Source organism: Ixodes scapularis, unplaced genomic scaffold (genome assembly GCF_016920785.2).
Source record: "Ixodes scapularis isolate PalLabHiFi unplaced genomic scaffold, ASM1692078v2 PGA_scaffold12__126_contigs__length_90152505, whole genome shotgun sequence".
NCBI lineage: Eukaryota > Metazoa > Arthropoda > Arachnida > Ixodida > Ixodidae > Ixodes > Ixodes scapularis.
In genome coordinates, this window is record NW_024609838.1 from 34360937 (window position 1) to 34432432 (window position 71496).

Consider the following 71496-nt stretch of genomic DNA (forward strand, 5'->3'; position numbering starts at 1 on the left):
CCTGGACATAAACCGCTCTAAAACAAAGCTGGTGTGTTTTCACAACCATCTTAAAAGACGCCAGGCTCAAGTAAAGTTTTTGCTTCACCCTTCCAGTTGTGCTCAATAAAATTGTGTATCAATCTCGTCTGTCGCTCACGTAAAATACTTGGGTGTACATTTCGATTTTGATATGTCTTGGAACACACATATGTCATATGTTTGTAGCAAATTACGAATTGTGTCTTGTATGCTTTATAATACTAAATTTTTTTATGCCAGTCGGTATCAGAATGATAATCGTCCATGCTCTTGCTTACAGTATCCTTCGATACGGTGTTAAGGCGTTTGGCAACTCTTCGGGTCGTTGGCAGTCCAAAGTTAATTCTTTATTGAAAGGAATCCTGACAAGCGTTGCATATAATTCGAATTTTTCCAGCAACAGTGATATTTTTCGAAGTCTTCAATTGCCTAATCTGCGTTCTCTTTTTATACAAACGGTAGTGCTCCGTAGCTTTTAGAAAAATGTGTTTAAAACACCATTTCAGTCTCACTGAATACTTTGTCGCGTTCCTCGTTTTGTAGTGCCAATTTGTTCGACCAGGTACGGTAAATGCACTCGGGATTACTACGTTCCGTGTTTGTTGAACGCCCTCCCTGACACTTTCATTGACATAACATCACTCAAACAACTGAAGAAGGAACTCAAGCGCACCAACTTTGATTTCGTCTAGCATCTCTTTGCTGTGTCTGCATGCTTCGAGCTTGAACTGTAATTAGCTAAGTTAATTTTAACTTATTTTCGCCTTTTGTTTATTTTTTCTCCCCTCTTACTTCGTTTTCGCAACGCTTTTCGCGTTTTTTTTTTCTCTAAGTGTTTTTTTTATTTTCTTCCCTGCTTTCTTTTTTCTTTCTTTTATTGCTTTTCGTGCTCTTTTTTATGTTTTTTTCTTTTTTCATGCTTTTTTGTGTTTTATAGTTCGACTTTCTGTCTCACATTGTGAAATCACGATAACCGTCTTTTGAATTTTTTTTTTTTATGGGCGTCATCATACAAGCCCTCTGCAGGCTTTGATATGCCCGTATCTATAGTACTTGAATTCCAATTTGTGTGAAAATAAAATATATTATATATATATATATATATATATATATATATATATATATTATTATTATTATTATTATTAATGTGTTCCATTCTTCCAAGTGCGCTCAGTGCACATGTACTCCGCTCGAGCTCATTCAAACAATAAAGTATCTAGGAATTTATTTTGATAGTGATTTATCTTGGGACTCTCATCTCAGTTACGTTGCCAAAAGATTGCGAAGTGTCTCATGCATGTTATATTCTACAAAGACGTTCCTACCTTTTCCAATTCGAAATATGATAGTCAACGCGCTTGCTTACGGTTTATTGCGCCATGGAATTACTGTTTATGCCAACTGTTCTATGCTCTGGCACAACAAGATTGATACGATTTTAAAAAGTATTCCGAAGGGAGTGGCGTACACCTCTTTGTCGACGCCAAGTAATAAGTTTGAGTCTTTGTGTCTACCTCGTTTTTCAGCCCTCTTTAAAAGATGTGTAATTAGCAAACATTACGGGTTAAGTTCCTTTAAGATTCTACAACGTTCTAGAAGTGTTCTAGAACGCAATCTGAGAGAAGGTGAACGTTTCGTCATTCCGCGCGTCTATACGAAGTATGGAGAACGTCATCGCTCATTTTATGTTCCTGATCTGTTTAACAGCTTATCAGATTTGTTTTCAGATATTGATTCAAAGCGACAGTTAAAAAAAGCTTTAAGGACAATATGCTAAAGCGATATTTCCTGTGTCATGAGTTTAAATCTTCTCGTCCCATTTTTCAGCTTCCTTCGTTTGTCTGTATATAATGAACCAACAAATGCAGAATTTAGTTTTCCTTTGTCTTATCTTGCTAAAGTTGGGCAGTTCCTTGATGCTTTCAATGGCTTTTCATCAGTTGTTGATAGAACCTGCAACTTCGACATCGGGTTTCTTTTGTGACGTATTTTGTGGTTCTCTCTCATGGGTGGTTATGTGACAATATCCTGCATGTATTTTTGAACAATTCTGTTTCATTTTCTCCAATAACTAGAATGTTCTGTATCATTTTGGGTATTAGACTGTGCTTTATAACATTTATGTATTTTACGCCGCTGCCGGGTCCAGTCCCACAAGCCGCTATTGGCTTTTGACGGACCCGCATTCACATGTATTGAATTGAAAGCTGCAATAAAATGATTGATTGATTGATAAACTGGTTGATTGATTGATGATGATGATGATGATGTTCGGCGCACCGAGCGCTTCACTTGCACGGGGATAGATGGCTCCCAAGTATGGGGTCACTCCCAAACCAACGCCCCCTGTACTAAGATGCCTGTCATAAGAGTGGCGCGCGTTCTGCCGTGCCCTCTCCCTCTTTCCTTCTCCCCTTTACCGAAACGACCGAGATGTGCGCTGTCAACTAAGGCCTCATTCACACAGCCGGCGCCTCTCCCACCCCGGCACCGTCACGGGAGCACGCCGGGGCGGGGACGTGACGGCAGGGTGTCCGAACAGGCCGCGCCAGCAAAGCGACGGAGGCCGCGACGGCAGGGTTGGATTGGATCGGATTGCTTATTTATTCAACTTAAATTACAAAATAAAGATGTAATTGTGCCTGAACATTAGTGCGGACGTTTCTGTTTTTGTAAATTAAGGATTTGCGTTTGCTATTAGCAATTCCCGCCGAAAAGGAACAAGAAAAACAACAGAACAAGCGTTGGCTCACTGTTGGCAACCGAACGATGAAAAATCTTCCAAACTTAGCGAAACTTTTCTATTTTGTGATTGGTCGGTTTCTGATGGGGGCGGGACTCCGTCATCCGCCGGGACGTCGGGACGCTGGTGCCGTAGGGCAGCTCCTACGTCGCCCGGCACCCGACGGGGCACAGCTTTCCGGCGAAAACCGGCGAAAACCGGCCCGGTTTTCGCCGGAAAGCTGTGCCCCGTCGGGTGCCGGGCGACGTAGGGAGCTGCTCTACGGCACCGTCGTCCCGGCGTCCCGGCGGATGACGTCGTCCCGGCCCCATCGAAAACCGACCAATCACAAAATAGAAAAGTTTCTCTTAGTTTGGAAGATTTTTCATCGTTCGGTTGCCAACAGTGAGCCAGCGCTTGTTGTGTTGTTTTTCTTGTTTCTTTTCGGCGGGAATTGCTAATACCAGACGCAAATCCTTAATTTATGAAAAAAGAAACGTCCGCATTTATGTTCAGGCACAATTATATCTTTATTTTGTAATTTAAGTTGAATAAATAAGCCATCCGATCCAATCCAATCCTTCCGTCGCGGCCTCCGTCGCTTTGCTGGCGCGGCCTGTTCGGACATCCTGCCGTCACGTCCCCGCCCCGGCGTGCTCCCGTGACGGTGCCGGGATAGGAGAGGCGCCGGCTGTGTGAATGAGGCCTAACACTATCGCGGCCGCCACAGCGCGGGAAGTTTGACGCCTGCTATTGTGATACCAGTAGCAGGGCCGGCGTTAGGCATGGGCGAGCGGGGCGGGCGCTCCGGGCCCCGCGCTTACGACAGGGCCCCGCAAGTGACAGAGGGGCCCCGCGGTCACTCGCCGGTTGAACTTTCTGTAAAGTTTCAACATCGCCACTACAGATAACTTTCATTGCTGAATTTTCCAAAGGAAAAAAAAAATAACTGACCGACGGGCGCGGGGCCCTTCGCCAATTTGCGGATAGCTCCACCCGGACAGAAAAATTCCTGTGTTACAAAACTAACTTCGTTTACAAAAAAACTTCGTGGAGTTTTCCAAAGGAAAAAATAGCTGGCCGACGGGCGCGGGGCCCTTCGCTAATTTGCAGACTGTTCCACCCGGACAGAAAAATGCCACAGCTATCCCACCGCTGCCACCATGTCGCGGTTGGGCAGTGAACAGACAAGAGACCAGACTGTGTGAGTGTCAGAACCCATCTGTCGGGCGAGCCCGCGTTTATTCATCTCTCAAACACACCACGTCTCCCGTGCGGTGGCGCCCTCTCTCGGCCGCTCGCCTAACCCTCCGACAGTCTTCGTGCCGATCGCAGCCCCGCCAGCCGCAGAACTCGTCCGGTCCGACAATCGGCGCCGAATCCCTTTCGACGGCTATTCCATTTTCCAGGCGTCTTCGTGCCGAACGCAGCCCCACCAGCCGCAGAACTCGTCCCTTGATTCTGCACTCTAAAAAAAGTCTGTGCGTGTGCTTTCCCGCACAACACTCGGAGAGCCAATCAGCGCAACTTACGGAGGCAGCTCAGCGAATGACGATGCCGAAACACGTGTTTAGACCAAAAAACGCAGTCTGAGTTGTGACATTAAGCAATGCAAAACGTCACGCTTGCATTGCTTAATGTCGCAACTCAGACTGCGTTTTTCGGTCTAAACGTATGTTTCGGCAATGTCATTCGCTGAGCTGCCTCCGTAAGTTGCGGTGACTGGCTCTCTGAGTGTTGTGCGTGAAAGTAGACGCACAAACATTTTTTAGAGTGTGGCTCCAGCCAGAGTGCGCGGCTCAAGAGTGTGCCGCCTCCAAATGACCGTCGCTTTTGTCGGGCCCCCTTTCCAGTCGCAAGTCCCCGCTGAGGGGACTTGCGTAGTGTATTGTTGCTTTCCTTCATATCTTCGTATAGTCTATGTTTTGTAATGTTATTTTCTCGTTTTCCTTGCTGTGACTTTATGGCTGGCGTGCGTCGATAGCACCTTTGTAATTGCTCAGTTCTCTGTTCTGTTCATTTATTGCATATATAAAAAACCAAGCCAATCTGCACATAGCACTACTGAATAAATACACACCAGAGATATCCCGCATGATAATGTGCCCGTCTCGTTTTTCTTCATGTTTAGTATAAGCGAAGTTATTTTTAAATTTCAGGTTTTGCTTTTTAAACTTTTGTTGACATTTTTTTTTTTTTTTTTTTACTTTCTTGCCCTGGGCTTCGCGTTATGTAGCGCCGGCCCTGCCAGTAGAGGTGTGCGGATAGTGGTTCGAATCCAATAGCGCCGTGTCATCTCTAGCGTCGACAGCGCAAAGAGAGCCGGTTGCATCGGCTTTCCTTTGCACCGCAAAGGCTTTGAATGACGTTGGGGTATACAGGGGGAACGGCGCACCCGCAAAACAGCACACAAAAGAAAGACACACTTGCGCAGCGGTGACTAACAACTTTTTGGTATATTTGCACTTTCGTCTTCGTCTTCTTTTCGTATTATGAACTAGGGCCATGAAAAATAATTTGGTATTTTTCTTCAATAGGATGCTAAACAGTAAACCAAAAACTAAATTTGAAATCAATGTTAAATTAAATAAAATTGGCGCTCAGTTTCGAGCGGCCGGCCGCGCCAGCCGCACAGAGATGGCCGAGCGCCTGGCGCGAGTTTATGATGATGATGATGATGTTGTAGCTTTGAATCGGGCGGTTCAGGACCATGCTCGTACCTAGCCAAAATGATGATGATGATAATGATGATCTTGCAGCTGTTCCCTTTTAATCGGGCGGTTCCGAACCATGTTCGTACCTAGCCAAAAAAAAAATATATATATATATATATATATATTAAACGAAAAAAGTACTTATTCCTTTTACTTTCTCCTTGCCCTTCGCGTTCACTTTGCTTTTTTCCTTCGCCACCAGTCTTCCAGTCTCCTTTCGTTTTTTCGGTTACTTCCCAGCTCCGTGCAAACGGCTTCGTGGACGCTGCGGCGCGCGTTTCAACCTCACTTTGAGGGACAACTGCAGCATCTGTCTAGAAACGCGTTCAGCACCGGCCCCGTCGCAGGTGACTGGAATCCGACTGCTTCCGCCAGAAATTGCTCGTGGAAGGGCCTGGCCAGGTGTCTGTACGTTTTCAGGAGCGTGGTACCACTGCACCGGATGCCTTGGGTGCAGGCTTGTGTATGAGAGGACGATGTGTTCGATGGTTTCATCCTCCTCTCCACAAGCCCGTCATGTTGTTGTTTCCACCATCCGATTATATTTCTGTTGGTAAACTAGCGTTCTCAGCCCTCCTGCACGTGCCCCAAAAAGCAAGCGGCTGCCCATGTATTGATCGTATAACTGAGCCTCCGCTGATACTGTATTTTTGCTGAGGTTGTACACCCGCAGCGTTGACTTGCTCTGGGCCGCCTCTGCCCACTGTAGGGCCTCCTCCTCACGTTCTCTCTTTCGCACCTCCGTTTTCCACTTTGTGTCTGTATAGGCACTCACGGGCACTGCGAAGAAACCAAAACTTTTTTTTCCAGTTGATATAGCCGCTTTTTCTATAGTATCGGATGCGAGCGCCACCGCGTGGCGTTTGGCTACAACACGATGGCAAGCAGGCCGCAATGGGAGAGCGAGACATCTGACAGGCATCTTAGCACAGGAGGCGTTGCCCAAACCGATCGCTCCGGTTGTTTCTCCCAGCGGTGGTCCCCCATTCCCTCGCTCAACGTTTCTTGTGGTACCCACGGTGGAAGAAACACATTTAAGTGATGGCCCTCTGTCCGATGCGGTGGCATCATTATGTTCGGCATACCGAACGCGTTTCACTCGCACGGGGATAGATGGCGCCCAAGTATGGGATCACTCCCATAGTTGGTGGTGATCGGTGGAATAAGATCCATCTCAGGGGGCATTAAGATTTCCTCGCTCCCAGGCTTGGGCACGAACTTAGTTCGCGCTCGCCTGTTTCAAAGGGAACAAGCCGCATCCTCATCATCATCATCATCATCAACTCCCAAACCGACCGCTCCGGTTGTTTCTCCCAGCGGTGGTCCCGCATTCCCTCGCTCACCGCTTCTTGTGTATCTGCTCGATCACGTTAAAAAAAAAAAAACCGAGCTAACGCTTTTACTGTACTGGCTACATTTATAATATTCAACGGGTAACAATGTCGCCGTATGATCGAAACTCCTGTCCTCTGATGAACTAACGAACTAACGACGCGCCGGACGGCTGACGGCGCGTCGAACAACGGGAGGCGAGTCGAGGTGAGTGAGTGGGGTACTGCTCGTGCAAGCAGCGTCTATGAGCAGTTCCATAACTGAGCTTATCTAATAACGTTGGCAGGGACCCAACGTGAACGTAGGCAACGCGGTTCTCGCAGGCGGTGCGGCGGTAGCAGCAGACGATGGACCGGCGACCCTCACTGCTCCCATAATGCCTCACGCGCGCCGCTTGAGGGCGCGCGCTGTTTTCCAGAAAGCTCCAAGCCAGGAAGCAAACATTGAAACAAATCGGCAGGAAAACAAAACAACAATATTAACCATGTGATTATGTTATAAGAGCAGAGTTACATTTCGAACGGAACTGAATTGGATGCATGAGATCACTATGGAGTATGCCATTTGTAACGCTCGGGATATGTGAACGGAGGCTCGAAGCCGGCTTCCTGCGGGCCGCACCCAAGCAAGTCGCGGGCCGCGTGTGGCCCGCGGACCGGGCGTTTGAGATCCCTGGCTTATAGTGTCCTGCGTCAGAACTTTTGCATAGTGTCATATCACTAGTTCTACAATTCTCATTAGTGTTCTGCCCTCTGTGAATGCGGTGCGCAAGTTCGTCTGCTTTTTTTTTGCAAGGGCTGTGATGACGTCAGAACGCCGAGCACTGATTGGTTCGGAATGAAGGATAGTGGCTAGACATCGAGGCACTTTACTTTGAGGTCCACCCATTATCCTTTAATGAAAGCCAATCAAAGCTCGGCGTCTTTCTGATGTCACCGCAACTCCTGCAAAAGAAGCAGACGACTTACTCTCCGCATAACCTAAACTTCATCTGCACTTTTATTTATGCCCGGTGTGTTTTTTTGGTTCGCAATTATTTTATAATGTCATAATTAACTAAATAGTGAATTTCATAATAAAATACTTTTATTAAACCACTTCAATCGTTTTTAACTCTAACTTGAATTTTTGGGAGCGAAGCTCCTTAGGGTCTAGCCTTGGCCGTTCGTCCGTCCGGCCGGGCGGCCGGCGTCCGTGCTCACATAAAAAGAAAAAGAAATGGTTGCGCAGTCGACAGGATTTGAACCTGTGAGGGGAGACCTTACTAGATTTCCAGTCCATCGCCTTAACCACTCGGCCACGACTGTGGGACAAGAAGGGGGCTCTGAGATGTGGTAGTAACTCAAGAGCTGGGGTTTCTGTCATGGATGAAACGTTGCATGTAGCCGCTCTATACAGGAGAGGGCGCTGCGGTCGAATGCGTATATAATCGCGTTAAACTTTGCATGCATTGACTCAACGTTTATAGACGAGAGGGCGCTGCGGTCAAATGCTCAAATGCGTATATAACCACGTGCCATACCATATATTCTCTTTCTGACATAGACCGTTGAGTTAAGCGGAGGAGATTCGTTCCCACGGCTTCTAGCGGATCCAAGCTGATCCGCTAGAAGAACCACTGGCTCTGCATTTCACCGACCACAAAGCAGTAATAATGAAGTCGAAACGCAACCCGGAACTCAGCACTACTTATGAGCAGTAAAAAAAAAAAAAAGTCAGCACTGTCAGCATTACCCATGAACAATAAAATCAGTATCATCAGCACCACCAGAGCTTCGCCCCAATCAACATCATTCACCACGTGGAGATGCGGTCATTTTTGTTTAAACCCCTCCATTTATTTCCCGACCTTCGAAAGTGCGACAGATTGAAAATCCGACCCATGAGCCAAAAGAATTTAGAAGACCCCTGTTTTATAACATGAGATATCAGCGAAATTTTTTAGAGCGCAGCTCTTAGGCGCCCGTCTCCGGCTTGAGCGGCGTCGCCGTCGCCGTCGCCGTCGGCGTAACCGCGCGGTGCATTATGGGTAAATTTCCCCGCAAAATCTAGCGGGAAAATAAACGTGGCCCTCAGTACCCTTCCCTCCTCCTCCTCAAGAGCTGCGCTCCAATTCGGCGTTACAGGGAGTGGTAAACGGCTTTCACTTTTTTCTCTTCAAGTTGGACCTAAAAGTAGAAAAAGAAAACACCGTCTGCGCTGTGATAATGAGCATGACGTTTGAACGTGCTTAGTGCCATTTCAATAACACTGAGCACAGTTAAAAAAAAAAAGACAGAGCATGAGTAATTTCTTTTTTTATAAAATAATATTTTCTGTCTTTGTCCGTTCGCCGAGTTTTCTTCTTATATTGTAGCGGTTGGCTCTCTCATTGCTGTGTAGAAAAATAAGCGCTCCAGATTTTTTATAGTTTGTCTTTGCAAGACGAAAAAAACTTTACCCACACCGCGCCGCTAGCCACAGATATGAATGCTATAGATACGGATAGAGGACAATGGACAAACAAGGAATAGAGCGGTAAGATAGAAGTTTATGGATGACATTCGAGACAGCAGACGTTTATCTCCAAGGCAAAAACAAATGGGTGGAGGGCAACACGAGTTCACGGATAACACGAGGCGACTCTAAGGAGTTTCAGAGAGATAAATAATCAGCGGCTGTCTCTCATGTCCTCACGAATCAGTCAGTTACAGCTAGGGACATAGAGGAAGAGTAGCACAAAGAAATTGTGCGTCGAACAGGAAGAAAAGGTCTCGCGACATGGCGTCCGGTTTCATGGAGTCCCTTGTCGAGGCGGCCGTGGAGAGCAGGAAGTCTGAACTGCACGCCCTGAGCGACTACCTCTGGCAGAACCCCGAGCTGGCTCTGGAAGAATTCAAGGCCCACGAGAGGCTCACGGAGTTCCTCGAAGCCCAGGGCTTCAGGATGCAGCGACACTGGCTTTTGGACACCGCTTTCCGCGCAGAGTTCAACACCGCAGGTGCTCAAGGTACGGCTAGATGCTCAAGGTTAAGTGGCGCAAGCTACCACCCAATATAAGCGATACAGCCACTAACATCCATCAATTCACTCATCTATATGAGAAATATAAGAATGTCGATAACCTCCCACGTCATTACGAAGGGGCTGTCAGCGAGGCTGCTCAATCGGACTTTGGCCAATTAGCTCCGCGAATTAACCTGTGTCACCTAGAGGTGCTAAATTAGCTACGCTTAGAATATCGGCACTCTGTTCCCAGATCTGCTAGTGGACGCCGCCATATTGGTGTAGAGTAGAGCAGACGGAACTGTCGATCATCACAATTCACAAATGTGACTTAGGACACGGTGGTAGGAAGCTTAGGTGATATCGTTTTGCTGTGTCGCGAACTGTTCTAACACTTCTGAAATACAAAAAAAAAAAAAAAGTTTTCTGCGATTTTAGACAAAGCTTCAGATAACTGTCAACCATGATTTTAAGCACCAAGACGGCTTAAGTGTCGTAACTCTGAAGCATATAGTTTATTTAGTAGCTCTACTGTCATTCATAAAACGAAGAACAAAACACCTTTTTTTTTTTTGCGCTCGGTAGTTTTTATGTGAAAAAAAAAAAATGAACGACGTTTACAAATCTCTGTTATGTTAAATTAGAGCGCAGCTCTTGAGTAGGAGGAGGGGAGGGTGCAAAGAGGAGGGTATGCCCCTTCTCCTCCTCCGTACTCTCCCGTCCTCCCCTTATTGTCTACCCCTCTTTCCTCCTCCTGTTTCTCCTCCCCGCCTCCTACTCATTTCCTCCTCCTCCCCTCTTCCTCCTCCCACAGTTTCCCCACTAAATTTAGCTGGAAAATTGACGCCACGTGACCTCAACACTAATTCAGCTTCCCCGTTAAATTTAGCGGGGAAAATGACGTCACATGACTTCGTGTCACCTCACGCATGAACAGATTCAGTTTCTCTGCTAGATGTAGCGGGATAATTTAGCGGGGAAACGTAACCTGCTACATTTAGCGGGGAAATTTAACGGCAGGAGGAGGAAAGGAGAAGGGGGGAAGAGGACGAGGAGGAGAGAAAGAGGAAAGGAGGAGGGGAGAAGGAGGGACATACCCTCCGCTCTGTACCTTCCCCTCGCCCTCCTCAAGAGATGCGTTCTAGTTTCTCATTACAGAGAGTTGTAAACGTACTTCATAGAGCGTACCTCTTAGGCACCCGTTGTCGGGTTGAGCGGCATCGGTGTCGCCGTCGACGTCGGCGTAACCGCGCTGAATTTAGTGAGAAAATTGACATCACGTGACCTCAACACCAGTTCCATTCCCCGCTAAATTTAGCGGGGAATTGAATTGGTGTTGTGGTCACGTAAAGTCAATTTTCCCGCTAAATCGAGCAGAGAAACTGAATTTGTTTACGGTGACGTGACACCAAGTCATGTGACGTCATTTTCCCCGCTAAATTTTTTGGGGAAACTGAATTAGAGGATGGGGGAGAGGAGGGTATGAAGGAGAAGTAAGTGCCCTGACCCACGTTTGGCCTCCTCATGGGACGTCGAATACCCGGCCTATATGGCCTTGTCACGTAGGAGGAGTTGATGGTATAATACCGCCCGAGTTGAGAGCGAGATGTGCGCGGGCAGGTCCAACGGTGGCCTTCTTGTGCGAGTACGACGCCCTCCCGGAGATCGGACATGCCTGCGGACACAACCTGATCGCCGAGAGCTCGGTGGCAGCCGCCGTCGCCGTCAGGGAGGTCCTCCTCAAGAGTCCACACATCCGTGGCAAGGTCTGTGACACTACCAGTTGGCCAACAATTCGAAGAAGAATAAAAAAAAAATAAAAGACGTTTCCGACACCCTGTAACGCCGAATTAGAGCGCAGCTCTTAAGGAGGAGGGAAGGGTACTGAGGGGAGGGCATAACCCTCCTCCCTCCACTTCATTGTCCCTGATGCTCCTCCTCCATCATTTCCTCCCTCCTCTCCTCCTTGTCATCCCTCCTCCCTTCCTCCTTCCTCTCCTCCCCTCCTCCACCCCCTCCCCCTCGTCGTCGTCCTCCTCCCCTCCTCCTCTCCTCCCCCTCGTCCTCCTCCCCGCGCGGTGCATTATGGGACATTTCCCATAATGCACCGCGCGGTTACGCCGACGGCGACGCCGCTCAAGCCGGAAACGGACGCCTAAGAGCTGCGCTCTTAAAAAAGAAACACAAAACGAAAAGTGGAAGTTATCTAACACTCCCTATAGTATACACCAACACAATGTTTCCGAACAAAGCCCGCTTTGCCCACACCAGGTGTGGGTGCACTGCGCGTGCGCGGAAACCAAACTCGGGGAAATTGAAGCGCTTGCGCATGCGCAGTACCGACAGCAGCGCCACCGCAGTGGCATGACGTCAGTGAGTTGAGTTGGTCTATGCGACCCGACGGAGCCAATCAGACAGCACAAATATGTGCATCGTCACGGCGCACGTCGTCTCTGTGCGTTTGATATCGCTGGCTGAACCAATCACGGGCAGTAAATGTCCCGTGAGTGCATGAGTTGTGTAGCCGGTGATAGGAAACCAACGTCCTTGTAGTAACACAAAAACTACGAGCACCATAACGATGCCGTTTTGGTGCTTTTACCTCATGGCACTGGACGAAAGAGTGTTTGTTTACCCATTCCGCCTTGACTGACTCAATAATTTCTTCATATTTTTTTTAACAGTGAAGTTGTTTATGGCTAGGTTTCCGTGGATTTTTCGTGTGCGTCAACAAATACTCCATTTTTCCTCCCAAAGTTAGCAAGAAAATTTACCCGCTAAATTTGGCGTGAAATTTATGACGTCAAGTGACCTCAACACCAATTCAGCTTCCCCGCTAAATTTTTTTAGCGGGGAAAATGACGTCACGATTTCGTGTCACGTCACCCACGAAGAACTTTAGCGGCAGGAGAAGAGGAGGGAAGCGCACCGCCCTCTCATTGTCGTCGTTCCAAGCGCTTTCGCGCCTAGTTTCCTTTCCTTCCGCCGGGTGGCGGTCCCGTCGCGCGTGTCTAGTCTCCACCGGCTCCTCGGGGCGGCGATAGTCCTCGACATGTGTGTGCGTACCTGGATCGCCACGATGACGACCGATCAAGACAATAAATCTGTTCGTACCTTTGCTCAAAATTCTGTGTCACGTCTGTGTCGTGTGCTAAACAGCTTCGCTACTCATACACCTTCACAAAGTGGAATGGCCCATAATTTTTCGCGTTGGATTCACCAGTGGCAGTAAGCGTTGACGATGCGAAATCGATGCCCAAATTCGACGCCGCGACTTCGTTCTTTTCGGGGCGTCGGATTAGATATAGAATCAAAACCGAAAGAGATATGCGGGAGAAAGTGCACTCCTCGTGCCAAACGCAAAAGAATGGCGCTGTCCGGCGCATGGCTCTTTTTTTTTATCGCAATATAATGCAGCCAGATAACAATTCGTCGCGGGTGAAACTGCGAATTTTACTCCATGGTCCCCGTGTAGACAATACATCGGAGTATATCTGTATCTATTTTGACTTCTTAATCCTCGTCTAACGCGGGACAATGCTGACTCGAGAGCAAGCATTGTTTGGGGTGCAGACATTAGGTCTGTTCGATTCGGCCAGAAAGTTCTGAACCAGTTCTGTCCCAGTTCTGTCCGAGTTCAGAGGAGTGCAGGAGTCGTGCAGGCGGCGGCGCAGAACCAGTGCAGCCGCCGCGCTAGGACTGGCGCTGTGGTCGGCTTTCCCAGCGGAAGCGCAGAGTGTCGTCTGCATCTGTTGGCTCTTGTTTCTAAACGCCAAGTTGTATGCTATATTTATTTGTTCGTTGGTTGATGAGACAATTCGTGTTTCCTTAGTTTTAAAGTATAATAACGGAATATTTTGTGTGAATATTTTTTTATTCGAGTGTACTAAAAACGTTTTCTGCACGAAATGTGTTTCTCTCTGCATTTTTAACGATCATTCGGTTCCTGTCGTGTCCATAAGTGTTCGTGTCCTTCACATTCATTTAGCAGTAGTAGATTCATTCCAAGTCTCTCGAGTTTCGCATTTCGACGATAGGTTCGCGGCATCAGGATGATTTTGCGTCGGGAGTCACTGGCGGCAGCGCGCGGTCGGTATAGCGGTCACCTCGAAGACGAAGGCCTGATGATAGCGTTTTGGTCAAGACAGTTATCGACCGTAACTTTGGCGTCAAGCTGAAGCGTTTATTATGATTCTCAAGAAAGTCCTACGTGGGACTATCAAGCCAATGCCGATTCTCGGCGTTTTTCCCAGGCCCGTATAGTGGTCGGCCACAGATACAAGCCGACAAAGCATGCAGTATTATGCTCAGCTACGGGCCATGCGAGGGCCAATGTACTAAATCCCAGACCACTGCAATGTACCGGAATCGTCAGTACGCATCCAGGAACAACTGAAGGCGGGGACAATCAAAGTGCAATAGCTTTCTCGCGTCTGTAAGGGAGAATATCAGGATCCCCACATAAGCGTCAAAAAGAAACAATTTACGTGAGCCAATAGTTCAACACTTACCACAGGGAGTCAAACTTACACGAGCAGGTGCCTAAAACGCTTTCAGAATATCATAATCAAGCAAATTCCTACCCTCGGATAGGATCTCAATTTCTCGTCCACCGCGGGTACGTTATTATCATAAGTGAGAGGAAATGCAACCTCCGTATCGGCGTTATTAGACAGTTTTAGTATAGCGTTGCTGGCTCCCACGCACGCAATACGCAATAGTATAGTGTACGCTAAAAATGACCTGTTGTGCGTTACGTTCAGTTGTGCGTTACGTTTTCGAGTGAACAGCGCGCATGATTTTGGTAAAATTTGATAGAGCCGTAGAATTCCGCGTGCTTATAGCGCAACCATGCTCCCGGTAAGAAATATTGAAAATGAAAATGTGTCCAATCATTTTATTTCAAATTAAACCAAGCCACAGCTGCGTCGTCAAGCGCGTTTTTCTGCGGGGTACAGAGGTTACGAGTACGAGTGCGTAGCCAAATTCGATCACGGAGCTTCCGTCAGTCGTCCCGTGGAAACGGCGCCTTTTATCAATGCTATCGCGGAATGAAATCATGACCTACTGATGTCCAGTGCATAGCGAGAACGTAGGCGATTTCTTTTAGAGTCGTTCGTCCGTCGGCGATGAACTGTGCGAATAGGCTTAATGTGTAATACGCAAAGCTATACCGTACGGTCCACTAAAACTGTCTATTGTTAAACATCGCAGACATTTGAGCAAGAGCTGCGAAAAACGGCACCGCGAGCAGAGACGGACGAGGAGGCGATAGCAGACGACCAGTCGCTGATCGTTTACTATCGCCGTCTGCTCTTTTCGCCTGCTGCGCGGACGCTGAACTGACTTCGGAGCAGGTGCAAGATTTTGAGGAACTGGGTCTGAACTCGTTCAGAACTGGGATGAATCGAACGCGCCAGTGCAGCGGCCGTGCAACTTCCGGTTGAATTGAATGCAACAGTTTCTGCACTGCAGAACTAGTTCAGCCTGTTCAGGCGAATTGAACAGACCTAATGCTTCAAAAGGCAACGGTTGAAGAATTATCAAAACAAAACAAAACGGATCCTTGACAGAAGCCAACGTTACTAAAACACTCAGTTAGGAAACTGCCATAGAGACTTATCTGAAAGAGTGGCCCCAATCTGTCCCCGAGAACCGAGCTAATGACGAACACAACGCCGCCATTCCTGCCACAGCGGTCACTCGAGGAACTGTACGTTACTTCTATTTTGGCTTTAATCGGCCATTTTGGAGCCGAAACGGATACAGCGGAAGAGGTTGTCTTTAATCGGTAGTAAGACACAGCGCGCTGTGTCTTACTACCGAAGTTAAAATGCACCTAGGTCGGGACGCGCTACCTGAAAGGACCGCTGAGGCATGGCTGTTAAAAACAATATTAATTAATTGTCCCGCAAAACCCTGCAAACTAAAGATTTTAAAAACATCACGCGCCCATCATTTTTTGTACTATACTCCAATAAATTTCATACAAAAAGAGTCTTTTCCCTTTGTTTTTACGCAAAAATAAGCATTGTAAAAGCTCAAGGTGACCACAGTACAGACAAATGATAAAGAGTGTCGCTGTTGTCGTATTTAGCTCGGTCTCGGTGGACGCCAGCGGCCCACGTTTCGACGGCGAGTTTCCCAACTGACTGTTCTAGTAACGTTGACAGAAGCTTACCGGACAGAAGCTCGCCAAACAGAAATCACCGAATTTTTTACAGACTTGGACAAATGCTCGCCGCTTTTACTCGTGAGCCCGCAGATACTCACTTGGATATAATTATTTCTATTTTACATGATCACGAATATGAGGAGATTTGCCCCAAACAATAGCTCAATCAATGAAAACGTATGTATGTCTTGCGCAGGGTTTAAAATCACTACATATGTAGAAGGAAGAATCGAAAGAGGGATCGTTAATACAACAAATTTTCGAACAGAAATATCCAGACCTATGATACTCGCATCGTGAAAAAATTATTATGACTAAACATACTCTGCTAGAAAGTGCAGTCCCCGGTCCAATAAAAATATGCGTTCATACAAAATGGCTGTTGTGCACTCACATGTGCTTGGGTGTTGTCTCTGCATATAACTTTTTTTTTTTTTAGATCTTATACTTGTTTCATAGCAGCAAGAACAGATTAGCTACCGGTTGGAATAATAGAGTGCTTGAACAACTGTTGACGTATCCCCGTCCCACCAAAAGTTTATCCCATCCCATTTTACGCCGGGTGAGTTGTCCGCCGAAAAATTGGTGAGCTTTTGTCCGATCCCCAAGAAACACACGCACGCACACAAACATGCACGCACGAACACACATACACACACACGCACAAAAATAGGAGTTGTGAAGAATTAGAGTTCTTTTAAACGGAGCTACGTTGTCATGGCTATCGTAGCTTTCGTGGTGCTCAATAGCTGTAAAAACTACTTGCGTGGGCGCCAGCGAATGAGGGTGCCTCAATGCAAAGCGCACATGAAGGCACCCTAATTAAGTCAAATGCACGTACGCTTTCACAGGGCTGGGCAGTATCGCGACACAAATGTATCGCAATAGTATCTTAGATCTAATTTTGAGTATATCTGTATCTCTGTATTGAGATACATTTGGAAAATGTATTTGTACATCCGTAGGGAAATAAACTTACGATGGGTACTGAATGTATCGCGATACTCCGCCAGGGTTATGCGTCTCGCCACATTTGTTGTCGAATATTGACGAGAAATAGCAAAATAAGCTCCTCCGACGAAGCCCTCACCACTTTCCACTTAATTAAGCTGAGGGAACGTTAGAAAGGAGAGGAGGGGACGGAACCACCAATCATGAACCGTAGATTGCTTTTAAAGACACATTGACACCCCTCCCCCCGCCCCCCCCATTTTCTTTTTTGTATCTTTTGCCAGGCGATTTAACATGGTGTCAGATGACTGCCATATCAATATTTTCAAACTGCGTCACTAATGTGTTTAATAAACTAAACAAAAAACTAAAAAAAGAACGCCACTGCTCCGAAATGAAACCCAAAATGAAAAGTATAGAGGAGAAGAACGTTTTCGAAAGTCACGTGGCTGTGCTACTTTTTTTTTTTCAATCAAAATATTTGCAGTTTTTTAGAACCCACAAAAAAATGGGTGTCATATTCCCTGCCTATTTTTCTTTTTTTTTGTATTGAGTGTATGCCTTCGATGACCCACCACTTTGCTATCTTTGGTGGCTGTGCCTAAACCATAGAAAACGGCCCGTGACCACGGAGAAGAGAGTGAGCACGACTCAAGCCGGCTAGTTCTCGATCGGCGGTTTTCGGGAGGAAACAAAAACGAATTTCGAGCCGCAAATTGTGTCCTGGGTAGTTGGGCTCGCATGTGTCATGTACAAATAAAAACGTTGGCGACCATAAAGACACGGACAGTGTCCCTTGAAGACTCTCCCTCTTTCTTGCAACAGCATAGGCTCCGCGCAGACTGGACTTCGTTCGATCTCCCAACCTCGGGGGACTGAGAAGCACTTCATACCACCGTTTAAGAAATACCTTCGCAGTAAAACAAGGTTCACTTTGGACAGACTTATTTTGTAAAGCATGGCGCATGCAGTCGTTGGCATTCAGGACATCTGTGGGTCACTGTTGGAGATTATGTTTTTTTTAGGAGCATTCCGGAAGGTAGTTGCGAATTCATGAATAGTTCGATGTGAGGTGAGGTGCATAAAACGACAGCAAAGGAGGAACACAAGCGTACGGTATAAACTATAGTCTCCGCTCCTACCATTATTGCTGAAAGGTAAAAAGAAGCATTCCCGCATTTCTCTGTATTCCGGTATACTATTTTGCCGTTTTTGCAGAAGAATCTCAGACCTATGCCGCTACCTAAAAGATATATGTATCTCGGTATCTACATCTTGGCCTTAAAAGTTATGCATCTCAGTACGTATATCTTGGCCTTAAAAGATATTCGTATCTCAGTATTTCTATATTCCGGCGTATATTTTTAGAGTATCTCTGCCCAGACCTGCCCTCGCAGTAGTGCGGATCTGTAGCATTGTGGAAGCCACGTCAGTCTCGACGACGTTACAAAATGTTGACTCCGCGTATGTTTTTGCTCGTCGTTACAGTGTGCACCACTACTGCGTGGTGCACACGAAAGAGGCTAGTAGTAGCACTGCACCGGCTAAATTTCTCGTCTACACAGGAGACATTAGACACCTAGTGGTGCTGACTAATATCTCGTTGACTACACAACATACAATTATCTCTACACTTTTTTTTATAGTCTGAGCGCTATGGCGTTGAATACACTTTTACGAAAGAATTACCCATAAAGGACAGAACACGGGCAGCACATCCGTGTTCATTCCTTTACGCGTAATTCTTTCGTAAACGTTTAAAAGCTCTGAGTGCTCTCGCGGCCGTGGCATATGTAGCCTCGGTGGTGACCTGACGCTGATGACGACGTCATCAGCGCTTTGGAAGGTTCACCGTGACGTCATCAGCGTCAAGGCCACTGATGCGTCATGTGCCACCATGTTGCCACGGGGCACTGTGCGTCATGTCACGGAACATGACGTCACCTCACCGTGTGACGTTAGATCACCACCACGCCACCAGGTCACACCTCCTAGTAATAAAGCGCATTTTGCTACGTCACTGAAGAAGACCATCGTGTGCTACAGATTGGTAGAACACAGATTGGTCCGAATCGTGTCCAATCCGTGAGAGCCCGAGGCCCTGCCGAACGCTAACGCCCCAGTCGTCTCCGATCTGTGGCCTCCAGTGGCCTTTTTTAGTGACGCAGAAAAATTGGGCATTTATTGGCTCTCTTAGTTAGGAGGTGTTCTTACAGGGGATATTAAATGCTATGCATTCAGAGTACCTTCAGGTTGCACCAAAGAGACAGACTGTCTAATGTGCTCTCGTGTTTGCGCCGACAAACAGAATAACTCAGATTATTGAAGTGGAAAGAAACAGCTCAAAATACGTAAGACAAGTGGAATTAGTACACATGCACACACAACGCTGTGCGTGTGTACTTGTCCTACTTCCGTCTTTGGCTCTATTTGTTTTTGTTCAACTAATTAGCCCAGCTCCACGCCTTGTTATCTCAGATTAGCTTGGACGTTGTTGCAGGTCCTTGTGATAGGGACCCCCGGCGAGGAGAACTGTGGCGGCAAGGAGATGCTCCTGCAAAAGGACGCCTTCAAGGACGTGGACGCGGCACTCGTGGCTCATCCTGCGCGCCAAGACATCCTTAAAACGTCTTTCACGGCCATGCAGCTTGTAAGCGTTATCCTGGTTTCTAAAGCCTTTGACTACGCTACCCCTCAGAGGCACAACACTTGACCGATCTTATACTCCGTTTCACCTTATGTTGTACCGCAGCGAAGGCTAAACGCGCGAGATCATAGCTTTGGCAGCTGCGCTTAATGCACGAGAGCTTGTGCCGCCGAGATGTGCCCTAGAGCAAGACGCTCGCGCTTATAGCCTTTCCTGCGGTACATCATAAGGAGAAACAGAGTATAGTAACCATCAAGACCATTTTGAACTTTTTTAATGCGTTCTCTGATTTTTTAAATTTGGAGTCACACTGCTTATACATCACACAAACGACAGCCTGCATACATATTCAAACCCGACTCACTTCGAGATCCGTGCTTCGAATGCAGGATGGCGACGAGTTCAAGGAGGAACATAACACGCAGAATAGACCTTTCGCTAAATTATTCAAGCATCGAAGCGAATGTTGGAAACGTAGGTACACGTGCTGCATGTACTCGCCATTTTTATAGAAAATATTCGAAGTAAATGACCAAAATAAAGCTCCCGTGGAACGTGCGTGCGAAGTGTCCTTTGTTTCAAAGTTTTGCTTTTCAACAGTTAGAGCTAAAGAAAAGGCCAGCACGCGGAGCGCTTGTACCTGCGTTTCCGGCATTCTATTCGATGCTTGGGTAATTCGGCAAAAGTTCTATAAGAACCACGGATATTACGGTGACTCCTGTTTTCAGGCTGTCTTTTGTATGGTTGTGAATGGGGCCAGCTGAACATGGAAAACACACAGAGAAAAAATATAACATTCGCACCGCTGGTGTCCCCGGCTTAATGACCTTGCAATACGCTCAATTTTCCTATTCAGTTCTATGAAGTTTATTATATCGTTTAAAATAAATCAACGAAACCTAAGCTCACGTTCGGTTTTCCCGTCATACAACTTCTTCTTAAATCGAAGTCAGGTCCACGGTAACCGCAGTACGGTAACGGCAGTACGGTAACGGTAGTACAGTAACGGTAGTATAGTAAAGTTTTTCTAAAAGTTTTTACTAAATAGCATACCGGGAAAGGGTAAAGACCGGTGATTCCGAAAATATAGTTAGCTGGGTTAGCTCAAGAAATCGCCGGAGTACCCTTTTAAAGGGGCGATGCAACGATTTTTGTACTTTCCGCAATTACCGGTATCCCTGACGTTAAAAGAGGGGCCTTTTAACGTCAGGGATACCTCGCTCTCCGCAACCCGCTACGATACCAGCAGCTCTACAGTCAAGGCCATCGGCGCACAGGTTCAGTATAGTGGCTTCTTCGTTGCGGATGTCTTAGCGGAGGGTGAAAAGCGGTCTACGAAAACTCCAAAAATGACCTGTGAAACACCCGTTCGTTTTTCACCCCAGGCTATCAAAATCGCAGAAAAAAAAAGAGCAGCTTTTATTTCTTCATGATCTGAAGCCGATTATATGCCGCCAATGTTGATCATAGCCACGCGCCGAGTTCCAGACGTTATTATGGTTCGGCTATTGTCGTCTTTGCAGCGGTTGGACACGGGCCACTACCCGAATGCTTCTCGAGCTATCGATTATCACGAGCCCAAATCGAGTGCCACGCAATGCTCGAGTCCAACCTATGAGTCGAATTCAAATATCGAGGCGGTACCGCGACCGCCCAGCGACGTCATCGAGTTTTGCGAAGGAGATATTGAATGAAAACGCTCGCTTTTGTCCTCGAAATTATACCGCAACAAAGGAGTTTCTTGGTCAGTGGCGTTACGTGCGATTGTACTTGGGTCCCACTAGTGTCAGTAAACTCGTGTACAGTGAAAACCATTCCAAGCGAATATCGTTGCACCGCCCCTTTAAAAGCGTGATGCAACAATTTTAGTACTTGGCACAAATACCGTTAGAACGAATCCCTGACGTTAATGACCTATTAAACACGTGTTAGTTTTTTACCACATGCCGTCAATGTGGATCATAGCCAGGGGCTGGGGTTGACAAAGTGCAGGATACGCGCTGAGTTCCAGACAATGTTATGGTTCGGCTATTGTCGTCGTTGCCGCTACTGAAAACGGGCCCTAGGCCTACCCTAATGCTTGTCGAGCTTTTGATCATCACGAGCCTCCCTTTAAGAAAAACCTCCCTTCTCCTATGAAAAAACCAAAGTGAAATGAGTTTTCTTTTGCGAGAGAAAAAAGTACTCGTTACTTTGTGTACAAAATGAAGTCTAATTTGAGTATTCCGTGTGTCGAGTATTCCCGCATAACAAGAATTCCTTGTACAAGAAGCCCTGTTAAGGGTTGACCTACCGAACCAGTTTACCTATGGCTAGTTGAGCTGTGACGAATGGGCTTGTGACGAGTTTTCCTTGACCCCTGGTGATATCCCACACTGCCTGGCGATAGTTACAAAATCGCAGAGAGTAGGCAAACTGGAGTAGGAAAGAAATTGTGCTATTGGTTTTTCACTTCTAGGTTAGGTGGCGCAAGCTGCCGCCCACTCTAAAGGGTAAAGCCGTTAGCATCCATTAGAGTCGTATATTGAGAGAGTTTGGCCATTCATTGGGAAGTACGGGCTCTTTGCACTGACGTCACATCGCATACTTTTGAGCACCATGTAAAATGAAGAAAGGGAAGCTGCTTTTGTAAGAATTTTGAGTGACAGGTTAATCCTCTATAATCTTCTGGGAGGAGAACAGCGACGGAGGATTCTGATAAGAGGGGAACTCCTTCTTCCGCTTTTCTCTGGAGGGCATCGGAAATGACGTCATGTGCAAGAAAAAAAGGAAATCTAACGCATTGTCCATACTCCGTGCCGAATAGTTCTTAGAAAATTTGGTTGTCGGAGTAAGAGGTGATGCTTTCGGCGTTTGAAACGTGTGCGTGTTGATAAGATAACATCTGTATTATCTAAAATGAATCTGCATATAACTTAATTCTCTACATAAAAGGGATTAGCAATTCTCTATCATGAGCCTCACTTTCTTTTTACTACAGTTATTGAGGTGAAAACGGGTATATAACACACTGTAACCTACTTGTAAGATCGTTCCAAGCTCAATCCCTTCACCAACACCAGTGCGAAGACGAGTGCCCTATCCTAACTGCGTTTGAATGTCTTCGCAGCTAACGATCCGGTTCCGTGGACGGACTGCTCACGCGGCCGCGTCTCCCTGGGAAGGCCTCAATGCCTTGGACGCAGCCGTCACTTCTTACATGAACGTCTCCGTGCTTAGGCAGCAGATGAAGCCTGAGTGGAAAGTACAAGGTATGGCACCCGAGCAGCTCTAGCACGCGCTTTCGTTTTGCTTTAAAGACCGACGACCAGTTCGCGCTTTCCACTTTTCCCTCGCCTCCTCCTCTCCCCCCTTCTACCCTGTCCACCCTTGCCTGTTTCCTCCTCCCCCAGGGTGAGGAGGATCTTCTGCCTTGCAGAATCTTCTGTCTGGTCGCTGGCCTTTAAACTAAGCAAGATTTTTTTTTTTTTTTTTTGGGGGGGGGGGGGGGGGGAGGGGGGTTTACGTAGCCTCCTTCATACTCACAAAGTTTGGCAGTTCGACGTCGGAACCATAGAAAGCCCGGTCGCAGATTCGGAGCGAGAGGATCTGGTAACACAGAGCATCGAAGAGCCAAGAGAAAGGAACGGCCGTTTCCTCGTAAAGTGTAACAAGTTCCCGTTCTAGTTCCACCGATGCAGGATGGAATGACGGCGTTCTTTCGTTCCTTGCCCACGCCGTTCCGTACAACAATGGACCGCATCCCCTGTTGTGCGGTCGCTCGCAAAATGTGCCACAATAAAATGCAAAAAAAAAACAAAAAAACAGCGTTTTGACAGTTTGTTTTAGTGTGAACTGTTCGTGCAGTATATAAGCGGAGAATATATAATGTGAGTTTTCTCGTGTCTTAGCCGAAGCGCCCCCTAACGTGAATTGCAAGAGTGCCATGAGGCAGGGCGGCTTCCCCACAGATGTCCCTACCAGATGCCTCGCGGTGCAGCTAATTCCTCAAAGCGAAAAGAGACAGACTGCACTCGCACTGTTTACAGGGGTGATGCTGAACGCCGGCAAGTACCCGAATGTCATTCCGGAGGAGAGCGAACTCAGGTACCAGGTCCGGGCCCCGAACACGGATGAACTGAACCTGCTGGTCTCCAGGGTCGAAGCGTGCTTTAGGGGCGCCGCTGAAGCCACGGGATGCTCGGTGGACATCGCCAAGGGAATCAAGTACAAGCACATGATTAACAATGGCACCATCATCGACGTCTTCCAGAAACACGCTGAGGCTCTTGGTGAGCGCTGACCACGACTATACAAAATTATCTAAGCCTAAAAAAAAAAAATACAAATAAAAAAAAACACTTCTGTTTTGGTAACATTGCTAATACATCGTACCAACGACAGTGTGCAGAGATTCCCTGAAGCGTGCTTTTTCCTTGAATGACGGTATATACTGTCAGATAGGTTAAGCAAAGACTGTCTGCAGGCATGTTCGAAGTATACCGTATGCGGAGCGCAAGTTTGTCTGCTTCTTTTGCAAGAGTTCTGGTGATATCAGAACGCTGAGCTTTGATTGGCTCTTATTGAAGGATAGTGGTTAGACCTCAAAGCAAACTGCCCTCGAGGTCTACCTACTATCCTTCAATCAGAGCCAATCATAGCTCGGCGTTCTGACGTCACCACAACCCCTGCAAAAGAAGCAGACGAACTTCTGCTCCGCATACGTGCGAAGTAATCATGCTTTAAAGATGCTTCAGGCCTGTCCATAGACAATTCTTTCGTCTTGTATGCAGGGAGTATCGTGCCTTTTGTATTATGTATACGAGACTGCGGGCTGCGGGCGAGCTGCTGTAAGTTCATCACACGGTGATAAGACCTGCGTCTGCGGTGGACAAGAGGAAAACAGACGGTGGAAGGATTAAAAAAAAGGAATTTTGACAACGTATGAACACGATAAAAAAGCGAGGTCAGAGGAACGAACAGGAAAACAAAAAAACGAACACGGAACAAACACGCGCTGCGTTCCGTCTTTTTTTTTTTTTATCGTGGCCATTTAAGTGTCGTTTTTCATTGTGTTTAACAATCACCAACTGTAGCCCAACTATCACCTACCAACCTCTGAAACCTACAGGGTGTCACAAAAGAAAATTTACATGTTTTTGTAACCGCAGAAATAAACTATAGGCATCGCCGAACGCTCATTCTCCGCCCAAAGGTAGAGCTAGAGGTCACAACCAGATGCCAAAGTTTCAGCCCGATCCGATAACTTAATAAAAAGTTATAAGTGATTTTCTGAAAATTTCAATGGGAAAATGGCGGCCGACAGACTTTTCAAACACATGGGGCTCTATGGCACTAGAAACCGAAAACGGGCGAAAATGGGCTCCATTTTCCCATTGAAATTTTTAGAACATCACTTATAACTTTTGATTAAGTTATCGGATTGGGCTGCAACTTTGGCATCTGGTTGTGACCTCTAGCTCTACCTTTAGGCGGAGAATGAGCGTTCGGCGATGCCTAGTTTATTTTTGCGGTAAAAATGACAGTGTAAATTTTCTTTTGTGACACCCTGTACATCTCCGAGATCGCAACGCCGTGGGGCGGATTATGGACGATGAACGGTCATTTTGGAGGGTGAGGCTTTGTAAAAAGATTGAAAAATAAAATGCCTCGATCGGTACCGCCAGTGTAAGCACAACTGATTTAAACCTAATTCGATAAAAACGAATTGGGTCCTGGGATCAAGTGGAAATTTCACCAAAAAGCCAATTGAGAAGTGAACCAAAAAAAAACTGGGCCTCGCCAAAAGAACGACCCAGGAAGGACCGACAGGGAGAAAGGACCCCGAGAAGCCCGACACCAGCCCAACCCCGCGAAGGTGCACGAAAGGGCGACACCAGTGGGTCGACAACGGTCGAGGGCATCCCTGCGCCGCAAAACCGCCGCCGTAGTGATATTTGCTTTTCCCCTCCTCCCAAGGAGAAACCACTATCAGGGCCCCCGCCCCCCTCCGCCCTGTCAGGATGAACGGACAGATGGACGGAGGGACTAACTAGCCAACTGTAGACGGACGGACAGATGAACGAATTGATGGACGGATTGGTGGATCCGGCTGAACCCTTTTAATCGGGCGGCGGCTTGCGCTACCTATAGCCAAAGTTAGGTGGCGCCACCTAAAGGAGACCAACGCGGGGTTCGAATTGACTCCGTAAGTGATGACGTCACAACAGGGCGCTCTGCTCCAAACAAACAGTTTCTATGCTAGGGCCGTTGTTAAGGAGTCTAAACAGATGCTTTTCTCCTTGTATTTTTAGCAGATCTCCATACATGTGATGATTTTCATCAGAGAGTATCCCGCATCACACACACATACATATTGTTTTTATAAACCTCATGAGTTTTCTTAGGCCCTGCCATGTTCCCAATAAATACAAAATCAAAATCGTAGCATTGTGCAAACGAATCAAATAGTTGCACAGGGCATACTTGAGTCATTCCAAATGCTTTCGTCATGCGTTCGTCATCTGCGTTCGCTCACGGCGCACCAATAGGCATATTGTCATTCGATCTCCGATTATAACGCAGGCATGGTCTTTGAGGACGCCGATCCGGCAGTGGCGAAGAGAACCGGGGCTTCGACGGACACGGGCAACGTGTCTCAGCAACTGCCCACCGTGCACCCCGTGTTCGCGATTCCATCGAAGGGGCGCAACCACACCCGAGAGTTTGCCGCTGGTGCGGGCGACACCGGCGCCCAAGAACCAACTCTGAAGGTGGCCCGGGCCATGGCGCTGACGGCTCTCGACTTGCTCGCGAACCCTGGACTGATCGGCCAGGCTAAAAAGGAGCTGACGCTCGCCACCGCCTTGACGACAAATAAGTAACCATGTACTTGGGACTTATTGATGGATTGCCAATGGCATGAATGCCTAAATATACCTATAATGATTGTTATGTTTCATCTTCAGAGCACACTGAATTATTGATGAGGCCCGGTTTGTTTATGGGCAAGACATTCAGTCCTACCCGAAACAATAAAATGTTTATTTAGATGCGTTATATGAGTTAAAAGTAAGTGTGTTGCGTCCATGTTTAGACAGCTGGAAGTTGGCCAGTTCCAATGGGCGTCTGACTTTGGTTTGCTATGTTATGTTTGCTTGCTACTTCCGCCCCTGCATCTTTGTAGCGTACATGATTTAATTGTCTGCGCGTTTCTCGGTGTGTTTCATGTCTTAAAGTGTTCAGTGTCAGTAAAATTTTCTTTATAAGCGAATCCCTTTGCGAGGTTTTTGGCCGTCTGTATGTTAGCATCTCTTTGCGTCTAGCTAGCAGGCGTGGAAGGCAATGGCTCTACTTTCCCAGGATCCGGTGTCTTTAGTACACGCTATAGTTCTGAGCAACATGCTCGTGCTTGTAGCTTCCACCTCGGCCCCACATAGTGTAAAAAAATAGTAATATATACAAGGTAGGGCACAGGCACGTGAGCCTAGATCTGCCGAATGCTTTTGTTGGCGCGAGATTTCGCGCAGAAAGTGAACTTTCCAAGGTCACACAATCGCGGCCGTGCTTTTGTCAGCACTGCAGTTGTTTGTAAGATAAGCAATACATATCCCAGAGCTCGCTCGTAGTCAGAAGCAGAAAAACGACACCTCTACAAAATGCACATCATACACTCTTGAATATGAGTGAACCACGCCACCGCACTCACGGAATTCCTCATGGCGGAGTAATGCAGTGATGCACGAGACTGTTGATCATCTGCCACGTGGAGCTCAGCCAGCACGATTACGGCATGGCGGCGCGAATTTGTAGAGCCTAAACAAATGGTGCTTAGCAGTCGAGTTTTCGTTTTCACCGGAACGCAAACTTTCTCAATTAACCTGGTAACGACAAAGTATCGAGGAATTCTATTAAGAGATAATGATTCTGAAACAATTTGACATTGCAAGGCGGTACTACATTTTGTATTTATCTTTTAATTTAAGTTTTGAAACGCTTAAAACCGGAAACTAAAAAAAAAATTTTTTTTTTTCTTTTGTAAGAATTCGAGGTTTTATAAGACAATATTGAACTCAAAATCAAAAAATATAATTTAGCGAAGCGATTCAGCTTTTAATTATCTTTCGAATACAACCACGACGCCAATAAATTCAGTAGCTGCTGAGAATAACCAAAAAGTTGCCGTAGGTAATGCATAAGCTTTTTTAGTGTGATATCCTCTTCTGGGCTATTGGCCTCGAGGACCCAGAGTGAATTGTGTGGAAGCGTGCTTTTGTTTATCCATGGTTCCATATGAGTTCCTTCAAAGTGGCCCGGATGCCCAAGAGCACCAAAGGAAGATGGCTCACCCAGTTGGCCCTGTCGTCCTTTGTGATGAGCGAGGCCTTGAGTTGCCGGTGTAGTCTCTCAACCATGCCGTTGGCGGACGGATGGTAGGCTGTCCTGTGGATGTGGCACATTCCAAGCATTTTCGCCAGTGATGCGAAGAATGAACTTTGAAATGGCCTACCACGGTCCGTGGTGACGATAGAAGGGCAGCCGTACCGCGCAATCCAGTTGGTGATGAACGCTTGCGCCACGGTTTGTGCGGTGATGTCCGTAATTGGAATCGCTTCTGGCCATCTGGTAAAGTGATCCACGCATGTAAGGATATATCGGCACCCTTGGGATGGTGGGAGGGGTCCGACAATATCGACATGCACGTGGCCGAAGCGGGCGTCTGGTGGTTTGAAAATATGTAGCGGGCTCTTTGTATGACGCTGAATCTTGGAGCGTTGGCAAGAGGTGCAAGACCGCGTCCAGAGGCGAATGTCTCGGTTGATGTTGGGCCAGACATATCTCGAGCAGATCAGTCGTTGGGTTGCACGAATACCAGGATGGTTCAGGTCATGGAGGGAGTGAAAGATGGGGCGTCGAAAAACGGCCGGAATGTACGGTCGGGGCGTTCCCGTTGAGGTGTCGCATACCACATCGCATGTTGCGAGTGGTAGAGGTACAGGTCGAAGCTGCAGTGAGGTGGAGGACTCTTGGAGTCACTGCAACTCGTCGTCATTCTTTTGGGCTGTTGCCAGTTTGGAGAAGTCGAGGTCAGGTGACGCACTGAGTGTCTCGACGCGTGACAGGGCGTCCGCCGCCTCATTGTTCGCTCCAGATACGTGGCGCAGATCAGTTGTATATTCTGAAATATAAGCGAGGTGACGAATCTCTCGGGTCGAATACGATGTCCGATTAGAATGGAAGGCGAAGGTGAGGGGCTTGTGGTCTGTAAGGACATGGAAAACCCGGCCTTCCAGGAAGTGTCTGTAATGCCATATTGCTGCATAGATCGCAAAGAGTTCGCTACCAAACGTGCTGTAACGTGTCTCCGCCGGCTTCAACTTCTGTGAGAAGAAGCCTAGCGGAAACCAGTCCGTCTGGTTGTACTGTTGTAGAACAGCTCCCACTGCGACATCCGAAGCGTCGACCATAAGTCACGTGGGTGCGTCTGGTCGTGGGTAAACGAGAAGTGCCGTGTCGACAAGAGCTTGCTTTGCAGTCTTGAACGACTCCTCTGCCATTGAATTCCATTCCACCGGTGATGTGGGACCTTTTGGTGAGGGCAGCAGATCTGTTAAGGGCTTGAGAATTTGGGCGCAGTTGTTAATGAAGCGTCGATGGAAGTTGACGAGGCCCAAGAATTTTCGCAACTTACGAAGTGACTTGGGTTGCGGAAAGTCCTTGATGGCTTTCATTTTCTAAGGTAACGGGTGAATGCCTTCGGGTGTCACTTGGTGTCCTAAGAACTCGAGGTCGCACGTGCCGAAGACATATTTTGCTGCGTTGACGACGAGACCATAGTTGTGTAGCTGCCCGAAGAGTAAGCGCAGATGTTGTTCGTGCTCTTCCGGGGAACTGCTCGCGATGAGGAGGTCTCCGGGTCACCAATTGAAGTGGCCAAGGTGGCCCTTCATTTATTTACAGGATATATTTAGATACCGTCCGGACCGGGAACCAGCCAGCTGGGCCGGTTTGCTCATCTTGCGGCTGCGGACGCGGCCGCGGCCAGGAGGGATTTTTACGTCACGTGACCAGCTCCATGGGGACAAGGAAGTACCTAGCGTCCCTGCCTAATGGCGGAGAGATCCGCATCGCTTCAAGCACAAAAGCCTAATTTCGCTCGCAGAAACTGATTGGAGGAACTTTCAACTGGAATCTAATTGACCGCCCCTTTATACTGTAGGAGCGGCAGGCAAAGTTACGGCCAGGGAGGGCAAATAGGAGCCAAAATAAAGAAAAAACCACACGAGATAAAAGCGGTAGCGGTATTTTTATATACCTCCGCCGGCGCCGCGCCTCGCGCCTTCTGTTGTGGTCGAGAGGTTAAAGCGCCGGTACTTGTCGTCGCGGCGTGAAAGTTCCGGGTTCAGATCGCGCTAGGGTCTTCTTTTTTTTTTGTATTTTGCGCGTTTCTTACTTTTGAACTGTGATCCTTTTTTGGAAATCATCCACTTGCACTACTGCGCCTTACACGCTTTTACTGTTAGTCCCACCTGTTCAATCGAAACACCGGGAAGAAGAAAAAAAAGATCAACGCAAGTTAACGCGCTAATGCAATCATTTCGTAATGTTCATTCAAATGAAACCAAGCTAACAACATCAGTATGGCTTTCACACAAGCGGAGTCGAAACAAGCATCCTTTCCCCAGCAACTACAATTTTATCTGTTTTCAAATAACGCTCTTGCTACGATTCCTTTCAATAACAAGAGACGCCTATTTAGGACTAATAAAAACTGCAGTTGTAGCAATTAAAAAAAAATAAAACAAGCAAAAAAAAAAAAAGACTAGCAGCTGTGGATACATTGATTGAGCGAAATCCTACAGGCAAAACAGCAAGTCAAACGTCTGAGGAAGTAGTAAAACGTAACTAAAAGAGATCGTACTTTTCCTTGCATGGAATGAGATAAAAAGTATATTTATACTCTTTACATTTTGTTGTGGCAATCGTTTTGTAATATTAACACATTACTTGTTGAATTTTAGTTAGACTAGCAGACGATCACGATGACGTTAGCAAAGGATTGATTGATTGATTGAAACGTTTATTTAATTTCCATGCCTCTGGTCTATGGAACCTTATGTGGCATGGGGGAAGGGGGAGTGGGAGAGGGGTAGTGATGGGATGGTGATGGATTAGACGTACCGTCCGATCCCGGAGGACCGGAGGTAGGAGATGATTGATGCGAAGATGAGATCTCGTTCTGCGGGTGCTGAGGTTCTCGGATGCGTCCATTCCCGAAGGGTCATTGGTCTAAGGTGCGGTGGTAGGGTGTTAATTGCCGCTATCCGTTCTAGTGACGTCCCTTCACAGGACCATACAAGATGGTAGCAAGTCGCAGGGAAACCGCAGTGTGGACATCCAGGGTCAGGACCTGTGTCATTCTCATCTGTTGACTTGTAGAACTTGGCACGCCAAGAGGGAGTAACCATAGTCCGAGTCTGGAGCCTGTGTAGTGCCACTTTCTCCCATCGTGGAAGCCCGCGAGGGATCGGGTGGGGGTTAGAAGGTAGGAGCGCTGCAAGGCGCGCTTTTCGTGCTCTTTGTTCTTCCTTCTTCTTTTGGGTTAGATCAAAGCCCTCGTCAGGTGGAACGTCCCGTTGAACGGGCGAGGGGACCGGGCCTTGTGAGGGCTGAGTATTTGCCTGTAGCAGTGCCCTCGCGGCCCCGTCCGCCCGCTCGTTCCCTGGAACGCCTGCGTGGCCCGGTATCCACGCGATGGTGATTGTTTGTCGAGCCGCGGCTTGACGAACCAGTTCGCGGATGCGCGCAACTGTAACGTTGCATGTGCTCGACTGCTGTAGTGCACGCATCGCCTCTTGGGAGTCGGTGTATATTCGAGTTTCTGTAGTTTCTGCTCGTGGCATGTTCGTGGCTGTTTCAACGGCGAACAAAACTGCCAGAAGTTCCGCCATGCAACTGCTCCGTGTACATGCGGTAAGCTTGTGGTTCGTCTCTTTGCGTGTAGGGGAATGCCAGGCAATCGCAGTGCGGCCGTTGTTGTCTCTCGCCGCGTCCGTGTAGAAGACATCCACGTGCGCGGCAAGCTTGCTGACTTCAGTGCGGTGGATGGCTACTTGTGTAGCACGTCGTCCAGGGTGATCAGGTCCTTGATGACTTGGGAGGGGCTTGATGGGAGTGACTGCCTCTGCATCCCAAGGTGGCGTTGGTGTAGGCATGAGTGGGCCGTCAATTAGGTCGGAACGGCCAATCGAGGCAAGAATAATTCGCCCGTGAGGAGTGCGAGATAGCCGCTAAGCTTGGCTTATCCGCATCTCCTCGGCAATCTCACGGATGGTGTTCATTTGAGCGGTCCTTTCTAGCTGTTCAACCGGTGTGAAGCGGGGTAGCCCTGTAACGACCCGCATGGCCGCTCTCAGCATGGTTACTAGTGTGGTTTCTTGAGTATTTGTAAGGCGGAGGTAGTTCAGTCCGTACACTACCTTCGAGATTAGGAGGGTACGGACGAGTCGCCGGAGGAGATCATCCTGTGCACCCCAGGCCTTGCTCGAGATAGCCTTGAGCAAGTCTAGGCCCTCCTTCCACTGCGATTTTACCCTCCGAAGCCAAGTGACTGCACCGCCTTTGTGGTCAAATGGGACCCCGAGGATTTTGACGGAGTTGTTCTGGGCGATGGGGATTCCATCCACCCTCAGTTGGATGTCGGTACGGGCGCTCCTGCGTCGGCTGGGTATAACCATGTACGTGGTCTTCTCCTTAGATAACTCCAACCCTGATCGGATGGCGAAGGTCATGACAACGTCAAGCGCGCTCTGCATGTAGCGTTGTTGGCTATCCGCCCCACCTGCCGTCGTCCACAGGGTGACGTCATCCGCATAAATGGTAAAGCGAATTTGTGGGATGGCTTCAAGGGCGAGAGCCAGGTCAACCATGGCGATGTTCAATAGTAGCGGCGACAAAACCGCCCCCTGTGGAACACCGATATTGTTTGTTCTCCATTGACCTTTAGTTTGTCCGATAGAAACCTGGAACGTGCGATCCTGTAGGAATGTTTTGATGAAATTCAGGAATCGGCCCTGTATACCTCTTTTCTTTGCGGCGGCCACGACTGTGCTGTGTGGTATCGAATCGAATGCCTTCCGTAGGTCAATGGCCACGAGCGTACGCGGTTGGCTTTTAAAAAGCCGGCGCTGGTAGAGATCATGATGTATCATGAGCAGGCTGTCTCGTGCCGAAAGGTGAGGTCTGAAGCCCGTTTGCATGGGATGGAAAGCACCCGTCGATTCAAGAATCCATGTCAGGCGTGTTGTGACCATGCGTTCTAAAACTTTACAAAGGTTGGACGTCAAGGAGATCGGGCGGAGGTTAGCCACCGCGTGTGGTGTCTTGCCGGGCTTTGGGATAGGGATCACTGTAGACCTCTTCCAGTCGGATGGGAGTTCACCGTTCACCCAAATGGTGTTGAATGTGTCAAGGAGCTCTTTCATGGCATCTTGTGGAAGGTTCCGGAGCGCGGTGATGGTTACACGGTCTGGTCCAGGTGCCGACTTTGCTCGTGCCGCGCCAAGAGCGTCCAGGAGTTCTGCGAGCGTGAAAAGGGCGTCCGCCGGCTGTTCGTGCACGATGGTTTCCCGGGCGTAGACTTCGGCGGCGGGTGGCTCGGGCTGTTGGGGGAAGAAACAATCTCCTGCCTCTTCCGCAAGCTGCTCTTCCGTGATGTCAAGGCGGAGCGCTAGATTGCTTCCGGTGTTGCACATTTTTGTTTTCCCGGCAAGCCCTTTGTAGGCTTGCCACAGCTTGCGGTAGCCTGTCCGTTCGTTAAAGGAGTCGCACAGGCTACGCCAGATAGTGCGGCGGAGCTCGATTGTGTATTTTTTGGCCTTTGCTGTCGTGCGATTTAGGCAGATCTTATTCCGGAGGGATCTCCTGGCTCTGTAGCGCTGGAGAGCCTCCAGTCTCCTGTCCCACAGCTTGATCAGGTGCAAGTCGGGAGGTGGTGTGCCTTCCTTGACGTTGTATTCCGTACGGGACTCCCGAAGGGCTCGCTGAATCCGGTCTGCGAATGGGACGTTGGCAAGACGGCTCATTGCGGTGCGGAAGTTGTCCCACTTTGTGAAAGTGACTCGACGCCTGGGCGAGGAGCTTATGGGGAGCTTTATGCATATGGGGAGGTGGTCACTGCCCCATGGATCAGTCTGGACTTGCCATTGCACCTGTAGACGTGGAGAGGCCCAAGTGAGGTCAGGAGACGTGTCTTTTTGGCTGGCGACTTGGGCCAGCCGTGTTGGAGTGTCAGGGTCGTTGCATAGATGAAGCCCAGCTGCGAGGCATGCTCTCTTGATGTGCTTTCCCCTGGCGTTTTTGTTCGGGTATCCCCACGCGGTATGTCGGGCGTTGAAGTCTCCAGCTAGGATGGTATGCTTGTTCTGTTCTACCAAGCCCTTTATCCAATTGACCTCGTTCGAGTCCCCGCACGGTCTTATGTATGTGTTATGTATGTTGATGGGTGTGTCTCCAAACTTGACCCGCGTGGAGACGACTTCGCGGTCATCAGAACACGACGCCTCGGAATTCAATTTTGCCTGCTTGTGCTTTTTCTTTATAAGTGTAACTACAATACCGAAATTTGATGTCTGTCTTTGTATACTGGGGTTAATGTAAGTGTTGTATCCCCTAATTTTAAGATTCCCGACGTTAGCCTCCTGAAGAAGAATAACGTCAGGTGCCTTGTTGTTAAGTATTGACAGACGCGTTTTGAATTCATGAATTTTCTGTTGTAAGCCACCGCAGTTCCATTGCAGGATCCATGGTTGCGGGTTCACTCGAAGCTTGTTGCGCTTGTGGATGTGTTTTGCCCCTCGGGTGTTTGTATGTGTATGAGAATTACTATCCGTCACTGCGAGTGCCTATGAGTTTGTGGATAGCCGCCGTGAGCTCGGACAGCTGTTTTTCAACTCGCGCAAATCCCGCGTATTGAAGCTGTAGGATTTGCGTCGGCATGTCCATCTGTTGGGGTGGATGCGTCAATAATGAAGTGGGTTGGAATGCTCCCATTGTCGCTGCTGCATACGACACGCCGGCATCTTGGCTCACCGGTACAGCTGCAGGTGGTAGAGGCTTGGGCTTTTTGCTTCTTTCCTCCGTTCTCGTAGTTTTCTTCGGGGTGCGCCGCGGTGGGATTGCGCGCTTTGGACATTCATTGCTCGTGGCCACGTGGGCCCCATCACAGTTTGCGCACTTTGGATCTTTCGTGCACTCCTCCATACCATCATGCTGGGAGCCGCACGTTCCACAGCGCTGACCTTTCCGTGGGCACACGTCCATTTTGTGGCCAATTGCATGGCATTGAAAGCAGACTAGCGGTCTCGGGCGGTACTCACGAACGGCGAGAACCTCGTGCATGTACGCCACCCGTTTAGGACAAGTTTTGCCCTGAAATGTCACGAGTATCACGTTGCCCTTCTTCCCCAAGGGGCGCGCTGCTACCACCTTCTGGGTTCTGCACACGATATCCTCCAGAAGTTGTGCAGGAGACACCTCATTACCCTGACCACGTAGGTACACAACACCGCGGCACTCGTTTCCGGCGAGGGCCTTGTATGGTTGGAATGTGCTGTCCTCGTCCCCCTTGCGGATTTCCTTTATTGTCATGAGCTTTGCGGTGATGTTAGGGTCCCTGGTGGTGATGGACAAGGCATTCGCTTTCTCATTCCGGTGGACGCTGTAGTCCGCTTGAGCGTGGATGCCGGCATGCTGGATTGCATCGCGGATTTCTTTTCCAGTGAATGCACCAACTTTTTTCTTTCCCACGGAGCGAAGCACCACAGTTTGTACCGGAAGCGGCCCCGGTGTAGATTTGTCGTCTTTTTCCGTTGCTTGTGGGCTTCGTTTTCTTATCTGCGAGGAAGCGCCTGGGAGCGGCCATTCTTGGTCGTCGTCTGTCTGGGAGACCGACGTCGCAGTTGGCGGTACCGATGGTACGGATTGACCCGGCGTGGGTCCTTGGGACGTGCTGTACGTCGACGCGCCAGCTTGAGAAGCCCAGCCGTCTTCTTGTGGCTTCGGGTTTGCCGATGGGAAGCGGCCATCATCTTCCATTTGTTGTACTCCTTGATATGACTCTGCCTCGCGGTCCCCAGTAGTTGGTCTCATGGGCGACCGTGACCTATCGTTATTTCGTTTAGACCGCGGGTACTGCCTTGGGTCTCTCTGTTTATGCTGGGGCGGGTCATTCAGGACTTCTTGTGGTAGCGGCACAAATCGAGCAACAAATTGTTGCAGAGCTTCCAGGATTGCCGGTTGGCGTTCAATCACTCCTGCCAGAACTTGAAAAAGTTGGCTCACCTCCGGCGGTGGTAATCTTTGGTGGGTCTGAAGGCCGGCGGACTGGGTCCCCTGCAGCTGACCTGTGCCATCTTCCCTGTCAACTTCTATTTGGCCCAGTTTGCAAACGGTTTCTTGGGTCGGCATGTTCTGGATGCCTTCCGTTATTGGGCCCGATGTGGCCGTGGTTGTCTCTGTATTGGCAGCTCGAGTGTTTGTGTCTCCCATTTCAGGTGATAGGCTTAGCGCGCTGTTCATGACACCATGTTCGAACATCACTGAAGTCGTCCCTCCCGGGTCAAACATTGGCGGTCGGAGGGTGACGGGAGGCCCTCGTTGGTCCATGATGCCCTTTCGGGCGCGAAGGTCCCTTAATTTGGGCGCTGCGAATAGCTCTCGGCGGAGGTAAGAAAAACAAGTCTTACAGATCAAGCGCTTCGTCGTCCTCCCGTTAGCAAAGGATTTTCCATTGACGAAAATAAGAGTAATGTAAGGACTTCAAATTTGACGGTGTTGGCAGTGTTGGTTTGAGAGTGCTATGATTTCAAGCTTCCACCATGCTCTTTACAAACACCATCAAACTTGTTGTTCACAGGGTAATGACGTCACGAGAGGTAACCACAGGAGGGCGCCACCAAAACATCGCGCCGCCAGTAGAGGAGTCTATGACAGTGCTTGCACCGCACGAGCTTCACAGTGACACTGAAAGCCAGGGGTTCGCCGTTGAAGCATCGGCTGCGTCTGGTCTGGACTAAATCTGAAACGAGTAGTGGTAATATTACATAAGTTTTAGAATACGAGGTAGTCCATGGACTGGCGCGACTCGACAGTGGCAACTTGTGAGGCTGCACTCGTAGACAACAGCCGCTGCATTGTAGTCGACAAAGCAGCAGAAAGTCGCCGCAGTCCGCACGTGCCGCAGCACGTGCGCGTCCACGCGGTGCAAGTGTGCAACCAGCACCATATTGACCCTACTGCCGCAGAGTCGTGTGTAGAGAGGTTGGTGTACCATGACTCAGAAAGAGGGCGTGCCATGCTCTCTTGGCCAACCAGAAGCCGAAAAGAAACTCTTGGCGGTGGTAGCGAGAAACAGTTTTAATCATTGGTATACGTTAGCATATGGTTTTAATAAGCGGGTAAGAGTTAAATGTAGTAACCCTTCATGGTTGAAAATAGGGTTCTCGTGATGGTTTCGATCATGATCATGCATAAAGGTGTAAGAAACGGCTGTGCCGCTCAACTCTGTTTTGCTTGGACAGAGTGTGACCGCTCAGACGGCAGATTCCCGGACCTCGGCGCTTGCCGTAAGGATTATGTCGATAGCTCCGCTAGTTACACTCTTCCACCATGATTTTAGATGACCGTGATTGAAACATTACGTGCACCATATTTTAAATCACCGAGAGTTACTACGATGCACTTATTAAGTTTCTTTCTCGCGACCACCGCCAGGGTATTATTTGCGGCTTCTGGTTGGCTACATTCGAATTTGTGAAAACGCCCTGGAATACGCCTAGCACGCTCTCGGCCTAAGGCGTCCCATAATTTGCGTCCTATACTTCCAAATGAATGGTCAAACTCTCTCTATCTACGGCTCTGTAGTGCCGATGCCCCGGTGTCGATACCTATCGCGATCTACACCACACGCCTCACGTGAGCCGCTCCGGTCCCACCACTACCGCGTATTCCACTACACAGTAGTATTCCAGCTCAAAGTCACTGCTAGCGCCACTAAATAAGCTACGTTTCAGAGTAGGGAGGCTTTAGTTAGGGTGGGCGCAACTAGATCGGGGATCACGGGATATGGACGCCATTTAATCGCTAAATTTTGCTGGGAGTCTACGGGACAAAGGGTCGTTTTATTTCCAAACTCAGGTCATAAGAGCCCATTAATGTGCTTGAACAATTTACGCGAGGTATACATGATTACTTTTATATAGCCACCCGTTTTGTTCCAATATGTTCAGTATCTGTTTAACGCGAAAGATGGTAAATTCCGCCATCTTGGACGTTGCTGCTTGTCTGACAGCCCTGCTTTCTCCTTTTGAAGTTCGCGATTCCCGGAGCGAGAAGGAGGCAAGAAAGGCTACGCCGAGGCGTTCGTTGCTGCAATGGGAGGCGAGAGGAGGAAAGGTGCATGGGGCAACGGAGCGGGCGTCTGCTCTCGTGCAGGCAACGTTCACATATCCTTTCCCAATCCTCTCCTTCGGGCGCTGCCATTAAATTGTACAGGCTCTTCAAGATTTCAGATGCGCCGCGCCCCCCCCCCCCCCCCTTCCCCCCCCCCCGTTACTAGAGCCTCCCTACTTCAGAGTAACGACACTTACCTACCTTGTGGCTAAAAATTATGATTGCCAGTTATCTTCAGCTTTATCTGAAATCACAGGAAGCGCTTTTCCGTCCTCCACTAATGTTTAAAGAGTTCGCGACAAAGCAAAGCAATATTACATGAGCTTCCTAACACCGAATCTAATGCTGAGGAAGTCGCACTTGTGAATCATGAAAATCGGCAGTTGCATCTGCTCTGCACAAGCACCAAGATGGCGGCGCCAACGATATTATCGGGGAACAGAGTGCCTATAAAAGTGTAACTCATTTAGTGGCTCTAGTCACTGCTTTGAAGCGTTCTTCCGCAGAACGAGCGCTCGCGCTAGAAATGCATGTATCAAGGCCAGGAGCGCGGGCTAGCTCGCACTTGTTAGCTTTCGCTCAACGAGGTAGAAGGACTTAGAGTGATTAACTAACATCCCGTTCCCAGACAAAAGTGCCCCCCCCCCCCCCCCCCTGGCTACCGCCATGTTGTACAATTTTGACCACTAAACACGCGGCAGTAGCAAATTTTGAGGCTTTTACACAAAACCCACCAGATATCGTTATTGCCATCGCAGTAAAAAACATGATAAACTATGTTTAGGTACTGTTGTCCCCGGATATCAGTGTCTGGCTCCGATAAAACCCCAAAATGCAGCCCCGCGGCTTACGGAATCTAGCGGAGCGATGGCGAAGCTGCCCGCGCTTTTGTCATAAAAGCACATTTTTGACTTAAGCGAAACATAACATATCTCGTCGGTACTGTCATTAAAGATCAACAAGCAATTCTTTGTGCGCGGTACTTTCTTAAAATCGCGACGTAAAAACTATAAATCACATGTCTATAGTTGTCAAAAATGTGCAACATGGCGGCGGCCGGGTGGGTGTCGCGTTCAGCTGCCAGTGTATCGCTCTAAGCTCCTCTACCTCGTTGCTTCGGCTTCAGTTTCAGCTTATGGGTGAACGGAGCATAGTAAACGCGTTAGCGTTCTCTGCCAAGTCACATTTAGGACTAACTCCACGAGCGAGTCATACTACCTAGAAGCGGTATTGTTTCTTAGGTTTGGTCGACCAAACATGTTTGGTCGACCAAACATGTCGAGAGATGGTAGAAGCCTACAACATCACGAAGAACAACAGTTCGCGTGTGAGCCAATCATTGGTGACTCTGACTCCCAGCGAGATGAAGTTTTTGGATTCAGGGTGACAAAAGCTCCTGAGGAAAGAAAGAAGAAAACCAATCTACGATCGGTGAAAAAAGAAGAAAGGGACAAGCGCGCGAACATTTGACTCCATGTTTTTCATTTCATTGTCATTCTTCCTTAGTGTGTAATACAAACCAGTTGATAGTCAGCGTTTGTCTTGTGTTCACTTCGTCTCTTTGTGTCCTCGTCTTAGTCGCGCTGTTTTTTCAACATCTACCTGATCGCTTTCCACATTTTGAGGTGCAACTGAAAGCATGAGCGGAGCCTGTAGTTCGTCTCACTCAGTCCTTTCTAGTACACTCTACCTCAGCCTTCAACCCAACTGTGTCGTGTTTCCACATGTCAACCGTCACAGGAAAACTGTCTGTTACCCCACTCAGACGTTGCCCTAAAACTCCGTTTTAATAAATATTATTTCCGCTAAAGGATAGTCTCATAAAGGGGCTGCTGTCAAGCGACCGACGAAATGCTATTTACTCCGGATATTGATCGCTTTAGGCATCGCCGCATTGATTTGAAGCCAATACTATAAATATTATTCAAATTTGAATGATTGCTTAAAACATTATAAGTTAATAACACCTATTTTATGGACGCTGTTGTAAACAGAAATAATTTGCATCATAAAACGATAAGCACACACAAGAAGCGTTCGTGTCATCACCAAACACTGGCAGCCACGAGAATACGCTAAATTGAGTGTGTGCTAAACTGTTGCCTGCTTACCGAAACCTAGAAATAATAAAAATTGTATATATTTTCATGGTAAATGTCTGCTTTAGTTTCACCAGAGTTTAATGCTTTATAGCGGCAATTTCTGAAAGAACAGTGAATGCGCAAGCGGGTTGGTGAATCTAGTGGTGAATCTAAACATGAGACGTGTGAGGAGGAAGAAGACACAGATTGTCTCTGAAATAGTTAATTGGTTCTTATTGTCAACGGAAGTCTTTCATTGGTACGAAGTCATCGGCCAACGCCTGAAACACCCATGTCGAGGTCAGTCTTTCCAAGTTCTAACTTGAGACAAAAGACTCTGTCGAGGGTACTGCTGAGAGTACTTCCTTTGTATCTAATGGCGAATTCCACTGGGAGTTTTGGAGCGCGCCGGGATCAGTTGACCAGATCCGGATTGGAGCACAAGATCCGAACGGGGTTGCGCCGCCTACGGATCCTCAGTGGAACATGACCACTGCTCCGGGATCAACGGATGCCTTCCCGTCATTCAACTGCCCGGGAATCCCCTTTTCGCGGCCGCCGCGGTCGTTTCGAAGACGTTTTCGCTACGCGTCGCTAACACGTTCGACGCACGAGTGGCAGGAATGGCTCAGGCGCTTCTAGCAACGATTGCCGAAATGCCCGTAGCGCGGCAAATACCTTCTCTTCTCCTTCCTTGAAAACGAACCGGCTGTCGAGCCAATGGGTAAGCAAGCGGCCATTAGGAATTCTTCTGATGTCGAGACAATCTAGGAGCCCAGCCCAGCCCGCGACGTGCTTCTTCTTCTGAGGCGAGATGGGCGAGATCAGGCGAGATGCCCCACGAGAAAGGAAGTCACGTGTGTGCGCCGAGGGCTCCGAAATCGTGGGAGCGACTTTTCTCGTGGCGAATTCCACGGGTCGTTTTGGAGCGCGCCGGGATCGATTTTTCCGGAGCGAGCCTATTTCACTGGGCGATGGGGATTGAGACGCACTTGTTCCACTGGTCATTTTGGATTAGCTCCCGCTCCAGATCTCGATCTGGATCCGAGAAAAGTCGCTCCCCCGATTTCGGCGGATTCAACCGGAAGGCAGCCGGGTCAGCCCTCGGCGCACACACGTGACTTCCTTTCTCGCGGGCATCTCGCCTGATCTCGCCTCAAAAGAAATGGTAATGGCCGCTTGCTTACCCCTTGGCTCGACAGCCGGTTCGTTTTCAGGAAGGTGAAGAGAAGAGAAGGTTTTGCCGCGCTACGGGCATTCCGGCAATCTTTGCTATACTTTGTTTCAGCTTCGGTCCGAGCGCGGCCGATGTTATGAGCCAAAAGGCCAATCAAACAACGCAAAAGCGCAGCGTCATGACGTGCTCTCTGCGCTTGATAGGACTAGCCGGCGGAGGAGCACGCACCGATAGACGGCGAATACCGGCTGGTCCTCTCAACTGCAGAGAGCACGCCGTGACGTTGTGCCTCTTTCGCTGTTTGATTGGCCCTTCGTCTCGTAACATTGGCTGCGCTCGGACCGAAGCTGAAACGAAGTATAGACGCTCCTGAGCCATTCCTGCCGCTTGTGCATCGAACACGTGTTAGCGCCGCGATCTCGAAGACGTTGATGCTTGGAACTAGGGTGCCTCAATGTCCTTCTGTTTAGGGTGATGCCACCCTTTGTAGTACCACATGCCGACAGCACGCACTCACGGGAAAAATACAAAGAAATCGACGAAAACAAAATGTCGCCATAGCACAGTCAGCGCCACAAGCGCGTGCAGGGACACGCTCTTTCACGCGCTTCTGAACAAAAAATAAAAATAAACGTGTGTGACAAAATGGCGAGATGCCACCACCCTAAGCAGAGCGCACATAAAGGCACCCTAGGGTGCCTCAATGTCCTTCTTTTAAGGGTGATGCCACCCTTTGTAGTACCCGATGCCGACAGCACGCGCTCATGGGGAAAATACAAAGAAATCGACGAAAACAAAATGTCGCCATAGCACAGTCAGCGCCACGAGCGCGTGCAGGGACACGTTCTTTCACGCGCTTCTGAACTAAAAATAAAAATAAAAGTGTGAGACAAAATGGCCAGATGTCTCCACCCTAAGCAAAGCACACATGAAGGCACCCTAAGGCACCCTACTTGGAACTTGGAACCAGCCGCTACCAGACACCTGATTTGTTTCAAAAATACCCAGGACGTTTTAGGGGAAGGAATCGATCACATAGCAGGCGGTAGACAAGTAGACAGCGTTGAAAAATATTTATTCCACCGATTGTTATGAAGGCCGATGGTGTCGGTGTCGCAGTTTTGAAGCACTGTCAGTTCAGCTCAACACCACGTTACAAAAGACGGTTTGGGGTACTGCCGGTGCTAACGCAATTTCACAGTAGAAATAGGAATTACATGAAAGAACCGGACAGAAACAATTCATACGGTGGCGTAAATGCCGAACATATATCAGCGATTAATGAAAAAACAGTTAGGGCGCAGGCGAGCTGGTGTAAGTTTACCATTTTTGACCACCTGAGACTGGGTGGAAGAAACACGACGACGTCTCAAATTTGTCTTTTTAGACGTCGTCGTGTTTCTTCCACCCAGTCTCAGGTGGTCAAAAATGGTAAATATCAGCGATGTCACTTTCCTCGGTTAGGGCTATCTGCTTTGTCAGCGAAAGAGGAACATCTCGATAAAATAAAGAGCGGAAAATACTCCCCGTGTCAAGTTTTCTAATTACAGCCACTGGTTGATATCGTACCGTGGTAATTCCCGGCCCTTCGAACGCACTAGCACTTTGTAGAGTCACATTTCCAGCGATTCCGCTCCGCACACGAACGAAGGTAAACAATCAAGATGGCGGAGTGTTCCCCGTGTTGTCCTCACCGTCAGCGCTGTGTGACAGGGTTGTCGGACAACAAATCGGGCAACACTGTTGCCGGGCGGCAGCAACATGTTGCCCGACTGTTGTTGTTGCCGCGATGTGACAGGGTCGCCGGCAACACGACTTCCCCGTGTTGCCGGATAGAGTTGTCCAACTGTCCCCTCAGTGTGACAGTGCCTTTACCTCTTGGCTCGACAGCCGGTTCGTTTTCCAGGAAGGAGAAGAGAAGGTTTTGCCGCGCTACGGGCATTCCGACAATCTTTGCTAGAAGCTCCTGAGCCATTCCTGCCGCTCGTGCGTCTAACACGTGTAAGCACCACGATTGCGAAAACGTCTTCGAAACGACCGCGGCGGCCGCGGAAAGAAAATTCCCCGGCAGTCGAATGACATGAAGGCAAATGCCGATCGCGGAGCAGTGGTCATGTTCCACTGGGGATCCATTGCCGGCGCGACCACGTTCGGATTGTGAGCTCCATTCCGGATCTGGTCAACTCAACTGATCACGGCGCGCTCCAAAACGCCCAGTGGAATTCGCCATCGGATCCAGATCAAGATCTGGAGCGGGAGCTAATCCAAAACGACCAGTGACACATGTCGGTCTCAATCCCGATCGCCCAGTGAAATAGGCTCGCTCCAGAAAAGTCGATCCCGGCGCGCTCCAAAACGACCAGTGGAATTCGCCATAAAGGACGTTAGAGAGCTCCCTTCTTGAGAAGGACGCTTTAGGTGAAGGAGCATTTACGGTGCCGTGTGGCATGAAGTCCTTCTCGTTTTAGGAGATTGTTTATTACTACTAAGCGCACTGGTCAGGCGGTCCGTCTGACCGTGTGTCTGACAGGCGTATTTCATGGGTATTCGCAACTTTCGCAACCTGTTCACCACATTCGGTGGGAGTTGATACCACGAGGGCGCCACAGTATTTGGTGCTCCAGTAGACTTCCGGTAGTGTATTTATTTATTCTTCACCAACGCACAGCGGTCGGGTAAAAACAGTTTCCTTCCGAGAAGTTTCTGTAGTAGGTTTGTAAGAACATTAGTGCATTGTACAAAGTAGTGCAAATAACAAGAGGAGGAGAGACAAATGGAAAAGAAGAGGAAAACCGGAAGCGCGCAGGGGTCCGCCTTAGGGGGTGGTAGTGAGCTTGTTTGTAAACAAACCGATATTTACAATGTAAACAAACATCGGTTTGTTTACAATGTAAACAAACAAAACAAAAATGGTAAACAAACAATGGCGCCTATCAAAATGGCTGTCGTCTGAATGATCATCGTAGAACAGCAGTACGAGGCTGGGTCAGCGACGCGTGAATAAGTATAGCCTTGCTAAATACGGGCAGTATTAGAGCCTTCATTTTTTCACGTCAGAAAGGTGAAGGCAAGTCCATTTATTTTGAGGCCAATCATCCAGGAGATAGGGTATACGATTCTCACACCGCGGTACCACCATCGCTGAAAGTTCCGAATATAATTGAACCTAATAGACCGATCTCACTAAGCGTTCGGCGCATGCGTGACGCTGCCATAACTTTAGTTCACGGGAGGCAGACAGCCGTGCATGCGAGGGCTCGTGCACATCTCCAGCAAGGTTGTTGCACGTGCAGAAAGACAAAGGTTCCCTCGGTGCATTGCGGCAGCGGTGGCGCAGTAAAAGTGGCTGGTGAGCTCGGTCTTTTAAACCCAGGATTCCCAAGTCCTAGAGCTCGAGCTTTCGCTTCACGTGCTCCTAACGATTTCTCACGCAATAAACAGCTCCAGATCGAGAGAACAGGAGGAAGAGAAAGTCGTTATCTGTGGACCATGGGTAACAAGAAGAGTAAACTTAATCCCCAGGTGCTTCGAGACCTCTGGGCAAGTACAGAGTTCCAGCACGTAGAGATCATCCAGTGGTACCGTGATTTCATGCGAGAGTTCCCGGACGGGCGCATAACAATGGACCTCTTCAAGAAGACCTACGCTAAGTTCTTTGCCGCGGGCGTAGACTCGGACGAGTTTGCCGAGAGCTTGTTCCGCACGTTGGACGTCAATAAGGACGGCTTCATCGATTTCCGAGAGTTTATGCGTGGGCTAAACGCCACGTCTCGTGGCAAGCCCGACCAGAAGCTCGCCTGGGCCTTCAACGTTTACGATCTGGACGGGGATGGATTTATAGACAAAGACGAAATGCTCCAGATGATTACGAACGTCTTAAAGATGTCTGCGTCTTCTAAATCGACTCCGTCGAAGGACAACCTAGACCCGAAGAAACTGGTGGAGCAGATATTTGCCGCTATGGACACGAACGGAGACGGCAAGATCACTTTGCAAGAGTTTCTGGAAGGTATAAAGAAGGATCCGACTTGCGTCAACCTCCTGCTATCTGACATAAAACCGACTTCATAACGTGTGTCCCCAACGTCCATTAAGTAGTATATGGCACTGAGATGGACTGTGAAGCCCGTCTCAGGCGCACGTTTCTCTCAGCGCGGTTAGGAAAATACCAGCAGCAAATTATGTATCCTTATCCACTCTACAAAAAAAAAAAAAAAAATATATATATATATGCATAAATTGCGTGTACTCTATTACACCGGTAAAGTTTTGCCTTCAAGAACACCAGTTAATTATAGTGTCATTTGCTTTTCGGAATATCTTTCGCACAATATAAGGGCTTTTAATGCGAAAGCATTAACAGTCTCATTGAGCGACGCCGGCGAAGCCGGCGGAAACAGCAACTAAATTCCAATTACCTGGAAGTTGTCTGTAGCAGCAAGACGGCACCTAAATTACGAAATTGCGAAAAATTTCTCAGGGAGTTTCATGTAGACAAAGTAAATTAATGGATTTGAAAAACAAATTTCGTACATTTCGATCTGGGTGGGAATCGAATCCGGGTGGTGGTACGAGACAAGCATGCACGCTACCCCGACGCCACGGCTGCTCCGTGATTCCGGCTGACTGAACCTATTTCACAAGGATGCCGCCATCTTAAAATATCGGCCCTTCCTGTATGGGCGAAATCATTGCTTTGCCGTCGCCACGCCGATAGAATACATTTACGATATAAGCGTAACCGTGACACATTCTCGTTTTGTCTCCCCTCTATTTTTTTTCTTCTTTTTTTACAATTTGCAGGTTGAAATGCATTATTATTTTTTCGTCGCTTATACCGGATATGCCTAACAAGTGGCTGGGGACAAGAGTAAGCGAAAAAGGTCTATACCCCATGTCGCTAGTTGCGTGCAGTACAGGCGAAGGCAACGCCAGGCGTGTAAAAAAAGGGAAAGCACTAGGAGGGCTGGGGAGGAAGAGAAAACCCTCCTTTCTTTTCTAACGTTTAGAATGCTTCTCCTTCCTCCCCCGTGCCCCAGAACCGCGCTCCATTGCCCTCCTCTACCATTCCGCGTTAAAAATAAGTGAGGTTGTGTGGATATTTGTACGGCGTGTAGTTGGTCAGCCATTTCAAAGTTGCGACGAGTCACTCGCTGTAGATGAGAAATTTAGCCAGTCCGGAACAACCGCTAAACTGGGGTCTTTGACGTGCACCACGCAGTAGTGATACACGACCGGACGCCGGGACGATGCTCATCCAGATCGAAACGGGCAGGGGTGGGGATTGAACCCAGGATCCCTGGGTTCTGCAGCGCGAGCTTTCCATTCCGCGTTGCTCCCCCTTTCTTTCTTCGCCTGGCGTTGCCTTCGCCTGCACTGCACACAACTAAAGCCCCTCGATGTGTTTGTGTTTGCCTTGCAAGTAGCGTCAAATACGCCAGTGCACGAGGCCCGTTTCTTGAGCTGCTGGAAGCAAATGGCGACGCAGCATTGAAATGAGCGGCCTTTCGAAGCGAATGGCGGTGGAGCACCCGCTCGTGGCACGTGTCTTGCACGTTTCCACAAGAATGGTTGGCGGTACTTGTAGAAAGGCCTTTATTCAAGGGGCTTTACACACAACTACGTGCGCGCGTCACGCTTTCAAATTTTTTTATCCTCCGCTGCAAAAGTAAATAAATTTTACACAGAGCCCAACTGCAAATATTGCATCCATGAAACGGAAGCATCGTACAGAAAGAGACATAAAAGCTGAGTCTATTGCCTCAGTTGAATAGCTTGATGCTAAGAAAGACAAGATTTATGGTATTGCCAAAAGCTTAGTTCTTCGACGACTTGCATAGGCACCATCGACCTTGTTGAAGACAACCGGGAATAAGTCAACGACCTCGACTCTGACGATACCATGCTTAATGTGACGTAAACTGGAGAGTTGAGCTAGTTGGTACGATGACATCATATTAAAGGAACCATGAAATTAATTTTGAGTGGTATAAATTGGGATTTTACTAATCGCAAATCGTTTAGTTAGACAAAATAAAACTAGTACACGAGCGTAGAAAGCCTGCTTCTCGGTACTAAAATCTGAAAGTTTACGGGCTAATTCGTACCTCCTTTGTTTCGAAAGCCCTCCGCCTTTTTATTGTGATGCATCGCTGGGTTGAAATGAGAAGGCGAAAACGAGAAGGTAGAAATGCGAACGGGTTTAAATGAGAACCACCCAACCCAGCTCATGAATTGGACACGAGCATTGCTCCGACAAAAAATGCTGGATTCCTTTTGCGTTTTTCTCTTTGAACACGACAGTGAGCCTTTGCCAGCCGTGGTGAGTCGGAAAAGGGGAAGCGATTATCGATATGAATGGCACACTTTCCGTCCACGTGATCGGTGCGTTTCGCTGCATCCGGCACTCGGGCCGGTCGCCCCTCCGTGACGTCCGACTGCACTAGAAACTGCACGCAAGCCTTGCCGAACGAAGCCTTGACTTATTCTTTATTTGGCTCGTGAACGTGATTATACTCTGTTTCACCTTGTGTTGTACCGCAGGAAAGGCTACAAGCACGAGCCCCTTGCTCCATGGCACATCTCGGCGGCACAAGCTCTCGTGCACCAAGGGCAGCTGCCAATGCTATGAGCTCGCGCTTCTAGCCTTTGCTGCGGTACAAGATAAGGTGCATGAACTTTTTCTGGCTCGCCTCGGCCACGGCGCCAGAAAGCATACCCCTTAAATGGGCGGTGCAACGGTTGGTGTCAGTCATTTCTAGATGCAAGAACAGAAACCCATTTCTGCTTTAGTGTGCTAGTTTTTATCCTAAAAATGCTCGAGGTAAACCTAAGTAAGAGTTGTGAATGCGAAAGCATGCAAGCCGCTCGTCCGCTCCCTTTGTCGTCTGCTGCGTACTTTTCGTCGCCGGTCAGCGAGTCCGCTCCCCTGGTGACCTTAGACGCTCCACGCTGATGTACACGCAGCGCCATGGGGTGAGCGGTCGTGGAAACTGACGAGCGCAGCGGCCAATGAGAGCCCCGTCAACGCGCGTCAGCCAATGGAGCCGAAGGAAACCATCTGCCGTTTTCGCGCTTCAGACTGATAACGTCAGCTCGCTCCATGAGACAGTTAATGCTTCCCTCCAGGTCTTCTCCTGTGATTCTGAACACGCGTCAACCGTGTTCTTGACCAACGCGGCGTCATGGCGTGTTGATCGTTGACACCACGCACCCCTGAGGTGTTCCTCGCGGCGTAGCGATGTTAGAGAATATTTTGGTTTACGAACACGGGACTCTGTTTCCGGCACAACAAAGCACCGCACCCGGTAGGCATCGCCCGGCCGTTTGACACGTCGTTTGACAGTGAGCGCAGCGCCATCACCGAACATTGCGATACCCTAGACCATCGCATTGACTTCGCGAACGCGCACGTGGTGGACACAGAGCCCAGTTTTCGAAAAGGACTTTTCTTGGAATCGTGGCACATCTAGCACACGCCAGGAAACCTAAACAGGTCGCTGGGCGCTCTGCCCTCTGTGTACGCGCATGGCCTCCGTGACTGACGGAAAAGCGGAAAAGCTGCTCTATAACTAAAAAGTTATTTTACATTTTTTTTTCAATTTCCTAACTTCTTTTTTTAATTTTTCCTTTTCTCTTTCTTTCTTCTCTTTTTTGAAGACGAAGAGGTTGGGAGCTGCTGCTGTGTCCGCGTGCCTTCAGTCACCCCTGAAGAAGAAACCGTGTTGGTTTTGAAACGTCGGGTTGCCTTTCAAATTTTGGTTGGAGATACATTTTCGGACTTTCACTCTCACCCAACCAGGCAGATATCTGTCGAATGTTTACTTTCTAGCTACCGGTACGTTTCTGCTCGATGGAGCACGAGAGCGTCTCGTACTCCGCGTTCTCATGCAGGACGCACTTCTACGCGTGGTGCCATTATACGCCGCCCGATGGCACCAGGCGCAAGGTACCGGTGCCATCGGCGTCATGAACAAGTGTCATGCTATCGATTTTATGTTCGGCACACCTCCCCTTACAGCCACCATAACTCCGACGTTACCTTGCCTGATGTGAGGTCACGACACGACCAGCCATGTATACTTGCAAAATTTGACGTTAAGTTTCGTATTGATGTTTATAATTGACTTAACGAATATTGGGGCGTCTTTTATAACACAACTATTACAAATGACTATATTTGAGCCCTCTCTACGTGATCAGCGCAAAAACTTAGTACTTCTGGATATCAATGGACAACCGCTTTAAGTAAAATAACAATCAGATATGACTGTGTTCGGGCACTCTCTACGCAATACCACCTAGAAGACAAGGCCTGCGCGTGACGTTTCGTTAGTAGATCCCCGACCCGCCCCAAGCGGCAAACAGCCCGAAGCTTGACGAGAGTATAAACCGCGTCGCAACTACGTTACAGCGTACTAGAATACTTGGGTAGTGTTGGGACCGGAGCGGCTCGGCAACGGGAGCTCGTGAGGACGCGTGTATTGACAGTTCGTGGCGGCGCTGTAGTCGAGTTATCCGGCTCGCGCAGCCCGCCTTTTTTTTCTTTTTTTCTTTTTTCTCTTTGAGCGGTGCATGTAGCGAAAGCTATACTTTGTTTCAGCTTCGGTCCGAGCGCGGCCAATCTTATGAGACGAAGGGCCAACCAAACAGCGTAAGAGGCACAACATCATGGCGTGCTCTCTGCAGTTGATAGGACCAGCCGCTATTCGCCGTCTCTCTGTGCGCGCTCCTCCGCCGCCTAGTCCTATCAAGCACAGAGAGCACGCCATGACGGTGCGCTTTTTGCGCTCTTTGATTGGCCCTTTGGCTCATAACATCGGCCACGCTCGGACCGAAGCTGAAACGAAGTATAGGAGCGCGAGCTCATAGCGTTGGCAGCTGCCCTTGGTGCACGGGAGCTCGTGCCGCCGAGATGTGCCCTAGAGCAAGGAGCTCGCGCTTGTAGCCTTTCCTGCGGTACAACACAAGGTGAAAAAGAGTATAGGGCACGTAAAAAAAAAAAAATCGTGATTTTCAAATCTTTTTTTTCTTTTAATTTTTGCGGTAGGCAGAGAGTTAATGAAATGTTTGATGGGCCATGTTGCAATTGCAACTTTAAAGAGGGCCATCATTAAAAACCTACCTAATTTAAAAAGTTCGCGAACAAACAACGAACTTTGAGCGAAAGTAACAAGGCGTCCGTTTTTGTTGTGTTTGTCCTTCCATTTTCGTTTCTTCCTCAAGCTTAATTATCTCTACCAACCCGCTCGTTCTGTCCTGAGATATTCATCGCTAAAATTTTGCCTTTCTTCACTTAATTAAAAAAACTGCGCGCTGAAAGCGCGAATGAGGTTGTGCTGATATTGATGCGTAGAAGAATGACGCAGGTTGTTTCTGTCCCCTCGTCACTAACTCGACAGCGTTTCTTCGGTGGACTCGCCGGCGCCATACATCAAGACGACTAAGTCACTTTTCATACGTATTATTTTCATAACGCGGTTTCTGAATCAAGCGAAGAAAGGCAAACTTTTACGATTAATTTTGCGAACCTCGTTGCCTTTTCGCGAATTGTCGAAATTGTGTTTGCCTTTAATAATGACTCCTTTTAAAACTGCAATTGCACCATGGCCAATTGAGCCGTTAATAAACAAGTTAGCTAACAGATCTTGGTTCATTATTAAACATTGCAACGGTTATTCACCCATTCATTGTCCACCGAGCCCTACAGATATAACGAAAGACGGCATCCACATATCTGCCACATCCTTTTTTTGTAAAATATGTAAAGTTCTGTAAAGAATAAAACAAAAACACCCTGAATGTCTGCGTGAACCAGATACGCCCCCTGTGGAACCATGGGTCTTTCCCTTCGAATACCCAGCTCAAGCGAGACTTACCCGGTTGTCAGAAAGCAGCCGTCGGTTAAATGTATTGTTGTGAGCGTGTAGGTTTCAGATGGTTTACCCTCAAGAGGATAATGCGCTGCATATTGTAACCATGTATGCGCTGCACATTGTAGCCATTATTTCAATGCCGTGCTGTAAACTATTACAACTTTTTCCGTGCTTAATCTACGTGTGCATGCTCATGTTTTCTGCTCAAAATGATGTGAAATAGTTTCTTGTTTTCTTTGAATCTTATAAAGCATTACTTGTTCAGCCCACATTGTCTCAGTTTTTGGACTTATGTTAAATGTTAAAACGCGTGATAAAAATTGTCACGGCTTATAAGCCATTTCTTACAAGTGAACGTCGGGTGATTATCGGATGGTCGTGGCAGCCACGAAGAAATAGAAGATTCTGACCCCTTTGCGACCGTCGCTTGGGTGGTTCGCCGCATAAATGGACACAAGAATGAGTGACAAGTGAAGCGAGCTGATTAAGGTCAAGAAAAAGAAGACGCGCAGAAAAGAAGACAGAGAAGTTAACCTGCGGTATTAAAAACATACTAAAACAATCTCGAACTTTAGTATGTGCCGTTTCGTTCCGTTATAAAATAAGATAGGAAAAAAAAAAAAACTGCTTTCCAGTTTTAGATATCCCTTTCAAATATCTAATGTTCGGCATTTGCGACCAAGGAAATGGGCATTTCATTTAAAATGCTCACCATCCGACAAACCGAAACCGCTTCTTTCAAGTCGTAAAGGAAGGGTAATGTAACTTGCACCGTCCAACACATTGAAGCATCATTTTGCTAACGATCGTGCCGCAGCGTAATTGATGCCGCGGTACGAACGCTGGCAGGTCGTAGCTGTATCAGAAATCCTATGTGCACTCCACCAAAGCGGCACCAAAGATTCATATTTTCGCGCGTGCAGCCGCGCATGCGCACACCTTCCGGATAAGGCGCCGGACGCGACACCTGTCGCGATCAATACCACGCGCTTCAGGAGAGCCCTTTCGGTCCCAACACTACTCAAGTATTCTAGTACACTGTAACTACGTCGCGTTCACTGGCGGCCACAGCTGTGTGCGCGAGCGCTGAGCACGAGCTGATAGCGAGCTTCCAAGGTTCATTTGCAACGTGCACGCGAACACTCCCTTCGCCAGGAGCGCGAGCTAGCAAGCGCTCCTGGCTTTGAGACGTGCATTTCTAGCGCGCGCGCTTGCTCTGCGGAAAAATGCTTCAAAGCAGCGACCCGGAGTATAAACAGAGCCCTGAAAACTGGCGTCCAGTGCTAGCGTCCAGCGTCTAGGGAAGGGCTTTTGAGCCCTTCGTACAGCGGTAAGACATTTTCATTCATGCGTTTGACGCTCCACGGAAACGCCTAACTTCATTTTATGCTATAGCAACAGACACACGGCATGAGCATGTGTTTCATTATCTGCTACACAGGCCACTGAAGCAAGCCATGGAGCAGACGATGTCGCAGACGACGTAGCAGGCGATGTTGCTCATCCGGGCTCGCTAGGGGGCGCTGAGAGGATCTACTGGTGATGACGTTTAGAGGAGGAAACGCGCGGGCCTTGTGTTCTGGGTGGTATTGCTCTACGTGACTTCAGGATTTTTTAAACATTTTAAGTTGTGACGCGCCCGGTGTATTTATTTGTAGTTCTGTCAGTTACTATCAATGTTTCGAGGTAACGTTAAAAATAAAAATCAGCCGGCCGCCTCTTCCCGCTTATAGTTTTTGCTTATTAATCAATCACAGAGAACTATTTTCATGAACAGGAATATTTTGAACTGATTAGTATATTTTTCAGCACTGGGAAGATAGTATATCTTTCGTAGAAAAAAGGCTTCGTGGACAACTCTTCATGAACACACGTCTCGTCGACACTGGCGTTTCATCGACACTCGTTACGCGAACTGCACATTGTAGGGACATTTCGTCGCGGGTGTCTTTAGGACTCGAAGTGAAAAAGAACTGCTTCCCCCTTGTGCGGCTCACAGCAGTGGCGGCAGCGCACCGAACTGCAAGACTTATCGTGACTGCTATCGTTGCAGGCCTCGTCATACAGGGAGCACGGGCCGTTCATCAACGTCAAAAAAGTGCAGCGATCGCCTCTGCAAGTGCTCTCGTCGACAGGCTGCGGTTGGTCCACGTCACAAGACTGCGTCACTAGCCGCCGAAGTGAAAAAGAACTGCTTCCCCCTTGTGCGGCTCACAGCAGTGGCGGCAGCGCACCGAACTGCAAGACTTATCGTGACTGCTATCGTTGCAGGTTGGTTAATTTTTTTTACTACGTCCATACCTTGTTGGTGCATGCCGCTGCTGCCGCTGCTGACACTGTCTACTTTCAATAGCTGAAGCATGGCTGATATTTGTCCAAAGTGTAATAGGGAAGTGTCAGATATTGATTCAGGGTTAACATGCTTGGATTGCGGATACGCGTATCACCTCAGTCCCTGCTCCGGCATCTCCGAAGCGACTTTTAGGGCAAAAGGCAGTGCCTTACGTAAGATATGGCGGTGCCCAACGTGCAAAGTTGTAAAATCCCGAGGTGAAAGTCAGGGTGCCAAGGAGGAAAGCGAACTTAACTTAGCTGTCATGTTGGCCTCCATCAATGGAAAACTAGATAGTTTAATGTGCCTAAAAGAAACCGTGAGTGGCATAGAAAGATCGATGCAGGTAATGTCGGACAAGTACGACGAAGTGCTCAAGGACCTTGCTGAGCAGAAAAGAGAGACAAAACTTCTGAAGAAACGAGTAGAAACTCTGGAACAAACAGACTCCGGCGGGGAAATAAAAAGGCTTAGGCAGGAAGTGAACGAACTAGAACGGCGAAGCCGAAAACAAAATCTAGAAATTCACGGAATTCCTAGGACTGACAACGAGGATTTGCTTGCCAAAGTGAATGAGGTTGCAAAAAAACTTGAAGTGCCAGACTTAGATCTCAACGAAGTGGCCGCTATCCATCGCTTATCATCTCGAGCAGATAAAATACCAGGCATCATTGTTCGCTTCGCTCATCAGACAATCCGGTATTGACAATATTAACTCTAAATTCTTAAAGAACACGAAATCGTATTCATCAGCTATACTATCAATGATCTTTAAGCAATCATTGGAGGAAGGCTGCCTTCCCGAAGACTGGAAAGTTGGAAAGGTGACTCCAATTCATAAAAGTGGCAACCACTCCTCACCGAATAACTTCCGGCCAATTTCTCTAACATCCATTCCTTGTAAGATACTCGAACATATCATATATTCTAACCTCGCATGTTTCCTAGAATCGAATTCTTTTTTTCACCCTACTCAACACGGCTTCCGCAAATCATTTTCCTGCGAAACACAGCTTCTACTTTTCACTAATAAGCTTCATTCTGTCCTTGACCGTGGCTCCCAGATAGACTGCGTTTTCCTTGATTTCTCTAAGGCCTTCGATAAAGTTTCTCACCGGCTACTCCTATTAAAACTTAGCAACCTCAATATTGATCCGAACGTGCTACGCTGGATAGAATCGTTTTTAACCAACCGTTCTCAATTTGTGCATGCCAATGGTACTAACTCTTCACTGACTCCCGTAGGATGTGGAGTTCCCCAGGGTTCTGTTTTAGGACCGCTACTTTTCCTCATCTACATTAATGATCTCTCTGAATGTGTCTCCTCTAATATTAGTTTATTTGCTGACGATTGTGTACTATATAGAGAAATAACAAATAACTCTGACACCTCTGTTCTCCAATCTGATCTTAACTCTGTATCTGACTGGTGCGACAAGTGGTTGATGCAACTCAATCTTAATAAATGTAAATCCATGAGAGTTTCCCGTCATACTAACATATGCTCGAATTACTACATTGACGACACTCCGCTGCAGTCTGTGTCCTCTTACAAATACTTAGGTGTTTACATAACTTCTGATCTTTCCTGGGTAACTCACACTAACTACGTAACTAACAACGCCAATCGCATGCTTGGATATCTCAAACGAAATTTTTCACAGTCACCAGTGTCACTAAAACTCCTTTTATATACTACTTTAGTACGTACTAAACTTGAATATGCATGTTCTATCTAGGACCCCGGTCATAATACTATCATTGAAACATTGGAATCGGTTCAAAATCGTGCAGCACGTTTCATACTCTGTAATTACCATCGTACATCCAGTGTTACTTCAATGAAAAATACCCTTGGTTTACCCACACTAATGAACCGTAGACGCATTTTTCGCCTCACTTTATTTCACAAGATTTACCATAATAACCCTTTCATACGCCATGAACTTCTAACGCCACCTACTTATGTTTCATCCCGCGTAGATCACCAGTACAAAGTCGGTATCCCCAATTACAAAACTAACACTTATTATAACTCCTTCGTTCCTCGTACTAGCTCCGATTGGAATCGCCTTTCCGCTGACATAGCCTCCATAACCAATATTATTGATTTTAAAAATGCCTTGTTTGTTAGTTTTCATTAACCATTTTCTAGTTGTTATTACTGTTATAACATTGTGTAAATATTTTTGAAGTGTCTAAGCAAGCGTGCATTAATTACTGTATCATATTTCATGTATCAACAACTGTACCCTGTCACCTAATCCCCCCCCCCCCCCCCCCCACTCCCCTCTGTAATGCCCTTCGGGGCCTTGAGGGTAAATAAATAAATAAATAAATAAATAAATCAGAGATGAATGGCTCAGTAAACGGTAGATTCTAAGGAAATCAAAAGACGATGCTTACATTCAAGAAAATCTCACCAAACAAGACCGAGCCCTTCTTTGGGAGACAAAAGAATGGGCCAAAACAACGAACTATCGGTACGTCTGGTACAAAAACGGCCACGTCCTTGTGCGCAAGAAGGATCGCGAGCAAGTGCACGTGATCAGGTCTTTGGATGACTTAGAGAAGCTGGTGTGATGCCTCATGTGACACGCACTCAGTTTTAAGATGTTAGTCTTTTTTTTTTTTTTAAATGGATGGCACGGATAGTGTGTTGAATAAACGGAACTTTATGTCCAGTGATTATTTTCTTCCTTCGAATGTGAAATCTTTTTTAGGAAACGAGTATATCGATTCTCTTAAATGCTTTCATCTGAACGCTCGATCAGCGCGAAATAAAACAGATGAGCTTGAGTTATTCTTTGATCAGTTCGAATTTTCGTTTGATATAATTATGCTTTCAGAGACGTGGTTCACGGACAATACTAACGTTTTAAATCTACCAATGTACAACAGTTACTTTTTAAACCGCACAGAATGTCGTGGCGGGGGCGTTGCCCTAATAGTAAAGGCTGACATTTCCTGTGAGATGCTATCTGATTATTGCTGCGTTCACAATGACTACGAGATGCTGTCTTTACTGATAGGAGAGATCATTATAGCTGTCTGTTATCGCCCACCAAGTGGGAACTTGTCTTCCTTTTTTGCTTACTTAGAGTCTTTTTTTGAGTTCGCGAATGAAAATAAATGCAACGTAATTTTGGGAGGCGATTTTAATGTTAATATGCTACTTGATACGACATGTAAATTACAATTTGATGCGTTAATTAAATCAAATGGATGTGAAAATATGATAAATACTGCTACAAGAATTACAACGGAATCATCGACATTATTAGATCTATTCATTACAAGCTACGATACATCATATATCAAATCTGGCGTAGTGATAGTTGATATAAGCGATCACTTGGGTATATTTTTGTGTATAAAGAAAAATCAAACAATAAACATAAAATATAATGATCAGTTAGCTATACAGTTTCAAAATATAACGCCTGATAGCATGAACGAATTCAGACAAAAACTATCTTGTGTGGATTGGGACGATGTCCTTCATGAAACGAACGCAGATAAAGCATATGATTTGTTCTTGAACAAATTCAAAAAAATATATGAAAGCTGCTTTCCATATAAAAAATTAAGCACCCATAGGAAAAGTCGTAAACCGTGGATTACAAAACAATTGCGCACAAAAATTCGTACTAAAAACGCGTTGTATCAAAAATTTGTAAAAACAAAATCAATGGAACAACTAATAGTATTTAAACGTTATCGAAACCAATTAAACAAAGAACTCCAAAATGCTAAGAAAATTTATTTTTGTGACTTTTTTCTTTCTTGTAATAACAGAGTCGACGTTATGTGGAAAAAACTAAACTCTGTGTTGGGTCGTTCGTGCGCCACGAAGCAAGTTTTAAAGATCAGCCACAATGATCAAGAGCTGTCAGGACAAGCATTGTCAAATGCGTTGAATGACTATTATGTAAATCTAGTTAAAGAACGTCCAGAGTCAGATGCTTGCAAATATATTAATGCTCGAAGTAATGAATCTATGTTTCTTATGCCTGTTACGGCTTCAGAGGTAATATCTGTCTTTAATGTACTAAAAAATAGCCAAAGTTGCGACTCCGATGGATTGCAGATCAAACCAGTTAAATACGTAATTGATCTTATTTCTCTTCCCTTAGCACACATATTCAATCTCTGTTTCATAAACGGTGTGTTTCCTTGTCAAATGCAACTAGCGAAGGTAACAGTGTTATATAAAAAAGGAAATAAAAACGAACTGGGCAATTATCGACCTGTTTCAATCCTTCCTGTTTTCTCTAAGGGTTTGGAAAAGGTTATACTACTTCGAATGACAACATTTGCTGATAATCATGACTTGATTAGCTCGTCGCAGTTTGGTTTTCGAAAGCATCGATCCACAGAACTTGCTCTCCTTGCGCAAAAAGAACATATACTTAGAAATTTTGAACAAAAGAAACTCACTCTCGGCTTATTTGTAGATTTCACTAAAGCGTTCGACTATCTAGATCATAATTTGCTACTAAAGAAATTAGATATGTATGGATTCCGTGGTCATGTATCAAAACTTCTACGTTCATATTTATCTTCCCGCAGACAGTATGTTCATATAAACTGGCACTCATCTGAAATAAAACCGATTGAATCGGGGGTTCCGCAGGGAAGCATTCTCGGGCCATTCTTATTCAATGTATATATAAATGATATCGTAAATATTAGTCACTCAACTCAATTTTTTATTTATGCAGATGATGCAAGCCTATTGTTTGATGGTAATGATGTGTCGGAGCTCATTGATAACGCGAACGAAACACTAGAAAAGCTTAATAGATGGAGTAGACATAATGCATTAAAAATAAACGCCGGTAAGACAAAGGCAGTTATATTCCGACCTAAGAATAAACATATTAATATTACCAAGGATATTTTTATAAATTCTTCTCAAATAGAAATTTTCCCACGTTTAAAACTTTGGGCGTTATTTTTCAAGAAAACTTGTTATGGGACGACCATATTAATCATATCGTATCAAAGTTATCCAGCATCGTCGGTATTTTATACCGTCATAAACACATCCTACCACTTAGAACAAAGTTAATATTATATAATTCATTATTTTATTCACATTTAAATTATGGTCAACTTATATGGGGCACTACTACCTATACCAACCTCCACAAAATCTTTATGCTACAAAAAAAGATATTAAGAAGTATCTCTAATGTGCCACTAGAACATCCAACCGATGATCTTTTTTGTAAGATTAGTGTGATGAAAATTTTTGATTTATATAAATATCGTTTATGTGCAAGGTATAAAATAGAAACAAATTTATCCCAATGTCACCTTAAAAACTTAGCGAAGCTAACAGGTAAAATTTATAGGTACCCAACACGAATTAAAGAACCTTGGGAAGTACCCTTTTTTAGAACAAACTACGGCCACCAAAGTTTAAAATATACTTTGCCCTCTACCCTTAACCAGCTTAGTAGGCAAGGCATTGAGCTTAGCAATATATCGGTGAGCATCTTACGAGAAATGTTTATTTCAAATGTTTATTTCGAGCCAAATTGTCCGTGATAAGCGCTAAAATCTTTTGAATCGATGGTTTCTTTCGCGTTTATTTCAGTGGTGTTTAACGTTCTGTGTGTGTATTCACTGTTGTGTAAACTGTATCAATATGCTACTTATCTTGTTTAGCGTCAGTTCTTTCTTTGTAAAGTTGTTCAAACATGTAGTACACATGTCATGTTTCAATTTTGTATAAATCTTTAGTGCCTGCATCGCGACTGCTGGTGTAGGTGGTTTGGGGCTCGTCAAGCTGTTTTTACAGCTTTTTTCCCAAGTCACCTTTTCAACATTGTTTTTGTTGGAAAAAATAAAGGTACTATTATTATTATTATTATTTATCCAAACTTTCCTCCTATGGAGTATGTGGCTCAGTACATGACTGGTTAAAAAGCTACTTGTCAGAGAGAGAGGCATATGTCCGGGTTAACAACATGAACTCTTCGTTGTACAGGACTCGCTCTGGCGTTCCTCAGGGATCTGTTTTAGGACCCCTTCTGTTCACAATTTTCGTAAATGACGTCTCTTTTGCTGTTTTAAATTCTTCATTCCTGCAATATGCTGACGATATAAAAATTTATCGAGAAATAGTTACTGAACGTGATTGTGCTAAGCTCCAGGAAGATGCATGTTCTTTCTACCGATGGTGCTCTGAAAATGACCTTGTCTTGAACCCGTCCAAAACCAAGGTCATGACGCTCTCTCGGAAAACTCACAATATCTCTTTTGCATATAATATTCAAGGAGAGACTTTGTCTCGAGTAAGTGTAATGAAAGATCTCGGAGTCATGGTTGATTCTGGGTTGCGTTTCTCTGATCACGTTGGTAAACTGGTTAACTCGTCTTTGCGAATGTTGGGTGTTGCCTCTCGCTTAACCAGGGAGTTCAAAAGCCCGACGGCTTTTATCACGCTATACTGCTCGCTATCCAGGTCACAGTTAGAATATGCCTCAGTTGTTTGGAATGGAATTTCTAAAAGTCACTCCTTGGAGATCGAACGTGTGCAAAAAAAGTTTGTTTCTATCTTTAAACATCGCTACATAAAGGAGGATGTTCACTGTTTAACATATGAGTCTGCGTTAGAGCGTGTTGGTTTGCTTAGCTTGCACCGGCGTCGGGAGAACGCGGACTTACTATTTTTGTTTAAAACGCTGCATGGACTCATCAATTCTCCGAGCCTGTTATCTGAACTGTGCCTTAGGGTCCCACGTGTGCCTACTCGTCTTCTGTCATCTTTTTATGTTTCTAGAATGTTTAGTCCGGTAAACCCAATTGTGAGAATGGCTCAGCGTTTGAATCATTACTCTGAAAAACTTGATATTTTCAACCCTTGCTACAGGACGTTTGTTCTTTCTATTAAAAACTTGCCCGTGCAGGATGAGCATTGCTGAATTGCTTTGTTATGTCTGAATGTCGTCATCTCCATGTCGTGTTTTCTGGTGGTGCAGTTGTTGTCCTTCGGTCTTGTGTTCCGTCTCTACTGTTACTGCCTCGTTTTTATTTCATTGTACTAATTACTCGTGCACTGCCTAGTATTATGCTAAAAATGTATCTTATTTTCTGCGGAGATGTGTATAGTGTGTTTTTTTGTTTTTTTTATCCACCAGTGTACCAGCACCAAGACCTCAGGGTTGTTCCTGGGCACTGTATAATAAAGATTGATTGATTGATTGATTGATTGATTGATTATTATTATTATTATTATTATTATTATTATTATTATTATTATTATTATTATTATTATTATTATTATTATTATTATTATTATTATTATTATTATTATTACTAACAGAGGCCAGCTTGATGTGATTTACTTTGACTTGAGTAAAGCGTTTGACATTGTTAATCATGAAATGTTACTGGCTAAACTGTCAAAGCTAGATATTCACAACTCATTGCTTTCATTGCTCGAAAGTTATTTGCGTGACCGGAAGTGCTTTGTTAGCTCGAATAATAATTTTTCTGCTACTTATGAGGCGACAACGGGTGTGCCTCAGGGCTCCGTTCTCGGACCTCTTCTGTTTTCAGTTTTTGTTAATGATGTTTCGACTGTGATTCGTCACTCTTCATTTCTTCAGTACGCAGATGATATTAAGATGTTTATGGAGGTACGAGAAGACCGAGACTGTGTTTTGCTACAGAGAGATGTTGATGCTTTTGAAGAATGGTGCCGGGGGAATGACCTAAAGATAAATAGCTCTAAAACGAAAGTCGTGTCGTACACTCGTAAGACACATAACATTGTATTCCCATATGTTATTCAGACAGACCTTTTGGAACGTATGAACAGAATCAAAGATCTTGGCGTAGTGTTTGACAGCACCTTAATCTTCTCCAGTCATGTGGATCACATCGTGAACGCAGCTCTACGCACGCTCGGTAGTGCGTGCCGCATCACTAAAGAGTTTATTAACCCCTGCACATTTCTTATACTCTACAGTGCATTGTGTCGACCACAGCTTGAATACGCTTCTGTTGTATGGAATGGAATTTGTGCCACAAATTCCTTGAAAATAGAACGGGTTCAGAACAAGTTTCTTTCCATCTATAGACATCGTTGCTCAGCGCGCATTGTACCCACCACTACTGATGTCCCTGTCCATGTTCAGCGTAGCGTGGCACTACCTACCCTGCTTCGTAGGAGAGAACTTGCCGATATCTTATTTTTATACAAACTTGTCCACGCCGTCACTGATTGCACGGTATTGACGTCAAGAGTACTCTTAAAAATTCCTCTAAAAACAACAAGGCAAAATGCGTCCTTCTGCAACAGGCGTCTACTCAACCTCCACGATCCTGTGTCCAGACTTGGGCATACTTATAATTCTTCTTTTTCTGAAACACTCGACATATTTAACAATAACACGCTGCAGTTTGTAAAAACGTTAAAGGCCATCACTTAAATTAGAACTGTATGCACTAACTTGCGGCGTTCACGCCGAAATTCCCCACTTTGAATGCATTTTTTTTTCTTTCTTTCTAGCAATTGGTGTTGGCGGTAGTACCCTTAAGCTTATCGTATGTTGTGACTTTGTGTTTACTTTTTATAATTTTTAAGTGTATTTTTCTAGGGCTTGTCCGTTGTTTGTGTTGTCCGTACTATTGCTTTATACCCTGTTCTGCCTTACATGTTAACACAGTGCACCTGTACCAAGACCGCAAGGTTGTTCCCGGGCACGAATAAAAACATTGATTGATTGATTGATTGATTATTATTATTATTATTATTATTATTATTATTATTATTATTATTATTATTATTATTATTATTATTATTATTATTATTATTATTATTATTATTATTATTATTATTATTATTATTATTATTATTATTAACCTACCCGGACCACCCGTTCACTCCGCTTCGAGGCGACATTCTGTGGCGGCTCATTAAAAAAAAAGAAAAAAAGTGAACACTGAGGAAAAAAGGGTGTATTATTACACCCTCTGTTCCATATAATACACCCTAAAACTTGAGTTAGACGTCAGGGCGCTGTACGTCGAACTGAAGTTTTGGGGAGTCGTATATGGGACAAGGGGTGTAATAATACACCCTTTTGTTCCGAGGGTGAACCCACCTGACCCACCCATGCACGACGCTTTGCGGTGCCAGTCTCATTACAGAAAGCGTCGTATTTTTCACCTACAATGTGCGAAGAAACGAAACTGTAGCACGCTCGCGCAATGCGGTTGGAATGGCGCTGTCACGTACTAACTGAGGACGGATGTGCATCGTGGTTAATTCTCAGTAGCCGTCGTGGGTCGCGTCGTGGATGCCACTGACGACTGTCACCAGTGCTCGGTGATCTGTGAAATAAGTAGGTAGGCACGGTGGTAGTTTCTAAAACCATCAATAGGAGATATGCGAAATTGCTCGGACGTCTGGCAACACATCCGGTCGGCCATGTTTTTTAGGTCGAACTCTGAGAGTCGGAGTGTCGCGCCAGCGCGTTGATCAACCTTGTAGTCCGCCGGAGGAATGACGCAACGATGCAATTTTCTGACGTCAAACCATACATATGTGGTGAAACAATCTAGAAGCTTTACCTGTCCTTTCTGATGACACGTTAGCAAACTTGTGCGCGTCGACAGAGACGTCGTCTCGCCCGCAGAGCGAGCCGCACGTGTTCGCCTTCGAAGCGTACACACTGCCCTCATTCGTGTCGACGAACGTCTGTGACTCAAAATGTGTGGATACCGTTGCATATGAACATGGACCAAAGAGGTTCCAAATTGGGATTTCGTATAACGCGAGTAATGTTTGAAAACAAGTTTATGAAGCAGACGACACGGAGATTCTCTCCGTCGTGCTATTCTTGGCGGGATGCCAGGGCTGCCCTCCTCGCTCTCTCCGGCACGGCCAACGAGAAGTCCCGGCTTGCCCCTCCACGCGGCAAGGGAGGAGGGGAGAAAGGTGCTTCCATATTTCGCGCGTGCGGTGACGACAACTTACGAAGACGAAATTTCCGCAAAGTGTCGTCCATAAAGCTATCGCTTTAAAAAGGCTAGTCTGTGCTGTCGACAAAACGATCTATCGATAAAATGTTGTTCGATAAACTGATTGCCACCGGCTTCAATGGAGTCGTCACCTATGATCTCCACTATACTGGTTTCCACTTTTAGTAGAGACCACTGTAGTGGAGATTATATCTGTGGACTCCATTACAGTGGAGACTACTGGAAGGCGGCAAGCAACTTACTTGACTGATGGCTGCCAGTAACGACTGATCTGTATAGAGATCAGTGGGCTCCACTATAACGGAGACGACTGAACTCTATAGAGATCAGTCGTCGCCGGGAGCCATCACTCAAATAAGTTGCTTGTCACCTTTCTCAGCAATATTGCGGGAATTCACGTATAAAAACTGTACTTTTTGGAATTTGAATAAAATCCATAACTGTATTTTTTTTCTTAACGATAATAAAACATTTCAGCCAATCTTTCTGCCGAAGAAACGAATCGCTAAAGCGCACTGTCCCGAAGAAAGAACCACATCCCTTCTCACGTCAGAAGCACCGAAAAAACGTTCCAAAAGCACGTCTCAAGCCTTCCTCCGCTCAAGAATGTTCCGCATTCACCACTGCATTGACAGAGCTCCTGATATAGCACCTGGTTGCGAGACAGACTGAGAGCCATTCCAGCTATGACTGAAGATACTGCTATAGTGATATAAAATAATTATGGAGATAACCTTAGAGGTACTTTGGCAAGTGACGCAACAAATACGTACAAGTTACTGAGAACTTGTGCCGAATGACACTAGACAGCCCATGCTGAATAATGCAGAAAGCAAGTCTGAACGCCAATCTCGTTGTTTTTTCATGATTTGATTGAAATGCGCCGAGAAGGATTACTACTGAACAAAACTCAGACTAGAAAAGCGACACGATGTACATAAGAAAGCGCTCATTTGTGTAAGTCATGTAGTCTTCATAATCCCTCATTAGTGTATTGGTACTCATTCTCTGCGCAGCTCAGTCAAAGTCAAGCGTGAGGTTCCCAAGGAAAAAGACCGGTGACAGGGGGCGATGCAACAATCTCAACATGTCACGCGTGGGTCTCAATCTAAGACAGCTGCAATCAGCAATGCCCTTCTGCACCTATCACAAGGGCTTACTACAATTCGGAACTTTATACGGTATACGCTACAACTTTATACGCTATTTAAAGATAACACCTACGGTAATTTCTAATAGTTGTACCGGCTAAGCGACTCTATAAACTTAGACTATGCATATTTGTAGAAGAAATGACATCCTAATGCAGAAAATGTAACAACAAACAGTACCATTGCGAAAATGAGAACCCTTAGAAGTTGTCATCCCATAGCGTTCCCCGGTGCGATTACCCCCGCAATAAAAAAAGAGCGCACTTCAAGTCTCTGGTTTTACGGCCGTTGAACTGGACGTCCTCCGCCCAAGCTGAGCCAGTACAGAAGGCGGTACCATGCTTGAGGCTGTCTGCTCGGTGGTGCCGTCCTTTATTGCGGTGCTCGAGGCGTTGGCATCCTTTGCGCGTTTAGGTCTGTGATGTCGACGCTTATGGTATTTCTGCTCTTTCGGCTTTTTGCTAGGTTGACTATCTTCATCTCCACGTGCAGCCTCTGGTACCTCCACGAGTCTAGAGGATTTTTTCTTCCGTCGATGGTGACGTCGGTGGTCGTGCAACGTCGGGGATGACTTCATGATCCCTCGGCTATGTCTGTCATCGGACAAGTCTTGCTTACGCTGATGTCGCTTCGGCAGCACCATACCTTGCTGGCTGTGTTGCCCGAACGCGATGCTTTGCTGATGGTCTTGTACTTCAAGTATGACAGTGTCACTTGCCTCCCGATGGCGATGGACGACGGGTGGAGATCCCTGCGGGATCTCTGCGCCGGGCAGGCATCGCAGCACGTCGGAAGTTAAGCCAAGTCCAGGCAACGGAGGAACTGATTCGTCGACAGTGTCCTCGAGGGGTTCGAGTCGACTGAACTGCTGCACCACCGCCGAGCCAACAGAATCCGTGAAGATGTTCGCCGCAATCCGAAAACGGTCTCTGGCGGGTGAAAGAAACATTGAATCGAGTCCAGGTCATTTCTGGTACGGACATCTGCTTCCGCGCTTTCGTGGTTCATGAAGGGTATGTGTCAAACAAATAGACAAACTAGAGACAATCGTGCCGTGTCAAGATTACCTTCCATCATATTCGCATACTAGTGTCGATACCGGTTATAACAAAGTCGGTTATAACGAAATAGCGACTACAGCTAAGCGATCAGGATTTCCCATTCCCTTGCACTTCGATACAACCGAAGTCGGTTATAACGAAGCAAGGCGAACGGCAACGAGTACGGGATGGAGGCCGGGCGTCCGAAAGAGGCGCTAAAATGTAAGTGTTACAGTTACAGTTACTCAGGCAAAAAAGTAACCCTGTTACAGTTAGAAAATTGAAAGAGTTACTTGTTACAATTACAGTTACTTCGCTAAAGTAATGCCGTTACTTCGTCGTTACTTTACAAAAGAAAAACATTAGAAAACATTCAAAAGGAACCTACCTTATTATGCCTTTAAATTAGCATAGATTTCTTATGAGAGATTGTGTTGTTCACGATAGTGAATCTGATTATTTTGAGAAACTAAGATTTTCGTAATAATCAATATTCACATTTATGGTACTTCCTATTTCAATTTTACCATGAATTGCTCCTTCAACAAGATCATAATCTAAGCCAGTATCCGAATAAATCCACTATATGATAAATAATTTAGAATCTCTTCTTTGCCAAAATTACACGTGGCTTTAGTTTTTTTCAAAATATTAACATAGCAGGCACCTAGACCACGAACTTTAAAACAAGCGCGACCATTATTAAGTATACACGAACACAACAACACGCGTCCAGATCTCGTGTATACCCAATCATGGTGCCAGTTTACAATAAGTCAATTCTAATTTCAGATTTCTTTGATGAAGCGAAATCAGACGGAAGCAATAAAAATCGTGCAAATGTGAAGTCAATAATATTATAGTCATGCCTTGCAATCAGATTTGTAGATGTTTTCTTATGCCACTCCAATCTACTCGTCGGTCGAATCGTTTTCTATTGCGTGCTCACAATCTTTCATGAAACACGAAGCTTCCCTTGAAAACGTAGAGAGAAAGGTTTTGGCAACATTGCGCCGTCAAAATTAGCACTGATCGAGCTACAAACGACCACTGCGTGTAGAATTTCAAATGGCTGTTGCGATCACTTCTCAGCCACTTCTTAACCAGATCGAATACTTTTGTGCTCCTCCATCTTACCACCTGAAATAGAAGAGACCACCCGGAAAGCCCACGACGTGAATATTGTCACGGATGAAAGAGAGCTTGACAAATATAAACTAAAAACAAAGGTTTAATCGGCCAACTTGTGCCGAACAAAATAAAGAACGAGCGTCGATAGATACAGCAGAAACGAGGGGGGCTATTTGACGGCGCAACAGCAAACGAACGTGAGACTGACTCGACAAGGTCCCGCGCAGCTTTATATCTAGTGTGCGTCACTATCTCGAAAATTCGGCAAAAAAGGTTCGAGCGTCGCGCGCTCGGGGCGAGAATAAACAGGCACTTTCGAGAATCGAGCCTTGCATGTTCAGCCGTGCGAGCGGCAATATCTATAAATTAACTAATACCAAGTGCTCTGGTCACGAATAAGGGCAATCTTTTAATATCAAGAAGAAAAAAAAGCAAGATGACACAGACGTTTTGAGCGAAATTCTCTTTCTCCAGTGACGGTACCCGCGAAGGGACAAGAAGTGGGTGACAGGAGGCAAGGCCGGTAATTGGGCTGTAGAAAAAAAAAGGAAGGGAGAGAAAAAGGGCCTGAAGTCGAGACCCCGCAAGAGTGCATCTTTGAGTTGGACGATTTAGATTAGAGGGAAAGGAAATGTATGCTTGGCGACAAGAAGACGAGGTTCGGAAAATCGGTTGTGCCGTAAGCCTGCGGGCGTTTGGGGCGACGATCACCAAAAACTGTCCTCAGCAAAAAGCACTCGCTCCCTCCGCCGGACCAAGAAAAGAAAAACGGTTTAGAGATGCCGCGTTTTGTTACATCTGCGTCCGCTGTGGGCAATGTACCATACAGGGCTGGTACGGACACAAACGTCCTCATCCTCCCAGTTGGCGGGACCAGCTTGGCCAAACAGGGTCACCCAAAAGTTAGTTTCTTTATATTTTTATATTTTCCCTCCTGCTCCGGACGTTTTCTGCAGCAGTTTTTGTTGTGCCCTTCCCGCACTCAGGACTTGAAACTCTCTCACCAGTGGCGAGACGATTTGGTGGTCATGTTTGCAATCGTTTTGCACATAAATATGAGAAGTAACTGTAAGGACGTTACGTTTTACAGTAATTTACGAAAAATAGTAAGTCGTTTAGAGTTGCAAGTTGTTTTCACTAAGCAGTAACGGTTACAGTTACAAGTTTATGAAAAAATAACTAGTTACCGTTAACGCGTTACTAGTAACTATAGTTACTGTCAAGAGCAGTGCGAATGACGTGGGACCGGACACGTGCGGTGGTCGGAAAGTAGACAATGAACAGTAGATATGCCGGTCGACAATTAATCTATATGAAATCGTTATCAGCTCTCAATGGCAAGCAAATAAATTCAAACATCTGCTACAGACCGACGGTTAATTTTAACCGCATCCAACCCCGAAACTTCAATGTGACACTTTGTTTTTATATCCTGCCATGGTCTGCCACATTTCAACAGGCAGCTCGTCAAAAAAAAAAAAAAAAAAAAGAAAAGAAAAAGACACACACAAAAAATTCCGCAAAATATAAAACCTTTTTTTTTTATTATTATTTCGAGCAAACTGCATCGCCAAACTCCGTCCAAATATAGACCAACACGCGGCCCTGACGTCACTCAGCTGCGGTGGCGCTGTCGACGGCACTGCGCATGCGCAGACGCTTCCCTTCACGCGAATTCGGTTTCTGCGCACGCGCAGTGCCCACACCTGGTGTGGGCAAACGCCGGCTTGTTTGTAAACAACGTGTCGGTCTATAGGCTCGACAAAGCCCACTTCGGTGGCTCGGCCATTTGGTAAGTCGAGGCGAGGCTAGCAATGACGGCTCAAATTTGTCGTAGGCTGCAAGCGTTCGTAGCGCTCCACGATGCATTTAGAATCGGAACTCTAATCGTTTGGCCTTTTTTAATCAGTTTAATCAGTTCAGCCAATGAAAAGAGGAAACGACATCATGCTGTCACTAAAACTCCGTCAATGCAGTTTGAGCGGCAATGGCAATGCAGTTTGAGCGGCAATGAGAACGGCGCGCCTTCCTGCCATAGAGTCTGCTTGTTCACTGGGACATGTAATTGATCGTTCTTTGCTGAATAAGCTAGTTTATAAAGTCATTCGAAGACAAACAACAAAAATTCTAAAGGCAGTGTGGCGCTTAAAAGAAACTTCAGGAAGGGCATTAAATATTGAAAGTTGTAGAGGCAACTTTTGAAAGATTAGACAACTGTCTCACTTGTCTAAAGGAGCTGTGCAACGATTTTAACGTTGAAAGAATTTGCCTCTTCTACTTTTGACATTGTTTATCTTGCCACAAAGAAGAGAAAACACATCTCCTTTCTTCAAATTGTTGCGATTCCGCGGTGTAATCGCGAGGCAAAAATTAGATTATTTCCCGACCTGCAGCCGCAAGCGGCGGCCATGAGAACCACGCGGCATGACGTCAATGGGGGTCTTGTAGAAAGATAGCAAGTTGTGCAAATATTTGCTTCATAAAAGGTAATTTTTCTACAAATCTTGTTGTTTCAACATAAATATAGATGCGTCAAAAACCTGGTATCATCAACAAAACTTCTATTAGACGGAGTTTTTTTTGGCGCCATCTATCCGAGGTCCACAAAACCGTCAGCAACCGCGCTACCGCGAACAGCCTCCAGAAGCCGGAGGGGGACGGGGGCAAAGCCGGACGGGGAAGGACGGGGATGGCCGGACCCGGACGAGACGTTCCTCCTATCGCCATGTTGATTGCGCTGCACAAGCACGTGGTCACGTGGTCGCGAGTGGGTGAGGTCTCGCTGCTCACTGATGGCTCTAGAGAGAGAGCTTCACCGGAACCCAGCGAGTCCCACATTGACGTCACATCGCACGTGACTCGGAACATGGTGAAGGGAACAGGTGCCGAAAACCTCAATCTTTCTCAATTTTTAAAATAAAAACTAGGACATGCAGGCAACAGCGGTTTTTTTTGTTGTTTACTTCGGAAAGGTCAAGACACCAACCCCCAAATTATTTAAGCAATGCACTGAAACTGTTGCACAGCTCCTTTAACATTTGTTGCTCTGGCTGTAGTCGCCGATAGTTTCAGAAAAGCGGGGCGTGGCCTATTATGATCAAGCTTCGTGATTGGTTCTCCGGCATTTTTATCGGCCAATGCTGCAATCTGATTGGCTGCAGGGCGATATTGAGATGCTCGGGAACTCGCCACTCCCCGCGTTTCTTCGGTTTTCAGTGACTACAAGAGGACACTGAAAATAGGTTTATGCGGAGAGCAAGTCGTCTGCTTCTTTCGCAGGAGTTGCGGCGACATCAGACGACACCGAGCTCATATTGAAGAACAGTGGGTAGACCTCAAAGCAAGCTGCCTTTAAGGTCTATCCACTATTCTTCCATCAAACCCAATCATAGCTCGGCGTTCTGACGTCACAACCACCCCTGCAAAAGAAACAGACAAACTTGCCCTCCTAATCCTTGCTTAAATGTAGCACTTACAATAACCTTAAAGTACCCATGCCACGAGCAGTTATGAGATGTTTGTTTTATAATCCATTTAATGCGAATTTTCGGGAAGCGCAGCGCGCTTTGCGCCGTCGCTGAGCTCCACTCACATAATACAGTCGGCTGCAAACACGAGGCTGATGTCGTTGTTTGGCAGCTCCAGGGTCCTGAGGATCATGAGCAGCGTGAGGACGCTGCTGTTTGGAATGCTAGCTGCGCCCAGGCTGGCGAAGAGCGTCGTGGTACTGCAAGGGCGCGTCATGGTGGAACCGACAGCAATATAGTACCGATTTTCATTGCGAAAGATTAAAAATCGCCTGGCGACATTGCTTGAAAGTTCAAATGTAACGATAAAACTTGGTGGAGTCTTTTCAACGCGCGGTTCTAAGCGCTATACTAGATTTTTTTACTAATACGCAGTTCCTGCTACGCAGCCTCCGTTCCTATAGGACGCCAGAGAAACGCCTAACTTGGCACAAGCTTGGGAATCCTGGGCCTAACTTGGGCCTAATACGGTTTTGCTCTAAGGCGTTAGTTAGCGCTACATTACATTGCTTTTGGGTATTACGGCTTTTTTCTTTGCCACCAAAGTTCCAGACTTGAGCCAAAGATGGCACGGCACGTATGAACCTAAGAACCAGCAGTAAAGCCTAAATCTGGCAGTTGTTTGGCAATTATCATTAGGCCCAAAGTTGCCGCATGAAAACCGAACAAGCAGATGTAAAGCCTAAGGCTGGCACTTGTTTGGCGAATTACGACCAAGATATCCAGACTCTGGACAATAAAGGTCAACTTTGGCTTTATTTGGTCTTTTTTGAACTGTTTAAGGTCCTCAATTTCCAGGCAAAACCCAAAGCTTAGACCAAAGAACTGCGCTAACTGGGCATTGCTTTAGAACGGGGTCGGCCCCCAAACGCGTCGTGTGGCTAACCGTGCGGAACTGCTATACAAGTTCATCTGCCACTAGAGCGTTTCTTAAGAGCTCAGTGTTTCGTGCTGAAAAGGTGAGTGCACAGCTCGATGTCCAGACCGACAAAGAGGCTCTGTATTGATGGCGCACGTGCGCGATGGGGCGTGGCGTACAGTGTTGCTTACGAACGATCCGATGCACTTACCCGATGCCTATCATGTCCTCCGGTCCCAGCTCGAGTCCGTTAAACTTTGCGAGGAACACGGCGGCTACTGAGACCACCACGGCGGTGCCGGACATGCTCACGTTGGCGCCGACCGGAATCACAAAGCGCACGAT

General features: G+C 46.8%; 3 protein-coding genes across 3 annotated transcripts; all 3 read left to right on the forward strand.

Annotated features, from left to right (window-relative positions):
- The first annotated feature begins 9549 nt into the window (after nt 1-9549).
- Nucleotides 9550-19613, forward strand: LOC121835199 (peptidase M20 domain-containing protein 2-like). The gene is made up of 3 exons (XM_042289177.1): nt 9550-9778; nt 11395-11540; nt 19401-19613. Exons 1-3 carry the CDS (start codon nt 9550-9552, stop codon nt 19611-19613), a joined length of 588 nt encoding a protein of 195 aa, XP_042145111.1.
- Nucleotides 19614-22662: 3049 nt separating this feature from the next.
- LOC120837141 (peptidase M20 domain-containing protein 2-like) lies at nt 22663-26799 on the forward strand. Its single transcript, XM_040206354.3, has 3 exons — nt 22663-22798; nt 23576-23818; nt 26112-26799. Exons 1-3 carry the CDS (start codon nt 22747-22749, stop codon nt 26408-26410), a joined length of 594 nt encoding a protein of 197 aa, XP_040062288.3. The 5' UTR covers nt 22663-22746; the 3' UTR covers nt 26411-26799.
- Nucleotides 26800-44723: 17924 nt separating this feature from the next.
- LOC115312585 (neurocalcin-delta B-like) lies at nt 44724-45305 on the forward strand. The gene has a single exon (XM_040206355.1). It carries the CDS (start codon nt 44724-44726, stop codon nt 45303-45305), a length of 582 nt encoding a protein of 193 aa, XP_040062289.1.
- The last annotated feature ends 26191 nt before the right edge of the window (nt 45306-71496 follow it).

What these genes read in the sequence shown, in the direction of transcription:
- LOC121835199 (XM_042289177.1), top strand. Translation starts at nt 9,550, where the DNA reads ATGGCGTCCGGTTTCATGGAGTCCCTTGTCGAGGCGGCCGTGGAGAGC. An exon ending in CAACACCGCAGGTGCTCAAG is followed by an intron (nt 9,779 to 11,394) that starts GTACGGCTAGAT and finishes GTGCGCGGGCAG; the next exon opens with GTCCAACGGTGGCCTTCTTG. An exon ending in GTCCACACATCCGTGGCAAG is followed by an intron (nt 11,541 to 19,400) that starts GTCTGTGACACT and finishes ACGTTGTTGCAG; the next exon opens with GTCCTTGTGATAGGGACCCC.
- LOC120837141 (XM_040206354.3), top strand. Translation starts at nt 22,747, where the DNA reads ATGAACGTCTCCGTGCTTAGGCAGCAGATGAAGCCTGAGTGGAAAGTA. An exon ending in GCCTGAGTGGAAAGTACAAG is followed by an intron (nt 22,799 to 23,575) that starts GTATGGCACCCG and finishes CACTGTTTACAG; the next exon opens with GGGTGATGCTGAACGCCGGC. An exon ending in GAAACACGCTGAGGCTCTTG is followed by an intron (nt 23,819 to 26,111) that starts GTGAGCGCTGAC and finishes ATTATAACGCAG; the next exon opens with GCATGGTCTTTGAGGACGCC.
- LOC115312585 (XM_040206355.1), top strand. Translation starts at nt 44,724, where the DNA reads ATGGGTAACAAGAAGAGTAAACTTAATCCCCAGGTGCTTCGAGACCTC.